Genomic DNA, 60,948 nt, shown 5'->3' with positions numbered 1-60,948 from the left:
TTTGTGTAAAGAACTTCCCTACTTTGGGATAGTCTGCTTGGCATTGTCCTTAGAAGGGCATCTCTGGGGTAGATATTCCAGTGGGACAACTCTATGTTTCACACTCTGACAAGTTCAGGTAGCAAAGATACAGTGGTATGGGTTAAATATTTTGAGATCTATATTTTCTATTAACTCCCTAACTTTCCCAATTGCTTGCTGGTGCCATGTTTACCTCAGACTAGAAATAATTCTAGAAAACAAGGCAGGTTCCATTGGCTAGAGTCAGAACATTGAGGGCCTGAACACCTGCAGGGAAATGAGGAAGTATCTGTGGCAGTTATGGTGTTTTTCCCCTCATCTGAACCTTGGGAATAGGGTTGCCAGATACAGTTGAAATACTTGGATATACTTATTCCAAAACATTAGGTATCATTTATCTGAAATTCAAGTTTAACTGGGCATCCTGTATATGTTTGCTGTGTGTGCTCAGTCACTTCAGTCATATCCAACTCTTTGTTATCCCTTTGGACTGTAGCTCACCAGGCTCCCCTATCCATGGGATTTTACAGACAAAATCACTGAAGTGGGTTGCCATGCCCTCCTCCAAGGGACTTCCCAGCCCAGGGATTGAACCTGCATCTCTTATGTCTCCCGCGTTGGCAGGCAGGTTCTTTACCACTAGTACCACTTGGGAAGTCCGGGCATCCTGTATCTTAATTTGTAAATTTGTAATTCCCAGCCTTACCGGGGAAGAGTTCTCTTTGACCCAAGAAAGGCCATGAAACTCAACTCCCGGGTTTTCAGGAACCTCTTCCCCTATGAATCTTCTCTTCATCCCCATATGTAAGGCCTAGCTGGACCCTACTGATGACCCTCTGCATCAAGCCCTCATGGAGCGGGTGAGGATAATGCAATGTGAAAAATTTACTTGGGGACCAGGAGACTGGGCTCTAGACCGTAGTCTGCCACGTGAACAGTTCTGTGACTTTGTACAGGACAGTTTCCCTCTCTGGACATTTCCCTATTCAGAAATTAAAGTATCAAGGTGGATTTAGCTTCAGAGTGCAATCAGGGCAGGAATACTTGGCATTTACCCACTCTGTACCAAGTTCGGGGTCTCTCTCTTTCTGTGTGTGTGTGTGTGTGTGTGTGTGTGTGTGTGTGCATGTTGAGGGATGGATGAGAGATCCCCAACTGTCCCAGATAACGCAGGACTTAACAAGCCTTGCTTTTCTGGTTTTGTAGTTGGGAAGTGACGCCTGACAGAGACAATGGGAGAATGAAGAGCAGTTAGAGGCTCTGTCCCATTTCTGTCTCAGTTTTCCTCTTTCAGAATGACCCCACTCCCATACCTCCTGGCTAAACAAAAATTCTTTTCTATGTTCTTAAATACAGCAGGCTCACAAGAAATAACAAAGGCACAGTGGCAGACTGTTGAATTGAGATTGTAAAGGTTCAGCCATGGCAGCCTAGTGTTCAAGCTTCCTGGGGATCTGGTCATCCTGTCTGGGAGGCTGCTCCCAACTGCCTTGGTTATTCATTCATTCTGTCTTGTTCTGAAGCATAAGGCAAAGATGAACAGCAGCTCTGTACAGAATCCAAAGGGAAGACAGAGAAACAACTGCAACAAGAGGAGAGAAAAGTGTTTTCCTTCAAGTGCTGCCTTTATTCCTCACTCTTAGGTCACAGACAATCAGAAGGACAGAGAGAGAACTGAGAGGATCCTCACTGGCCGCATGACCTGGGGCAAATTAATCAACCTCTCTGAGCCTTAGTTACCTCATCTTTAAAGTGACTAATAGTGGGTCACACCGCAGAGGGGAGTTGAAGGGCTAAATGAGCTAATGTATGTGCCTGCTGGTGGTGAGTGTGTTGGTTTTGGTCCCGATTCTCGGTGTTAAGATAAAATAGAAGCCCGTACTCTCTGTTTTAACCAAGATGCCATTCCAAGGTAGGATATAACTACTGCTAAATAAGGCAGCCAGTCCATAATTTTTGCAAGAGTGGTTATGGCAACCATACTTTTTAAAGTCACTAAAAGTTGACAAAGGACATGAAATTGTGATTAGGTGACAACAAAAAGTGATGGGATGACATAAATAAACCTACGAAGAAGGAAAAGAAGAAACTCAGAATATGAAATGCAGGTAGGGAAACAAGAACTCAGTCGGGGCAGGATAATTGTGTGTGACCAAGCTGGGGCTGGGAATCTGTCTCTGGTCTGAATAGGACAAAGGACGTGAACATGGAATGGGTATTGTTACATGGTCTGCAGCCCTTCCTATCATGATTGCCTGAGCCACTCTGCTACTTGTTGGGCACACCCTGGAAGAAGAGGAGGGATTATCGCCCACCAGTTGGAACAAAGCGTCCTGGCTTGAGCTTCTTGGTCCTGTGTCCTTCCTCTCCTTTGATTCATCCCACCTGCCTGTGTCTCCACTGGGAGCTCCCTTGGTGGAGACATGCTTTTATTGTCCTCTCTCCATAAATTCCCAGTAACTCCTAGCTTCTGAGAAGTACCAGGTATTCCCTGCCCAGGAGTGGGTCTCACTCGTATCTGAGTAGTTGGAATACTTTTGTGGGAGCCATAACACATTGGCTATTGCCAGGTAGATACCTTGTGAAGGGCTTAAGAGAAACTCCCCTGTCAGGAGGCCAGGAGAGCCCATGTCTGAAACACTCAAGGTTGCAGGAGAAATGAAAGGTCTGACATGAGAAACAAAGGGTCTGCTTGTACTGTTTGCCCACCTCAGGTGCATTTGCTACCCTTCTCTGCCCTACTCTGTGCTCAGAGAGTGACTCTACACATGACAGTTTTTGGGGTCACATGCCAGTTGGATTCTGGTTGGGTTTGACCAATGGAAGGTGCCTGAGACTGGAGAGCGCAGGAGAGAGAGGTCAGGGTATACTACTTCTTGCTCTGAGTGGCTCCATCCCTCCAGGAGCAGCCCCTTCCCAGTGACTCCAGCTCTCACTGAGCTCTTGTGTCATCATTTCCTTCTCTTGCTCTCCAGTCCTAAGGGTGATAAAGCTACCCTCTGCTGCTGGTTTCTGGGAGCCCCATCACCCCTTGTTGATTCCCTTATCTCCACCCACACCTCTGTAAATATTTTCTTTATTAAAGGTTTCTCATTTGAACCAGCTGAGTTGAATTCACTTCCTACTAAGATTCCAACTGGCACATAGAGAAAGACTAAAGACATCTAGGATCTTAATTTGGTTTTCTGGGTATCAGAGGTGCAGGTTAGAGGTGGGGAAGGATGTGTAATAAAGCTGGAAGATATGGGAGAAGGACCCAGGAATCAAGCCCAATAGAAGAGCTGGGTCATATGAAGCTAAATTACAGGTTACTGTTATCGGTCTGTGCTGGTGCTGAAACCTAGGAGGCATTCTCTGGGAAAGGAGAAGGCAGCGGTCTCTCATATTGGGAACAAAGTTGCATCTTCACTCTGGGGAATCCTTCTGCATCCAGCAGAGCTCAGTCCGAATGGAGTGGAAACCAGAGCTGTGCATGAGACCAGATCCAGGCAATAGTCATGATAGAGAGCTAATTCCACCAGAGAAACTGGAGCAGGTAATATGGATAAAGGCAGGAAGGTTTAGGGTTACTCGCATGGTATTAGAGAAGCCTGAGTAGGAATAAGATCAGGGACAGGCAAGAACAGACACAAATCAACTGATGATAAATGCATGATGGCAGAATCACAGCTCATGAGTTATGCAGCTTTGGCTGGCTCTTTAGTGCTTATGGGGAAGGAGAGGATTATTGTGATAAAGATAGGTAAAGATGATTGGGAGATTGGGACTGATGTATACACACTACTATATGTAAAATAGATAACTAATAAAAACCTGCGGTAGAGCACAGTGAACTCTACTCAGTACTCTGTAATGGACAATATGGGAAAAGAATTTTAAATAAAAGAGTGGATATATGTACATGCATAACTGATACACTTTACTGTATACCTGAAAATAACACAACATTGTAAATCGACTATGCTCTAATAAAAATTAAAATAAAAAATGGGTAAAGACTCTTGAAAGCAGAAAAGACAATTGCAGAATGTACCTAGGAAGTAGATTGTCAGTGTGTTACTCACAGAGGAATTCTATTGGTAATATATGATATTCGACTGGATTTGTGTAAAAGTTATCCTTGGACCAGGCTCCCAGCTTCCTAGTCTTGTGTCAGTGGAGTTTCTTTTCAGTCTTTTATGAGATATTCACCTGGCAGTAGCCAGGTCATCACGGCTCCCATCTCCACCTCTGCTATCTTTGTTGCTGGTGACCCAGGAGTGCCTGAACACCACTCTCCCTTCACCCCCTTGGATGTTGCTGCCTCTCTCTTTGCATTAGCACAGGCTGAAGTGGGAGCAGAGCATATTTCCCTGTTCTGTCCCATCCCCTAATCCTTTTCAGCACCTCCACAAAAGGTAGAGGGTAGATAGGAGGTGTAGATTTTCCATAAAGAAGCCAAGTGTTTAAAATCTCAATTTATTTCTCTGTAATTGAGATTAAATTATCTCTTTAGCCTTGATTTCCGCATTTTGGGGGGAAAATGGATTTTGCCAATTCCTATACATACATGCATCTGAAATCTGGGGCTTTAAATTTTATTTGATTGGCCCATTTGTTTATCCCTTCTGTGAATACCTGACTCTTCAGTTTTACCATAACTTTATAATAAATATTGCTGGCTGATGGATTAAGTCCCTTCTTCAAAAATGTGCCTTGAAAAAATACATGCTTTGGTTTGAATTTGGTATAATTCAAAGTTTGTCAAGTTGAATTTGTCAAGCTCACTGTTGATTTTTGTTTCTGCATCTTGTAGTCCACTACCTTTTTGTACTCTCTTATTAGTTTATTAGGTTTTACTAGGTTATTCTGGGTTTTATTTGCAAAGTATATTATCTGCAAATACTCACAATGGTATTCTTCTTTTCTAATCCTTACAATGTTTTTTCTCTTGTCTCATTAGACTGACTTCTAGTAGTTTGAATGGAAGGGATGAAAGCAGACAGTCCTATCTCATTCTTGCTTTAAAAGGGGGCACCAATTTCTTTTTAATGTTCATTGTGGGACTCCCACTCACTCTTTTAGAAATTCTGTTATCTACCTAAGGGGTCTGCCTCACCCAGGATTTGTCCCTCTCCCCTGGTGCTAAGGAACTCCATCCATGAGAATTTCCTGGGGATTCCAGAAGGGCAGTGAAAGGTGGCTGTTGACTTTGCAGTTTCCGCAGCACAGCCCAGGATGAGCTTTTGCTTCCAGAGCTTCTCCCCATCTGCATTTTTTGCAGGCACACCTCTTCATCCTCTACAATTTCCAGTGAGTGTCTGTTGAATCATGTAGAAAGGCATCTCTCTCTCTCTTTACCCCACCTCCGTCTTTCCTTCTCCCTATCCATTCTCCTTCTCTCGTCAAAGACAAACGATATAGTTAAAACCCACAAGGAGGCAGGATAACATTTTTTTTCATGCTCCATAATTTCCAAGACCACCTCTTCTCAGTGAATTAAACTTCACAGTTTTATGTGGATGATCCCTGGCTCCATTTTTTTGGTCTCAATCTGCTGTTTCAGACTGTGTACATGGGTCCACTGAGAGTAAGACATAGCACTACCTCTTAGTAATTGTTCCCTCAGCTCTGCAAAAACCAACTTTGAAAATCACTGAAATGGCCACAAAGAGGCTCAAAGTCTTAGCCAAGGGCTACCCTCCTTTCCACTCTGAGATGGGGACAGAGTGTGGTTTTCTTCTTGTAATGCAATAGAGCAGATAAGGGGTATCTTTCAAGTTCAACTTTTTATTTTTTTTAATGGGGAAAAAAACCTGCTTTCCTAGACATGTGATCTCCAGTAAGTGTGGACTGTTCTTTGGTTAAATGTATGTGTTTTCATTGCAGACGTTTCTTTCCAAGGGCTTTCAATTTGTGGCAGACATGTAGGAAGGAGGGGCTTCAGGGATGCTGCAAGAAGTGGCAATTTGATCAACTCAAACCTTGGGCTCTGATTTTATTCAACTAATACTTCAGGTTATGTCTTGTGACAAACAAAATATGAACTTAAAAGGTTACAGTCAATTCTCTTTATTCACAGTAGTTATGTTCCATAAAGTTACCACAAATGATGAATATTGAACTATTGCTCTAAGGGAATTATAAGGTTAGGTTCCTGCAAGCCTCTGGTCACAATATTTTCGTCAACCAATCAATACACAACCTTGTTTTACATGTGTTTCTGTTCAAAGACATTTTGCTTAAGATATATTGTTGATTCATAAACACTCATGGCGCACAGTACTGCAATTCATGCCTCAACAAAGCTTATCTCATAGATATATTTTCTCTTTCATCTTGTGCTTAGATCACTGAAAGTCCTTCAGCTGTCATTTGGTATCAAACTGATACCAAAAGCATAAGAATGCAAAAACCATGGCACTACATAGAACATGAAAAAGATACTTGTTTACACTATGAGAGCTGAAACAAGGAAGGAGGGTGTCAGTTTCTTTGATCTCTGCTGGGAACGTGAACACTGGGTGACTCACATTTCCCCTGCTCCGCGCATGCCTGTGAATGACCATGAACGTGCCATGAATATTGATTTTGGGGTTACAAATATATTTTAGCATGCAGCAGAATTCACAAATATACTCTGAGAATAATGAGCACTGACTGTACATAGAAAAGTCTTTCCATCTATTTCTTAAAAGTAAGTTTGTTTCTTAAAAACAAACATTGTTTGAACAACTCTTGGATGAAGTTAGGTGCTTTGTGATTCTAATAGCTATTCACAGGGGAGCCTTGACAACAACTCATATTTCAATTTGTCCAATGATCTCATTCCTACCTCAAGGACTTCTAGGCTGGGCGAGGGCAGGGAGGTGTAACCATCTTTAAATGATGGAGTAAAATGGCACTGGGGTTTAAACATGCCTCCACATATCAAATGTGTCTCATAGAACCTGGCAACAGAGAAGGTGGCAATATAGGTGCTTTCTTATTTTCTATCCTCTCCCCTAATTTGATCACCTCTTCTTTTTTCTTTTAAAAGTGATGAGGATAGTTGGTAATGACGAGGGTATGAGTGAACTCTCCAGCTTAGAAATTTCTAAATTTCCAAAGAAGAGTCATCCTGGATTTATTGTATAAGAGCAGATGCTGGGAAGTTCTACAGATGCAAGTCCTTGGCTTCTGACATGTTTTCTGACATTTTTATAGCCTGAAAGTTCTGACAAGTGTGTCCAGTGGGAGGGAATTCAAATAGTTCTGCTTTGACTTCAGTCTCATATAGGCCTTTGATCTCTTTCTGTGGCAAACAGTTCCACCCTGTTGACCTACAAATTAAAGACAGAGATGGAGCCATCACTTGTTGAATAGCTGAGCACATCAGTGCTGTTACTTGGGGTGGAGTTTGCTGTCTGACCGCCTGGGCTCTGCTTAATCCTCCTGCTTTTATTGCCCTCTCTAAACTTGACCACTAGGCTGCGCTGACTGGCAGTATTACTTGTCCCTTTCTGGACCACCTGTTATGTGCCTTCCAAATCAGCCTCAACTTACAGCTGTCCTCAGTAATACACAGGAGAGTAAATACCCAGCTGGAGTCAAGCAATTTGGGGAGTACCAAAGTGCTACTCATTCAACCTTAAAGAGGGTGACAGAGTTGGTAACTGGGTGAATTAGTTTCCTATTATTGCTATAACAAATCGACACAAATATAATAGCTTAAAACAATACAAATTTATTCTCTCATAGTTCTGGAGGTCAGAAGTCCAAAAAGAGTTTGTGAGGCTAAAATCAAGGTGTCAATGGGATGCATTCCTTCTAGAGACTCTAGGGGCGAGTTTCTTTTGTTACCTTTTTCAGCTTTTACAAGATATCTACATTCTTTGGTTTGTGACTCCTTCCTCCATCGTCAAAGCACATTGTTCCAGTCTCTGCTTTTGTTGTTATACCTCCTTTTTTCTGACTTTGTCCTTGTTTTTCTCTTATAAGGATGCTTATGATTACTTTGGGCTTCCCCCAGACAATACAAATGTATCTCCTAGTCTCAAGATGCTTAATTTAATCACACAAAGTTCCTTTCCCCATAAGATTACATATTGACAGGCCTTAGGAATTAGGATGTGGACATATTTAGGGGGTCATTATTGAGCCTACCATATTGGGGAATACAAGATTCAGTCAGAAGTACTTCACTAGATTTGTAAACCCAAAGTTAAGAAATAAGTTCAGTTCAGTTGCTCAGTCGTGTCCAACTCTTTGCAAGCCCATGAACCGCAGCATGCCAGGCCTCCCTGTCCAACACCAACTGCCGGAGCCTACCCAAACTCATGTCCATTGAGTTGGTGCTGTCATCCAACCATCTCATCCTCTGTCATCCCCTTCTTCTCCTGCCCTCAATCTTTCCCAGCATCAGGGTCTTTTCCAATGAGTCAGCTCTTTGCATCAGGTGGCCAAAGTATTAGAGTTTCAGCTTCAACATCAGTCCTTCCAATGAACACTCAGGACTGATCTCCTTTAGGATGGACTGGTTGGATCCCCTTGCAGTCCAAGGGACTCTCAAGAGTCTTCTCCAACACCACAGTTCAAAAGCATCGATTCTTCGGTGCTCAGCTTTCTTCGTAGTCCAACTCTCACATCCATACATAACTACTGGAAAAACCATAGCCTTGACTAGATGGACCTTTGTTGGCAAAGTAATGTCTCTGCTTTTGAATATGCTATCTAGGTTGGTCATAACTTTCCTTCCAAGGAGTGTCTTTTAATTTCATGGCTGCAGTCATCATCTGCAGTGATTTTGGAACCCCCCCCCAAAATAAAGTCTCTCATTGTTTCCACTGTTTCCCCATCTATTTGCCATGAAGGGATGGGACCAGATGCTGTGATCTTAGTTTTCTGAATGTTGAGCTTTAAGCCAACTTTTTCACTCACCTCCTTCACTTTCATCAAGAGGCTCTTTAAATTCTTCTTCGCTTTCTGCCATAAGGGTGCTGTCATCTGCATATCTGAGGTTATTGTTATTTCTCCTGGCAATCTTGATTTCAGCTTGTGCTTCCTCCAGCCCAGCGTTTCTCATGATGTACTCTGCATATAAGTTAAACAAGCAGGGTGACAATATACAGCCTTGACGTACTCCTTTTCCTATTTGGAACCAGTCTGTTGTTCCATGTCCAGTTCTAACTGTTGCTTCCTGACCTGCATATAGGTTTCTCAAGAGGCAGGTCAGGTGGTCTGGTATTCCCATCTCTTTCAGAATTTTCCACAGTTTATTGTGATCCACACAGTCAAAGGCTTTGGCATAGTCAATAAAGCAGAAATAGATGTTTTTCTGGAACTCTCTTGCTTTTTCAATGATCCAGCGGATGTTGGCAATTTGATCTCTGGTTCCTCTGCCTTTTCTAAAAGCAGCTTGAACATCTAGAAGTTCATGGTTCTCGTATTGCTGAAGCCTGGCTTGGAGAATTTTGAGCATTATTTTACTTGAGTGTGAGATGCGTACAACTGTGCAGTAGTTTGAGCGTTCTTTGGAATTGCCTTTATTTGGTTAAGAGATAGTTTAGCTAAAATCTTGCTTGGAGCAAAGGAGTCAGGCTTAGCTGGAGTAATGTGAGAACCAGAAATATCAGCACTGTGTATTTCTATGATGCTATAATAAGAATAACTGTGGAGTAGAACCATGGGGTTATCCCTTCTTTAAATGAAGCTCAGAGATCAGGAAAGTGATGGCCTAATTGTAAAATAAAAATTCTGCAGTGAAAACTGGGTAGCTGTGGGTGGTAATACTTTTCTGAGTCAGCTATGGGCCCCTCAGTTTTCCCTTTCTCTTGATATTCATACAACTCTCTGCAGATGGTAGAGGGTGATGATATGATGAGGTGGCAGAGCAAGAGGAGAACTAATTCCCAGAGTTCACAGCTGTCTCTATATGATACAATAACCATTTGCTGAAATAAAATAAAAATGCAGAACTTCAGGCATACTGTCTGAGTAAGAATGTGAAATGATGCTTGAAGCCTTTTGTGAAAATTTCTGTTAGCTATTGTAGCTCAAACATCGAACATCAATGAGAAGGAATTCATCTAAGTATTTCCTGTCCATGGAATTCAGGGGTCCAAATCTTTAATAATCTTCCTTCTCTAGGTTCAGTCAAGTAATGGCTAAAATCTTTAGATTGACATAGATGTTTAACTAATCAAAATACCAAAGTATTGAAAGTTTAACTGAGATAAAGAAAATTTAGAGCCTTACCTTTGGAAATCCCTAATTATATCACTAGCATTATGGCATGTAATTTCTTCCTTAAAATACAATTTTTTTTTTTTGCCACAGGCTGCAGCATTTGTGGAAGTATTATGAATCACTTATTTCTCTATAAAACTTATATTTGATTTACTTGTGCCGTGGATTGGAATAAGCAAACATATCACTATATTAATTTATCTGAACTTCTATTCTCTGGCTATGAACTATCATTTTCTTAAAGGATCCTTAACTTCTCACCTACTAATATTTTCATTATTTCTTAATTTTTAACATTAGCACCAGGTTCCATCACTGAAAAAGCTGCTGGCTTTTTTCTAGGGGCATACACATTTTTTAGACTAAGATATATAGTCATTCATTATTTCATAAGAGCAACTGGTTATACAATGTTGAATAAATAGCAAGGAAGCTCCACTGAAATGGACTGCCATGTGATTGGCTAGTCACTATTGACTAGTCAGTATTGACTAGTCACAATAGGTCTAGTCACTATTGTCCAAGATTGAAGCTTTCACCTCCAAAATGGCAAATGATTACATCATGAATTTTTTGATTGCTCATGAATTATGTCACAAATATCAAAGCTGCCATTATCAAGGGCTCCCATATTTGATATCAACTATATTTTCCTGCACTGTCAATGTTGAAGTCATACTGCCTTCTCCTTATTTATGTTTTTTTTGGAGGCATATATGTATTTTTAGTCTTTGAAAGAACCAATTTTTGGTTATATTGAATTTCTCTAACAATTTCCTATTTTTTATATCATTGATTTCTGCTTTAACTTTTTAAAAATTTATTTTTTAATTAAAGGATAATTGCTTTACAGAATTTTGTTGTTTTCTGTCAAACCTCAACATGAATCAGACATCAGTTCAGTTCAGTTGCTCAGTCGTGTCCGACTCTTTGCGACCCCATGAATCGCAGCACACCAGGCCTCCCTGTCCATCATCAACTCCCGGAGTCCACCCAGACTCACATCCATTGAGTCAGTGATGCCATCCAACTATCTCATTCCTCTGTCGTCCCCTTCTCCTCCTGCCCCCAATCCCTCCCAGCATCAGAGTCTTTTCCAATGAATCAACTCTTTGCATGAGGGGGCCAAAGTACTGGAGTTTCAGCTTTAGCATCATTCCTTCCAAAGAAATCCCAGGGCTGATCTCCATCAGAATGGACTGGTTGGATCTCCTTGCAGTCCAAGGGACTCTCAAGAGTCTTCTCCAATACCACAGTTCAAAAGCATCAATTCTTCGGCGTTCAGTTTTCTTCACAGTCCAACTCTCACACCCATACATGACCACAGGAAAAACCATAGCCTTGACTAGACGGACATTTGTTGGCAAAGTAATGTCTCTGCTTTTTAATATGCTATCTAGGTTGGTCATAACTTTCCTTCCAAGGAGTTAGCCTCTTTTAATTTCATGGCTGCAGTCACCATCCACAGTGATTTTGGAGCCCAGAAAAATAAAGTCTGACATAGGTATACATATATCCCCTCACTTTTGAACCTCCCCCCCATCTCCCTCCCCATCCCACCCCTCTAGGTTGATACAGAGCCCCTGTTTGAGTTTCCTGAGACATACAGCAAATTCCCATTGGCTATCTATTTTACATATGGTAACATAAGTTTCTATGTTACTCTCTCCATACATCTCACCCTCTCCTCCCCTCTCTCCATGTCCATAAGTTTATTCTCTGTTTGTTTCTCCATGCTACCTGGCAAATAAATTCTTCAGTACTATTTTTCTAGATTCCATATATATGCATTAGTATATGCTATTTATCTTTCTCTGACTTACTTCACTCTGTTTAATAAGGCTCTAGGTTCATCCACCTCATTAGAACTGACTCAAATGCAATCCTTTTTATGGCTGAGTAATATTCCATTGTGTGTATGTACCACAACTTCTTTATCCATTCATCTGTCTATGGACATCTAGGTTGCTTCCATGTTCTAGCTATTGTAAATAGTGCTGCAGTGAACAATGGGATACATCTATCTTTTTCAATTTTGGTTTCCTCAGGGTATGTGCCTAGGAGTGGGATTGCTGGGTTCTATGGTGGTTTTATTCCTAGTTTTTAAATGAATCTCCATACCATCTTCCATAGTGGCTGTACCAATTTACACCCCTGCAAACAGTGCAAGAGCATTCCCTTTTCTCCACACCCTGTCCAGCATTTACTGTTTGTAGACTTTTTGATGATGGCCATTCTAACCAGAGTGAGGTGATATCACATTGTAGTTTTGATTTGCATTTCTCTAATAATGAGCGATGTTGAGCATCTTTTCATGTGTTTGTTAGCCATCTGGATGTCTTCTTTGGAGAAATGTCTGTTTAGCTTTTTTCCCCACTTTTTGATTAGGTTATTTCTTTTTCTGGCATTGAGTTGTATGAGCTTCTTGTATATTTTGGAATTAATTCTTTGTTAGTTGTTTCATTTGCTATTATTTTCTCTCACTCTGAGGGTTGTCTTTTCACCTTGCTTATAGTTTCCTTTGCTGTGCAAAAGCTTTTAAGTTTAATCAGGTCCCACTTGTTCACTTGATTGAAGGCAGAAGGAGAAGGAAGGAGAAAATTGAAGGCAGGAGGAGAAGGGGACGACAGAGGATGAGATGGTTGGATGGCTTCACTGACTCAGTGGACATGAGTTTGGGTAAACTCCGGGAGTTGGTTGGTGATGGACAGGGAGGCCTGGCATGCTGCAGTCCATGGGGTTGCAAAGAGTTGGACATGACTGAGCAACTGAACTGAATTGAACTGACTTGTTTACTTTTGTTTTTATTTCCATTACTCTAGGAGGTAGGTCATAGAGGATCTTGCTTTGATTTATGTCATCGAGTGTTCTGCCTATGTTTTCATCTAAGAGTTTTGTAGTTTCTTGTCTTCCATTTAGGTCTTTAATCCATTTTAATTTGATCTTTGTGTGTGGTTTTAGGAAGTGTTCTAATTTCATTCTTTTACATGTAGCTGTCCAATTTTCCCAGCACCATTTATTGAAGAGGCTGTCTTTGCCCCATTGTATATGTTTGCCTCCTTTGTCAAAAATAAGGTACCCATAGGTGCATGGGTTTATTTCTGGGTTTTCTATCTTGTTCCATTGGTCTATATTTCTGTTTTGGTGCCAGTACTATATTGTCTTGATGACTGTAGCTTTGTTGTATAACCTGAAGTCAGAAAGGTTGATTCCTCCAGCTGCATTCTTTCTCATGACTGCTTTGGTTATTTGGAGTCTTTTGTGTTTCCATATGAATTGTGAGATTTTTTGTTCTAGTTCTGTGAAAAATGCCTTTGGTAATTTGATAGGGATCACATTGAATCTGGAGATTTTGTTTGTAGTGTAGATTTTCACAATATTGATTCTTCCTACCCAGGAACATGGGCTATCTCTCCATTTGTTTATGTTGCTTTTTATTTCTTTCATTAGTGTCTTATAATTTTCTGTGTACAGTTCTTTTGTCTCCCTAGTGAATTTATTCCTAGATATTTTATTCTTTTTGTTGCAATGGTGAATGTGATTGATTGCTTAATTTCTCTTTATCATTTTTCAGTTAGTAAATAGAAATGCAAGTAATTTCTGTGTATTGATTTAGTATCCTGCAACTTTGCTAAATTCACTGATAAACTCTAGTAATTTTCTGATACCATCTTTAGGGTTTTCTATGTACAGTAACATGTCATCTGCAAACAGTGAAAGATTTATGTCTTTTCCGATGTGAATTCCTTTTATTTCTTTTTCTTCTCTGATTGCTGTTGCTAGGACTTCCAAAACTATGTTTAATAATAGTGGTGAAAGTGGACACCCTTGTCTTGTTCCTGATCGTAGGGGGAATGCTTTCAGTTTTCACCATCAAGAATAATGTTTCCTGTAGGCTTATTATATATGGCCTTTACTATGTTGAGCTAGATTCCTTCTATGCCCATTTTTTGAAGAGTTTTAATCATAAAGTGGTGCTGAATTTTGTCAAAAGCTTTTTCTGCGTCTATTGAGATTATTATGTATTTTTTTCTTTCAATTTGTTAATATAGTGTATCACATTGATCGATTTGCATATACTGAAGAATCCTTGCATCCCTGGAATAAACCCTTATTGATCATGGTGTATGAGCTTTTTAATGTGTTGCTGAATTCTATTTGCTAAAATTTTGTTGAGGATTTTTGCATCTATGTTCATCAGTGATATTTGTCTGTAGTTTTCTTTTTTTGTGTTGTCTTTGTCTGGTTTTGGTATCAGGTGATGGTAGTCTCATAGAATGAATTTAGAAGTGTTTTTTGCAGTTTTTTGAAAGAGTTTTAGAAGGATAGGCATTAGCTCTTCTCTAAATGTTTGATAGAATTCTCCTGTGAAGCAGTCTGGCCCTGGGCTTTTGTTTTTTGGGAGATGTTTGATCACAGCTTCAATTTCAGTGCTTGTAATTGGGTTGTTCATAATTTCTATTTCTTCCCGGTTCAGTATTGGAAGATTGACCTTTTCTAAGCATCTGTCCATTTCTTCCAGGTTATCCATTTTATTGCCATATAGTTGTCCCTAATTGTCTCTTATAACCCTTTGCATTTCTGCCTTGTCAGTTGTAACCTCAACTTCTTCATTTCTAATTTTGTTGATTGGATTCTTCTCTCTTTTTTTTCTTGATGAGTTGGGCTAAGGGTTTGTCAATTTTGTTTATCTTCTCAAAGAACCAAATTTTAGTATTTTTAATCTTTACACTTGTTTCTTTAATTTTTTCCCCATTTATTTCTGCCTGAATTTTATGATTTATTTCCCTCTACTAATTTTGGGGTTTCTTTCTTCTCCTTTTTCCAGTTGTTTTAGGTGTAAAGTTAGGTTGTCTATTCGCTGGTTTTCTTGTTTCTTGAGGTAGGATTGTATTGCTATAAACTTCCCCCTTAGAACTGCTTTTGCTGCATCCCATAGGTTTTGAGTTATATTTTCATTGTCACTTGTTTCTAGATATTTTTTGATTTCCCATTTGATTTCTTCAGTAACCTGTTGGTTATTTAGAAACGAATTGTTTAAACTCCATGTGTTTATGTCAAATCTGTTGTTTACAGTTTTTGTTCTTGCAATTGATATCTAGTCTCATTGTGTTCTGGTCTGAGAAAATGCTTGATTTGATTTCAGTTTTCTTAAATTTACTGAAGCTTGATTTGTGACTCAAGATGTGGTCTATCCTGGATAATGTTCCATGTGCACTTGAGAAGTAGGTGTTTTCTTCTGTATTTGGATGGGATGTCATCGAGATATCAATGAGATCCATCTCATCTACTGTATCATTTAAGACTTGTGTTTCCTTATTGATTTTCTGTTTTGATGATCTGTCCATTGGTGCGAGTGGGGTGTTAAAATCTCCTACTATTATTGTGTCACTGTCAATTTCTCCTTTTATGTCTGTTAGTGTTTGTCTTATGTATTACAGTGCTCCTATTTTGGGTGCATAGATATTTACAATTGTTATGTCTGTCTCTTGGATTGGTCTCTTGATCATTAAGTGGTGTCCTTCCTTATCACTTGTAATCCTCTTTACTTTAAGGTCTATTTTGCCTGATATGAGGATTGCTACTCTAGCTTTCTTTTGCTAGACTATATTTGCATGAAATATATTTTTCCATCCTCTCACTTTCAGTCTATATGTGTCTTGAGGTCTGAAGTGGGTTTCTTGTAGACAGCATATATATGGATCTTTTTTTGTATCCATTCAGCCAGTCTGTGTCTTTTGGTTGGAGCATTTAATCTATTTACATTTAAAGTAATAATCAATATATATGTTCCTATTGCCATTTTCTTTATTGTTTGGGGTTTGATTTTATAGATCTTTTTCTTCTCTTATATTTCCTGACTATGCTGCTAAGTCGCTTCAGTCGTGTCTGACTCTGTGCAACCCCATAGACGGCAGCCCATCAGGCTCCACTGTCCCTGGGATTCTCCAGGCAAGAACACTGGAGTGGGTTGCCATTTCCTTCTCCAATGCAGGAAAGTGAAAAGTAAAAGTGAAGTCGCTCAGTCGTGTCCAACTCTTAGCGATCCAATGGACTGCAGCCTACCTGGCTCCTTGGTCCATGGGATTTGCCAGGCAAGAGCACTGGAGTGGGCGGCCATTGCCTTCTCCTTCCTGACTATATAAGGCCCTTTAACATTTGTTGTAAAGCTGGTTTGGTGGTACTGAATTCTCTTAACTTTTGCTTGTCTGAAAAGCTTTTTATTTCTTCATCAATTTTGAATGAGATCCTTTCTGGGTACAGTAATCTTGGTTGTAGACTTTTCCCTTTCAGTACTTTAAATATATTCTGCCATTCCCTTCTGGCCTTCAGAGTTTCTGCTGAAATCGGCTTTTAAACGTATAGGGTTTCTCTTGTATGTTACTTGTTGCTTTTCCCTTGCTGCTTTTAATATTCTTTGTTTGTGTTTAATCTTTGCTAGTTTGATTAGTATGTGTCTTGTCATGTTTCTCCTTCGGTTTACCCTGTATGGAGTTCTTTGCACCTCTTGGACTGATTGACTATTTCCTTTTCCATGTTGGGAAATTTTCAACTATAACCTCTTCAAAAATTTTTTCATACCCTTTTTTTCTCTTCTGCATCTGGGACCCCTATAATTTGAATGTGCATTTGATATTGTCCCAGAGGTCCCTGAGACTATCTTCAGTTCTTTTCAATCTTTTCACTTTATTCTGCACTTCAGAAGTTATTTCCACCATTTTGTCTTCCAGCTCACTGATTCATTCTTCTGCTTCAGATATTCTGTTATTGATTCCTTCTAGAGTATTTTTAATTTCAGTAATTGTGTTGTTTGTCTCTGTATGTTTATTCTTTAATTCTTCTAGATCTTTGTTAACTGATTCTTACATTTTCTCCATTCTGCTTTCCAGGCTTTTGATCATCTTTTCTATCATTATTCTGAATTCTTTTTCAGGTAGTTTGCCCATTTCCTCTTCATTAGTTAGACTTGTGTTTTTCTAGTTTGTTCCTTCATTTGTGCAGTATTTCCCTGCCTTTTCATTATTCTTTTTTAAACTTATTGTGGTTGAGGTCTCCTTTTCTCAGGCTTAAAGGTTGAATTCTTTCTTCCTTTTGACTTCTACCCTCCTAAGATTGGTGCAGTGGTTTCTGTAAACTTTGTATAGGGTGAGATTTGTGCTGAGTTTTTGTTTGTTTGTTTTTTTGTTTTGTTTTGTTTTCTTCTGATGTGCAAGGCTGAGTGAGGTGGTACTCCTGTCTGCTGATGGTATGGTTTGTGTTTTTGTTTTATTTTTTTTGTTTGGATGAGGCATCCTGCACAGGGTGCTACTGCTGATGCTGGGTTTTGTATTCAAGTGATTTCCTTTGTGGGAGTTCTCACTATTTTATGGAGAAGGCAATGGCACCCCACTCCAATACTTTGCCTGGAAAATCCCATGGATGGAGGAGCCTGGTAGGCTGCAGTCCATGGGGTTGTGAAGAGTTGGACACGACTGAGCGACTTGACTTTCACTTTTCACTTTCATGCATTGGAGAAGGAAATGGCAACCCACTCCAGTGTTGTTGCCTGGAGAATCCCAGGGACGGGGGAGCCTGGTGGCTGCCATCTGTGGGGTCGCACAGAGTCGGACACGACTGAAGTGACTTAGCAAGGTTATTTCTCTGGTAGTCTAGAGTCTTGGAGTCAGTGCTCCCACTCCAAAGGCTCAGGGCTTGATCTCTCACCACAACAAAGCACATATATGACAAGTCCACAGCTGACATCACACCCAGTGGTGAACAGTTGGAAGTACTGCCTCTCCTTCAGCAGCAGCCACCGTTTCTCTCCACATATGCCTCCCTCATGATGACTCTGGCCTCCTGAGCTCCACTCCTTTCATCACCATATGTCAAGCATCAGGTGCGAGTCTTTCCTGTCCCTTTTCAGTGCTTACACACTTCTATGCTGGTCCAAGTGAGAATACCATCATATCCTCCTTATTGTTTTGAACCCTATTCCATAAGATTTGGATCTGGATCCTATATAACAACTCCCATTTTTTATCATGTGTTTCCAGTGTGACACCTGCTTTTCCTCTTTTCTCCCCATGCCAGTCCTCAATCTTCTGTTGTTTTTTCATCATTGTTATATGTGCAGTGTTGTCTGACACTACACTTGTATGATGGGGAAAACATAGCTTCTTGACTTTTCTATCATTGGTCAAAGCTTTATAAGTCCCTGTCTTACTGGGAGGTAGAGAACAAACTTAAACTTGGCTATTAATAACATATAGTCTTTTTGACTTAAGTATACTCCATTCAGTTTAAATCACCCACTTTCAGATAAATGAAATGTTTGGGATTTCAGCCCCTTCTTCTTACTCTTTCCCAATATGGTAGAGCTCCCATGAAAGCGTGCTGGGGAAGGGTAGAGGGAACACTCAGAATCACATGCTGTTATGTGCATTCTGGATCCTTGCTGGCTGTGCTGCAGAGTGGGTTGTTGAAAAATAATACATTTCAGCTGGTCTTTTGGAGTCTATAATCCTAGCTATTTGTGCTTGATTGCAAAGGCCCCATGTATAATGGCCTCTTTAACTCAACCCCAGGCTTTTGTTCATCCATCTGTGACCCCCTAAGTGGGGCACATGGTAATTTATGGATCCCTATGCCTTACTGCTTTCTGTGAGGTGTCAAGGTACCAACCACATCAGACTCCTCTATCTTATAGCTTTTTCTTAGTGAGACTGCTGTCTCACTATCTCTGGGCCTTATGCATGACTTCTCTTAGAGGTCTAGGGCCTACCTCAGTGAACATGGGCAAGCATTTCATTGGTGCTTCCCTGCCCCAAGCATTTCTTAGGCTTCCCTATAACTTAGGTGCTTCTATTGCATCTTCACTTCACCACCTAGATTTATATTCTGAAAGAGAAAGCAGGGACAAATGCATCTGTCTTTAATCAGCTTGTTTTCTTCTTTCCCTTCACCATTGGGACTGGAAGGGGTATGCTCTGTTTCCTTCTTTCTGTATGGAAGGGATTTCCCCTACATTAATGCCAATTTTCTTAGAATCATTAATCTTTCTGGTTCAGCCTTAATGGTGGAAGAGCTTCTTCCTTATACTATGGAAGAAATCCTATGATTTGAGCTGGCCAGATTGAATTGGGAGTCCAAGATAGCTAGAGACTCGGGGCCACAGAAGATGAAAATACTCTGGTGAATAAATCCCAAATAGTATATCCATTATATGTGACACAATACTCTGGATTCCTCTAAGAGAAATTCTGTTCCCAGAATTAATCATTCTAAAAATAATAGCTAATATCTATTGACTGCTTATGATGTGCTACAGAAGAGGAAAGATATACCCATCTGAATGCAGAGTTTCAAAGAATAGCAAGGAGAGATAAAAAAGCCTTTCTCAGTGACCAGTGCAAAGAAATAGAGGAAAACAATAGAATGGGAAAGACTAGAGATTGCGTCAAGAAAATTGGAGATACCAAGGGAATATTTCATGCAAAGATGGGCACAATAAAGGACAGAAAAGGTATGGACCTAAAAGAAGCAGAAGATATTAAGAAAAAGTGGCAAGAACACACAGAAGAACTATACAAAAAAGATGTTCATGACCTAGATAACCATGATGGTGTGATCACTCACCTAGAACCAGACATCCTGGAATCCGAAGTCAAGTGGGCTTTAGGAACCATCACGATGAACAAACCTAGTGGAGGTGATGGAATTCCAGTTGAGCTATTTCAAATCCCAAAAGATGATGCTGTGAAAGTGCTGCTCTCAATATGCAAGCAATTTTGGAAAACTCAGCAGTGGCCAAAGGACTGGAAAAGGTCAGTTTTCGTTCCAATCCCAAAGAAAGGCAATGCCAAAGAATTCTCAAACTACCACACAATTGCACTCATCTCACATGCTAGTAAAGTAATGCTGAAAATTCTCCAAGATAGGCATCAACAGTATGCAAACTGACAACTTCCAGATGTTCAAGCTGTATTTAGAAAAGGCAGAGGAACCAGAGATCAAATTGCCAACATCCATTGGATCACAGAAAAAGAAAAAGAGTTCCAGAAAAGCATCTACTTCTGCTTTATTGACTACACCAAAGCCTTTGACTGTGTGGATCACAACAAACTGTGGAAAATTCTTCAAGAGATGGAAATACCTGACCACCTGACCTGCCTCTTGAGAAACCTGTATGCAGGTCAGGAAGCAACAGTTAGAACTGGACATGGAACAACAGACTGGTTCCAAATCGGGAAAGGAGTATGTCAAGGTTTTATATTGTCACCCTGCTTATTTAACTTGTATGGAGAGTACATCATGTGAAAATGTCAGGCTGGATGAAGCATAAGCTGGAATCCAGATTTCCGGGAGAAATATCAATAACCTCAGATATGCAAATGACACCACTCTTATGGCAGAAGCAAAGAGGAACTGATGAAAGTGAAGGAGAAGAATGAAAAAGCTGGCTTAAAGCTCAACATTACAAAAACTAAGATTGTGGCATTTGGTCCCATCACTTCATGGAAAACAGATAGGGAAAGAATGAAAACAGTTGAGAGACTTTATTTTCTTAGGCTCAAAAATCATGCCAGATGGTGACTGCAGCCATGAAATTAAAAGATTCTTGTTCTTTGGAAGAAAAGCTATGACAAACCTAAACAGCGTATTTAAAAGCAGAGACATTACTTTGCCAACAAAGGTCCGTCTAGTCAAGGCTATGGTTTTTCCAGTAGTCATGTATGGATGTGAGAGTTGGACTATAAAGAAAGCTGAGCAGTGAAGAATTGATGCTTTTGAAGTGTGGTGTTGGAGAAGACTCTTGAGAGTCCCTTGGACTGCAAGGAGATCCAACCAGTCAATCCTAAAGGAAATCAGTCCTGAATATTCATTGGAGGGATTGATGCTGAAGCTGAAGCTTCAGTATTTTGGCCACCTGATGCGAAGAACTGACTCATTTGAAAAGACCCTGATGCTGGGAAAGATGGAAGCGAGGAGGAGAGGGGATTGGCAGAAGATGAGATGGTTGGATGGCATCACTGACTCAATGGACATGAGTTTGAGCAAGCTCCAGGATTTGGTGATGGACAGGGAAGCCTGGCATGCTGGAGTCCATGGGTCTCAAAGAGATGGAGACCACTGACTGACTGAACTGAACTGAGGCATTGTTTAAGATACATATTTAATCCACATATAATCTTATGCTGCAAGTACTATGACCATTCCCATTTTACAAGCAAAGGGGTAAGAGGTAAAGTGAAAGTTGTTAAATAAGGATTACTATTTGAATATGATTCTCATTGTGAATCCAAGTCTCTTTCAGTACACCTCTTTTTTCATCCTGCTCTTTATCCTGCTGCCAGTGTTTGTTCTCCCCTAAACATCTATATTCTGTATGTCTGTCAAATCAAACTATTTGTTGTTCCACTTATATTCTATCTCATTTCCCCTCTTTTATGTCTTTGCTCTTTCTATTCTCTTTGTCTAGAATACCCTCTCTCCACCATTCTCCATCTTCCAGAACTCTGCCTAACAACCTCTGTACTCCAAACCTTTTCTGATTCCCATGGTTGGAAGGAATCTGTCTTCTATATCTTCTCCATTTTTGTGCTTACAGTGTCTCTACTTCAACATAGAGTTAATCGTGTATCATTTTGAGAGTCACTCTCAGATTCAGACTTGCACCCACACCTCTGTTCCTCCACAGCAGTCAGCACAGAGACTAAATAAGTGAGTGGGTGGAAGATCTTCTGCACACAGTGAACCAATCCTGCTGCAGAAGTCAGTCAAAGAATTGTATCAGGAACTTGCCTGGATCCAGAGCTGGAAACCTACAAACAGCATCACCTGAGATCCTGGAGACGACCTCTTTCATCTCAGGCTGTGACTCACATGTGGAAATTCAGTACAAGGAATCAACAAAGGACTGGAAGGACCTTGTATCTATATGACCTTCTGTTCCAAAACTGACCTCCTCACTTCTTGGAGACAAACCTCCTGCCTATTTTCCTCTATCTGATGATTATTCTTTTCAAGTTCCAATGAATCTCTCACCTCCCACCAATTTGTTATAGCTGAAGCAAGTGCCAAACACATTTTCCCCCTATGCCTCTTTATCGCTTAGAAAAATTGTCCTGTATTTGGAGCTCTTTGAGCATCTGTAAAAGAGTAATTTGGTCAAGCAACTCCAGGAGGTGATGTGTGGCCTGGTGGGTGTACCTCAGGAGAGAGGCTGACCTGGTGACCAGAAGGCATTTGGTTCCTGGGAGGCATGAAGAATGACCACTGCTCACCACTTGTGTGATGATTACACACTCTGGCCTTGGACTTGCTTTGTCTTCCAATATGAGAAAGCCCTTTTCCCCACCACCTACTCTTCCTGTGGCCAAGGCCTCTTCTCATCATAATCTGCTTTCCCACATGGCTCCAACATCACATCCAAATAGCTCCATGTGCATTCCAGCTAAATGTGCTCAGACATCTCCCAAAGGGGGCACTTCTCCCATTAGGAGAAATGAAAGGCAGCAGCACTAGAGTCGTCCTGGGGTAATTCTGATTTCTCTGGAACCCTGGAGTCTAGATTATGAAGTCTGTTGGATGGGATGCACTCAGCTTGGCAGAGGGAAGGAAGGTATCTTTTGTGCAGTTTAAGATTCTCTCAGGAGGTGAGGAACCAGTTTAAATGGCCCTCTAAACATTCTTAGAGGAAGTCCTGTCCTTTGGATTCAGAAGGGCAGTTACTGGACCAGACTGAGACCTTGGGGCACTATTTTGGCTCCAGCAAGCGTTAGCTGTGCATCCTTAGGCAAATCACTTCCTCATTTGGAATTCATATCTTCTCATCTAAGACACTAGTGAGTTGAATTACATGCCCAAAAAGGCCTTTTCCTGCTATGGCGTCCTGTTGAGGGGTGTGTGTATGTGTATGTGTGTGTGTGTGTGTGTGTTTGTGTGATCTTGAGTTCAATGGAGAGATAATGGTTAGATTGAGGAGATATGATTCAAAGCCGACACTTGCCCCTAGAGATAGAACTCACTTTAAGTTTTATAATCACGTGCCATGTGTAACTTTTTCCTTCATAAGCCTGGAATTGGTTTTTACCCCTGAAAGGCCTGAAGCTATTTTTTAATTTCTTCAATTTTATTTTTATTTATTTATTTTCACAGATTTGGGTAACTTTATTTGCATTTAATAGTGATTTTTAAGCCCTATATCCAATGAAACCATTTTAAAAAGCTTTATGAGGAATGGAAATTTAGATGTCTATTCCACTTTTCTTTAAAAAAAAAGAAGCTTAAATTTCTGAATGAGCAAGATTCACTTTTGCAGGTAGAGGCCCTGCTTCTTCATAATCTTCAGCTTTAGATCTAACAACCACAAGAGAAGAAGCTGGATATCTGTTTAGCTTTTGTTCATTCATAAATTCCAAGTCACCATAGATACTCAGCTTCTCAGAGGGAACATACTGCTCCACAGCTGTAGCAACAGTTGCACAGCAAATCCAGAGCAACACCATCACAGAGAGGACAAGAGTCACGGTTAAAATCCACCCAGAGTTAAGAGACAGGCATCTTAAAAAGCCGTCACTTTCTCTGTCTTCAAGATAGTTTCTATGTGCTTGTGAACTTCTCATTTGCAGATCTGAGGACATTTTGCTTAGTGATGAGTCTTTCAATTTTGTAGACTCCTGCTCCAACTGTGGTGCATACTGGATTTCTGGCTTAGACTGGAATATAACTATTTTTCCATCATCAGCTTGAAGATAAAAAGTCCACAAAGAGGTTATGAAGCTCTGTGCAGAGTCCACCATATCACTCCAGAATGATCTTACCAGAGTTAGAGGGAAGAGTAGATACATTTTTGGCATCAGGGACATGAGTTGTTCTTGTCTCAATTCTGTGTATGGCAGCTGATTCTGGCAACCAAGATGGCAAGCATATTGCTCATCAGATTGGGAATATGCTTCTGTACATGCAGATTCACATTCCAATTTGGTCCGGTTTAAATCAATTCCATCATCCACAAACTGACAAATTGAAAACAGCCTGCAACCTCTCTGACATGGGTACAGCTCCTCTTCCTTGGGGTAGGTGTGCAAGGGATACATCAACTGACAGGCCCGGTGACAAGACCCCGTATCACCCAAGACCGAGTCAAACGCTTCAGCCGAAGCGGTTCCCGAGCCTCCGGCCAGGGCCATGGCCAGCAGCAGTAGCGGCGGGATCCCCAGTTGGGCCCTGAGCCATAGGCTCCCCTTCGGCACCGCCATTTTGTTTGCCTCTAATTTCTTCAATTTTAGAATCAACTTATTATTGATGTTGAATGCTGAAAGAAAAATCTCTAATAGCTTCATCACAAAGCCATCCTTCTTTTATTCTGGCCAAGGAAATGGATCTGTCTTGCCAAACGAGATTAAATGTTCAATAGCTCCCAATATAAAATTATATATAAATATTTATATATCTCAGCAATTTAAAAGTATCTTAAGCTTAGCATTAATTAGTCTCAAGAAGAAAAGGGTAAACACAAGTGCTATTCATTTATTACTTTAACACCAGTTAGATCAATGAACGGTCTCCATGTAAACAGCGTTATTCATTAAACAAACAAGATGATTTTAAAATGAAGGTTTTTTTTTTTTTTAATTTTTAAAGAATGAAATGAAGGAGGAGCGTGAACGTGAATGTGAATGTGAACATGGGGTAGTGGTTCTCTGATTGATTTGCATGCATGAGTACTCTCTTGGACTGACAGCTTGAGAGATGTGACCAAGATGAGAGTGGTTGCTGGTGTGAGCTACTATTGTTCTAAAGGTGCCTTTAAGAACTTCCTTCTCTGTTTCAAGGTTTAATTGTTTAAATGGCTATTACTTCACTGATATCTAAATATACTAACACATAGAAGATTAGCAGGGAAGATCCTTTAATAGTGTGGTTAAGATTCCATATGTTAATTATTTCATCTGATAACAATGTAACATTTTCATTCACTGGAAACTTACAAATCACACAGATATTTACAAAACTTGTTTCCATTAAATTTAAATGAAGAGAGGTTCAGTTGAGTTCAGTTCAGCTGCTCAGTCCTGTCTGACTCCTTGTGGCCCCATGAATTGCAGCACGTCGCACAGAGTCAGACACGACTGAAGCGACTTAGCAGCAGCAGCAGCAGCAGCAGGCCTCCCTGTCCATCACCAACTCCCGGAGAGGTTAGTATAATATAAAAAGGAAAAAGGGGATGAATTCTTTTGACAGATACAATGGTAACAGTCTACTCTTAAAGAATCATCTTATTAGGAGAAGAGTCAGGATAGGAGTAATAAATAAAAATGAAGTTATTACATTTGTGAAAATGCAGATAACCCCAAATATTTACTTGCTTGTCTTTAGAATAAATCATATAGTTTTTGAAAATCAGAATTTATAAACAGTTTGGCTAGCCTAATGTTCAAGTGAGTTTACATTTTCTGAGGGTACAATAATTGGGCTGAAAGTGAGTCTGCTGGGTGGTGACATGGGAAAATGTTGGTTGAAACACCACTGTTGGATAAAACACCAGTGATTAATTAAACACACATAAGCAACTAAATAACACTTTAACTACATACAGAAAAGTGGGAATTGTCCAAATGTGAGTCATTTGAGTCAATCCCAAATCAGTTCCCATTTGTATAGTCTCTGCTTCAAAATGAATCCAGAAGAAATGAGGACAAATATACACAATTACCACAGATATGTGATAATACAAACAGAATTAGGCAACTCTGGGGTATGTTGTTTGGCAACGTGCAGGGAAGATTGTCAAAATACTTCTATGATCACAGGGATACTGAAAGTCAGGGGAGGGGGGTTACCGAGATTCTGAGGTCGAATCTTCCTGATTATGACCCAGGACAAGGATTTTTTTTTTCTCCTAATGTAGAGTTCAGATATCTGCAAAGAGTTCAGGGCTCGTTGGTTCATAGAATAAGGATGAAAAAGTGGGAGTGTTTCTCCATAATAAGCCACAGTGGATGGGGTCCAAACAAATTGCTCAGTGTCACTTATCCATTCTCGTCACTTGTATAGCTGAAAATCACTTTCATAAACTATGACCTCAGTGGTCTCTCCCAACAGTCCTATAAGGTAGTCCTGTTTTATTGGACAAAACTGAGATGCAGAGAGAATAAACATCTAGGTCACATGATTTAGAACTTGAACCCAGGTCTTTGAATTCCAAGTAGAGCTCATCTTTGAAAAAGAGGATGTGTTCTAGAAAAATGGTCCAGGCCTTAGCAAAATGGCCACACAGATTACGTTCATTGCCAGTGGCAAACTCCACTCCTTTCTCCTTGATACTGGAGTTTCTGACATCATTTACTTTAAGGTGTCAGGAACTGGATGTGTTCCTCATTTCAGGATTGCCTGTCTTCACCCAAAAGAATGATGAGCTTTCAAGGATCAGAGGAAAAGAGATTTTTTTGGTTCTTTTCTTTGAAATGACACCATTATAGATAACTAATGACCTGATTATGAGAAAAATTCTTTTCTGGCAACCAGAATCCAAGAGAATGTTCTAATAAAATCATAAGATCTGAGTGGAAAAGCTCATTGTGATGGCGTGAACTGTCTCCCCATGAGGCTGTAAACCCCACACTGTAACTCATGGGGTTACACTGTAACTCATGCTTTTATCTCCATTATTCTATATTCTGTTGGCTTTTGACTTTCCTGCACTGACTGGATACACAATGAGGTAAGATGAAGTATGAATCTAGAAGACCAACAGTGGCCTCTGTCTGACACCTAAATATCTGGATCTAACTCGATGACTCCAATGACTCCTGCCAATTCATTTTGCTATTTAAATATTTTTACACACAGTAGGTAATCAGTAAATGTCAGCTCCTGTTGCTCTTTAATCTCGCTGGTGGTGGTGTGCACAGTACGTTGAGCACGTATCAGTAAATGTTAGCTGCTGTGGTTTGTGTCAAGTCACACTGCATTTTATGACTGCAGAAGCATCCAGCTCCTTGACAGCAGCGAAGTGTGAAAACTGTTGCCCTTTCCCCATGCAGCCTGTGAACTTGGTTATTGATAAACTGTGTGCCAAGTACTGGCTTTTGGGTTTTCCATTGTGAAGTACCAGTGGGTCACTTCAGCCTGATACAATCCACCTCCTCCGTGGCTGGCAGGCGGCTGGTTTTGAGGTCGAGGTCAGCACTGGACTTACTCCCATGGTGGGAGGGCCGCCAGTGGAGCAGCAGCATCTTCTTGAAGTACTTCATGGTGCTGTTCTTCACTGTCACGAAGCACACGGTGTTGATCATGCTGTTGCTCATGGCGATGCACTCCACAACATAAAAGGCTGTGAGGTAATGTTTTTCCTTCACGAACACAGTGGGGAAGAAGTCGCGCACGATTGTGAAGCCATAGAAGGGCGCCCAGCACAGAACATAGGCCGTGAGGATACACATGAGTACCAGTACCGTCTTCCGGCGGCAGCGCAGCCTCTTCCGGATTTGCTCAGTCTGGAAACCCGGGACCGCTTTGAACCAGAGCTCTCGGGAGATCCTGGCATAGCACAGGGTCATGGTGAACACGGGGCCCAGGAACTCGATGCCAAAGACAAAGAGGAAGTAGGATTTATAGTAGAGCTGCTGGTCCACTGGCCAGACCTGGCCGCAGAAGATCTTTTTCTGGTTTTTGACAATGAAGAGGACGGTTTCCTTTGTGAAGTAGGCTGATGGGATGGAGATGAGAATGGATACCATCCAGACCAGAGCGATCAGGAAGGAGGCTGTTTGATAATTCATTCGTGGTTTCAAGGGGTGAACGATAGCGAGATATCTGGTGGGGGAGGGAAGCATCAGTAGCAATGATGTATGCGGATATATACTTGTAATCATTATTAGTTTTTAACTAACCCAAACACCCACAGTAGCAGACAAAATGGCACAATGACTCTCCACGTACCTATTTTCCAGCGTCAACATGCTTCATTTGATTTTAGCAACATCATTTGGCATTTGGAGGAGAAGAGAGGTTTAGTGGGAACAGCACAGGATTTGGGTCAAACAGATAGAATAAATCCTGGCTTTTTACCTGATTGGCTTTGGGAGTCTAGAGTGAATCAGTCTCTCTGAGATTCCTTTCCTTCCTTTCCTCAAATGCAACATCGGATAAAATGACACCTACCTTGCAGGGCTTCTGTGAATATTAAATGTTACAATGTTTGTGAAATGCTTGGCGTGTACTAGATATTCAATAAATACATGAGGTCTATCATGATTATAAATCCTATTGATACCATCTGACTTTCAAGCTTGCCATTCTGTCTAAGAATATAATTCTTTCAAAACTCTTCAATTCACAGATCTCCGGGTGTAGAGGCAAAAGAAGGTCTGTGGACTAGGACTTTCTCTCTGCTACCCTCAGGTGTCATTCTGCATTACAGAGCTGGAGGGTAGGGGTGGTTTAGGGTGGAATCTGAGCAATCTAGTGAGATGTAAATGACTTGCCCAAGCTCACTTGGTACAGGGAATGGAATGTGGGCTCCGGATACAAACCTTTTACACCCACCTCCATGGGCTGTCTCAAGCTCAGATGAGAAGGTAAGTAAAGTTGCCCTGATACCATCAAGCAGCATATAGCATAAAGCTTTTATCCTCTTTCTAATCAGCAACACTGCCTGGGAAAAAAGTTGGAGCCCTTAGTGGGAAATGAGCTCATTTGTGTAGGTTGAACACTTCCTTTCTAGAGAAACCTAATAATATCTACTTAGGTAATTTAGTCCCCTGGGCTCATTCTTGTGCATTTTATGGGTCAAGAGGAAGAGGCGGTGGAGGAAGGTGGAGGAAGAAAGAGGCATGAGGGGTTGGGAAGAAGCAGTTTGGTCTGGAGATGAACATATACCTCATACCTGGAGCTTGAGTCAGGTTATGACCAATAGCAGGAAGACACCCATGGGTTTCTATCTAGCCTTCCCTGGTGGCTCAGATGGTAAAGCGTCTGCCTACAATGCGGGAGACCTGGGTTCGATCCCTGCATAGGGAAGAGCCTCTGGAGAAGGAAATGGCAACTTACTCCAGTATTCTTGCCTGGAAAATCCCATGCATGGAGGAGCGTGGTAGGCTACAGTCCATGGGTCGCAGAGAGTCAGACACGACTGAGCAACTTCACTTTGACTTTCACTTTACACTTTTTGGTAACTAGACCCTTTGGTCACCTATCCAAGTTTCTGACTTGACCAAGAAGGCCTTCTGGAGTGCTATTTCTGTCTGTCCCTGGCAATAATCTGTCTTGGGGTTCTTTTATCTGCTTTTGCCTTCCCCTTGCCCACTGGCAGCTCTGACCCATAGACTTCAATTAGAAGATCTCATGGCAGCCTTGTTCACCCCAGGTTGCAGCTTTCTGAAGACCTGAGATAAAACTGGATCTCATCCCATCCACTGGGTGCACCCTAGCTATATAAATTAATGAGCAGTGCTTGCTAGAGTTCTTTACCCATCCATGGGTCCAAGTTTTTCCAAGTTAACCTGCACGAATTGCCTGGATAACACAAGGCTCACAGGGCTGGAGATCGGGACAAGAGGGTTAGCTCATTCTTCACTGGGGCAGGGACATCTCACAATCATTGTCTCTCTGTGATGCTGAGTGTATCAGTTTCCTGTTGCTGCTATAACAAATTACTACAAATTCAGTGGCTTAAACAAATTATTATCATAGTTTTGAAGTCTGAAGTCTGACATGTATCTTACTGGGCTAACATCAAGGTGTCGGTAGGCCTGTGTTCCTTTCTGGAGGCTTTTAGGGAAAAATCTCATTTGTTTTTCCTTTAGGGCTGCCTGCATTACTTGGCTTATGGCCCCCTTATATGTTCAAAGCCATCAATGATCAGTCAAGCCCTTCCTGCAATACATCACCCTGACACTGACTTTTCTGCCTCCCTCTTGCACATTTAAGGACTGATGTGATTACACTGAGCCCACCCAGATAATTCAGTATAATGTCCTTATATTATGACCAGCTAATTAACAGCCTTAATTCCTCTTAGGCATAACATGTTCTGGGGATTAAGATGTGGATATCTTGGGGGTCATTATTCTGCCTCCCATAGTGAGTCCAAAGTCCTTACATAATGCAGAACTAGTTCAGGACTTAATAACTCTCTCAGTCTGATTCCAGCATGAAAAGTATCTCAGTAACCAATGCTAAAGAGAATTTCTACAGCCCTGCTTACTCTGCTGTCAACTCTTAAATTCTAATTCCTTTTCACTCAGTAACTTCTTCCTTATCCTATAGGATGCTCCAAAATTCAGAGCTTTATTTTATGATTTATTGTCATCAAATAAATCATAAAGAACACTGCCTGGATTTTCAGAAGCCCTGGATTTTAGCTCTGTACCTAAATCCTCAGATAAATCACTTATGCCCCTGGGACTTAGTTTCTTCATCTGTGAAAGGGAGATAAAAATAACTTTACAGACAACCTTTTTGAAAGGTTCCATTTGAGAAGGTAAATGTACATAAAGCATGCTGGAAGCTATAATACTTTGTTTAAACTCATCTTTTCCTATGACTCTTTCATTGGCAAGAGGGACATCTGTAAATTCTTTGTTGCCATCTATCTGCCTGTTTCTTGAGGTCAACACTCTCCTTCTGGGGTCTCTGTGACTTCAAATAGCATCTCTTTTAGGCCCTCTGCACATGAACATTGCTCTTCTCCTGCTGCCGGTGTCAGGGTTTGTTCTGAGTATGATGTAGTCCCCATGCCTACAGATACAAGCCAATTATTTAATATTAATGTCATCTCAACAAAAGTAAGAGTTTTGCCATCATCTATCCTTCTTATCACTTTGCCTTATTTTTCAATTGGTTTGAAACTGAGTAAGAAAGAGGGGTGCTATTTATTAGAGTCATGAATTTTAAAAGCTCCATATGTGCTTTGATATCTACAAAAAGTTTAGCTGTGAGTTCCTCTGTTTTCACCAGATGTATCCCTCCTCCTGGTGGGAAAGGCTCCTGTCCTGCTAGTTTCCCTATCAGAAAACTGCACCCCCAGAATAACTGCACCCCCAACCCACAACTAGTGGGTTTCACTTCCCTGCCAGTTGGCAAAATCATTCAAACAAGCCAATCACATCCTCCCATGGGAGCTAAGGTCACCTCAGTCTCTTGCCACTGTAAAGCCTGCTGTCCACAGCCCCTGCTGGTTCATTCTATTCCTGAGTGCAACTCCCACATGGCACACATGGCCCTGCCTGGTGTGCAATGTTCTCCTCGCTTGGGCTGGGAGTATACGAGACCAACCAACTGCTGTCAGCCTCACTGTTCTAGCTTCAAGTGTTGTGTGCTCAGTCATCTACTACTATTGAAGCTATAGAGTCCTGCCTTGATCAACGGCGTATAGAAGGTGGTCAGAATAGCACACTCAAATTACTGCAACTGCCTCATGAAGTGTTCCCAGACTGCATCACCAACATAATCATCGTGTCTTCCTCTGAGTTACTCTTATCAATAGATTATTCTAGCTTTTGTGTGGAAGTAAAGCTCCCAGAGGTCAAAGACTGTGTCTTCTACTACTTTATGTTTCCACACACATAGGCTGGGCATACAGTAGGATTTAGCAACCTGTGGATCTACCAGTTTGAAGCACATGCAGTTGATATCCCCTTATATCCCTTTGCTTTTATCACTTCAGTGGATACCTGTCCACTCCCACCAGCTAACACCTGCATTTCTTTGTCAGAAGGTCTTCTCTGGCTTCCAGGGTACTCTTGGTAACCTGCACAGAACTTCCAGAGGCCCTCACAAATGACTTATGAGATTTGGTATATAAATAGCTGAGCTCCCTCACCCACCTCCCACTCCTGGGAGAACTCTGAGGTGTGATCCACACCAGGTCCAAGAGTTCTGTGGCAAGAATAAAAATCAGTTTCCCACAGTGGAAATCTGTTCAGTGACACAGCCTTTATTGACTGCCTTCCCTTGCTGCACTTCCCATCTCCCTGAAGGTGCTTCCTGGGTGCTACCTGCACATGAATCCTTGTCTCAGGGTCTATTTTGGGAGTAAACCAAACTAAGGCACAGGTTTGAGGCTCTTTGCTAAGCACAAAGGAAACATAAAGATAGAAGATGTGGTTATTGTGCTTAAAATACAGTGTCCTTTGGAAAAGACTATCTGTGTCCCCATACATGAGACTGAAAGACAGATTGGCATCAGACTACAAAGACTACGAGGTGCCAGACTCAGGATTTGGCATGTGTTCTACAGGCATTGAAACTTTTGGAGGTTTTGTAAGGAATGAAATATATTAGAAAGTCTCTTCAATGGTGATATTCTGATGCTTATTATGGATGAGTATGGATTTCAGGGGGCAGTCAGGATCTCCTATAGGGGGTGAAGAGACAAGTTAGAGGAGCATAGTGATGGTCCAGCCATGACTTGCCAAGAGATGAGGCTGGAGGGACTATTGCCAGGACCCGGTGTAGGGCTGCATCTGGCAAAGGGGGTGTGTGGGTGGGGGGAGAACAGGGAGAAAAGCAAAGGATGAGGAAGTATTACCTGCTTGTGTGACTGGGACATGGTGGAACTGCTGACAGAGCTGGAAGCTGACTGAGGCAGAGCTAGTTTGGGGTGGAAAAGGAACCACTCCTGTATTGTAACAGGATGTTTACTTCCTGAGAATCGCCAATATTAAAAAAAAAAAGAAAGAAAAGCCCCACAACTACATTATAAAGACAAAGATTTCAGTGGAACAAAGGGGATGAGGACAGTGGTAACTCTCACTTGAGTAGACAACAGAGTCACTCAGGGAACTGGGTAAAATGCAGATGCTTAGGCTCTAGCCAGGGGATTCCCATTCAGTAGGACCCCAAGAATCTGACTTATTGTATCAAACATATTTCCCCTGGGGTATTTTGTGTAGTTGGTTGATAGGTAAGTTTCATAAACACTGGGTTCAGGGCTTGAGAGCCTCACAGTTGTGATAACAAAGTTGTTTTTTTCCTACAGGAATTAAGTTATAAAAAGGAAGATGCCTCTTTTATCTGCATGTGTATTATATTATCATAAATGAAAAATCAATGGGTTGATTAAAAAGGACAATGGACCTAAATAGCACTGAGAACTGGGAAAAACAAGTTGAAAGGTGATAAAAAGGAAAAAGATGATTAAAAATACATCAAAATGAGTTTCAGCATAACTCACAATGATGAACCAAGAAGATGTGACACAAATTGGCTTCTTAAAAAGAGCCACTGGTGGTTCAATGTTGGCCTACTACTGTTTACATAAATAAAAGATGTGTCAAATTTGTCTGAAGCTGTAATTAGAGATTTACAACAGATCAAGGACTTCTAGAACATATCATGCAAATATATGCAAATAAGCAGAGGGATGTATGCAAAAAAGAAAGGCAAGAATGTCCTTCTCTCTTTTTTACAAGCAAACCATGCAATAATCTCATTGTAAAATCAGCTTTGCATCAAAGTCACCAGAAACCAGAGTACATATTGTATTATTCCATTTTTGTGAAGTTAAAAAACAGGTAAAATGAAACTATGATACTAGAAATCAGATTGATGGTTGCCTGGGGTGGGAGGATTGACTGGTAAGGGGCACAAGGAAGCTTTCTAGGGGATGAAAATGTTCTATATCTTGATTTGGGTTGTGGTTACAAGAAAAACTTTGCACATGCTGCCTTGACTGGAAGCTGCCTTGTCTATAATGTAGCTAAGTAGTAACTTGCTTAAACCTGCTGCTTTTGCTTGTGTGTTGGAGAGGCTCATGGTTATACCTGTATCTGAAGCAGATGTGGTATATGGCGGCATGGCCAAGAGCTAGGGGTTTAGGAGACTCACTCTTGCCTACATTTGGAAGAATATGAACCACAACTGAAGAAACCAACCCTCCTTTTGCCTCCATAGATGGGCAAACATTTGAATCTGGAGTAAGGCCAGCTGTTAGAGCTGAAGCGAGGAAAGAGGAGACCTGGGCCACCTCCATCATGTTTCCCGTGCCTGACATCCTCACCTGTCAATAGCAATGGCCAGCAGGGCATTGGTGGAGACGTAGAGTGAGACGGTACGCAGGTAGTTGATACAGGCACAGAGCACATGGCCATGCTCCCAGGAGAGCTGATGCACCACATAGTAGTCCATCTCAAAGGGGCAGCAGATGATGGCTACCAGGAAGTCGGAGATGGCCAGGTTAGCAATGAGCAGGTTGGTGAGGTTGCGCAGCTTTTTATAGCGGGTGAGGGCAGTGATAAAGACAAAGTTGCCAATACCACAAGTCAGCATGATACCCACAAGTGCCACCCCGATAACAATCTTGGCTGCAAAGAAGGTCTGAGTCTTGGTCATATCCTCATCCTCATCCAGAGGGAGGTCATAATCACCATAACTGAAGTTGAAGGGGAGGGGGGAGGCATGTTCTTGGGGTATACTGAAGTTGGCTGGAAAACTAGCATTTCCATTCTGGGCTGCCATGGTGAAGCTTTCCAGTGAGCGGTGTGTGGGAGATTCCAGGGTCTGCAGACTCTGAGCTAGGGTCCAGACCTTCTGCTCTCATGAGGTCAGAGATCCTAGCACCCTGCCCACATCCTTGGGGAGTCAACAGGCCATCCTCGATCCTGGAAGGAGACACAGCCAGTTGATAAGATACAGGTGAACACCTAATAGCATCTTCTCAGAGTCCCCCCAGGTGTAGGCAAACCAGATCCAGTGTCTACCCTCAGGCAGAACTGCCCATGGTACAGTGGGGAGGACACAAGATATCTGGAAATTGGGAAACCCCCTACTGACTGGCTGTCAGGAGGTATTTGGGCATGGGTTGGTTTGGACTCCCCAGAGACACCCAAGAAGAATGTATATCTTTGCTCTTTGCCCAGGGGCCAAGACCAGTTTGACTGCCCAGTCACCCTCCCCTGCCCCCCAGGAAGCCCCAAGGGGGGTCTTCCAGAAGTTTTCCCCAGCTGCTCAGGCAGCTGACTCAGGACTCTATGGGAATCACAATTTTGTGCCAGCTGTGGTCAGGGACAATGAAGCCAGAAGATGTGGATACAGTAGGGTCTTTTCTCCAAAGCAGGGACTGCTTCCTCTCTGGGCCAGTTCACAGACTTGAAAATCACGTTTCACATGAACAGACTGAGTCATCTTGGGCCAGTGATTTATGCTCTCTGAATTCCAGTTTTCCTATAAACCAAAATCCTGATGCCTAGCCCAGGGCCTGGCACAGAGGAGGGGCTGTTGAAGGAATGAATGAAGATCCCAACCAAGATTCTGCAGGTGGAGAAGCCTGTGGGTGGGAGGGAATTCTCCTGCTGCTTCCTGAGGCCATTTTAGAAAAAACTCCTGTCTGCTTCTCTTTCCTGCCTCCACTCTTTTGATCTGCCCCCTCACCAGGCCCCCTGTTCCCCTTCCAGCCTTGACTGGGAGGCACCACATCTCCCTAACGAGTCTGTGTCCTCTGAAAGTGGTGGCCGCTCCAAGATATTGCTTAACTGAAAACAGCAGCCCAAGGGGGTGGGGAGGTGGGGGTGGGGGGAGTGTCAGTGAGGATCCAGGAGGGCCTGAGGGCTGACGTATCCCTTATGGCTTAAGTTCTCTACATTCTTGGGGCCTCCAGATGCCCATGGGGGAGGAAATGAAGTCTCTGAAGTACTGAGCCCTCAGAAGATAGGGTACCGTTGGGTTCGAGGTGTCCGAGGCACTGGGAAAAGAATCCAGACCCAGCACCCGCGGAATACCACCCCTCACCTACCCCGCCCTCCCCGCGCTCATCTACCTTCCCCCACCTCCTAGCACACTGGGAAGGACTCCCAAGAGTGGGAGCCACGGGATACTGGAAGGAAGAAGCGGAACAAACTGGACAGTAGGTTTGGTTTGGTCCAACCGTGTGAGAAGACGGGGATAAAGGGCAGAAACTGCTCCCCCCAACCCCACCCCCCACCCCCAGCACGGACAGCAGTCGCAGGATGGCCAGTACACTCCAACCTGCGGCGCGGCAGCCTGCTGTGTACCCGGGGAGGTTCAAGACCGCAGCTAGAGATAACTTCGTTTTGGATCGCCTCTGTCTCACCCAGCCCCCGACAGACATTACTAAGCCGGAGATCGAGAAGCTGGAGTCGCGCTCTCTCGGATTCTACTTTCGGCTGCTCTTTGGTTCTGGTCCCGGGACCCGCGAGGAGACGAAGGGCTCCCAGGGTGGAGCTGGTCCACTCCCCATTACCTCGGGATGCTCTCCCTGCCCTTGACCAACCCGCTCCGGGAGCCTGGTCCTTCCTCTCCCTTACTAACCACTGGCACGGCCGCGCAGTCGCCGGAGGCGCTACCCTAGCAGGGGCGGGAATCAAGTCAGAAATTCAGGCTCGAGAAGCAATGCATGTGAGGCCTCCAGGCGGGAAGAAAACTGGGAGTGGAGAGAGAAGCTGCAGAGCGGGGATTTTCCCAGAGACACTTCCCCTTTCCTGCTCACCTTCCCGAAGGGGCTCCCCTGCCCACGCCTTCCTCGAGTTTGGTGCTTGCCCCTCGGCCCAGCTACTCAGTGGCTCCCTCCGTCCGTGGCCGCACTGCCTAGTCCCAGCCTACGGGCCCCTGCCTGGTCATCTCCCGGCACCCACTCCTCTACTGCGAGCCAGCCAGGGCGCATTCGGAAGGCGGCAGCAGGCAAAGCGGCCCGAAACTCCCTAAGGAAGAAGCGGGCGTCTGAGCCCTCAGCCCGAGCGACGCCCCCCACCCCGCCACCGGAGCCCGGGACTGCGCCAAGCTCTGCACTTACCGGCTTCCGCGCTCTCCCCACCAGCGGTCTCGGGAACCCGGACTTGCGCTTCGAAGGAGGTGTCCCTATTCCTTCTCACCCAGCGCCCTTCCCAGGCGCGTCGTGGTCCCCGGGTTCCAGCTAGAGTTCGCGTTCCGCCCTCTCAGCTCTTCCCGGCTTCTGCGGCCAGGCTGGGTGCGCCAGCTCCGCTCTGGGCTCCGCCCCAGGGTCCCCGCCTGTCTCAGCGCGAAGGCGGAGGGTGGCCTCTCGCCTTGCGCACCTGGTGCTCCCAGGATTCGGGACGCACGAAGTTCTACACGCCTTGGCGGGGCTGGTCCCTCTAGAGGGTTTCTGAGCCCTCGTACCCCAGTGTGAATGGGACCTCAGTAGCCGTTTAGATATGATGCAATTCTGAGGAACCCGCGAGGCCTTCTGTACCCCTGCGTGGCGCCCCACAGGGATCCTGTCTTCCTGGAGCCCAGTGACAGCATTCGCTCCTGCTGCATACACTTTGATTACTTCTGGAGGAGCCTAGGGTGCATTCTATCGTTCGTTCAGGAAACTGTGTGCTGGGGACACTCTGTCGAGTGCAGAATGGGGCTTTAGGGTTGTGGGGGAGGCGGTTCCTCTGGAGGAAGCTGGAGACTCTGGGAGTCTTGCCCTGCTCAAAGCACCGACCTGAAGAACTCACTAAAAACTGCGATACCCACAACTGCCAGAGACCTTGGTCATTCAAAACCATCCCAGTTGGGGTCCTCCTGTCTTTAAGGAGTCTCTTGAGTTCCTCACTTTGTTTACAACAGGTTCTGATTTTAGGCAACTCCTATGGTTTCTCTGGTCTTTGGTTTCCTTACACATTGAACGAGGGGATTAAACTCTGAGGATCTGCAACTGATGGCTGGTAGCTGCAAAGCAGAGGTAAGCTCTGGCTTTACAGAATAGGAACTGGAAGCTGTGGCAGGAGACTGAAGGACTGAAGGTATTGCCTGTTGTTAAATCCTAGCCAATGATTATCGACAGTTTGGAATATGGACAGGTCAGGTCTTCCCATCTTTTCACGGAGTCTGGGATTTCAGAACTTTATAAATAGTCTCTTGGGTTAGTTAAAACAAAACAAAAGCCCTGTGTTGTCCAAAGAGAACATATTTCATAATGGATATAGTCCAATGGGATGCCAGTTACAAATTCCTGAATGGATGATTAAGAAAACTTTTGGGTTGTGACATTATGTGATTCTGCCTCTCACCTTATGTAGAACTAACCACACCCTCCTTCTTTTCTTTAATATTTTTTACTTTATTTTTTCAGATTTATTAGATAGAGTTGATATATAACAATGTGTAAGTTTAAGGTATACAATGTGATGGTTTGATACATGTATATGTTGTGAAATGATTACCAAAATAATGTTAATTAACACATCCATCACCTCACATTTCTTTTTTTTTTTTTTTTGGTGGTGAGACAGTTTAAAGTGGTCAACTTTCAACTCATCACCTTTCGAGTATATAATGCAGTACTGTTAACTATAATCACCATGCTGTAATTAGATATTCAGAACTTATATTGATATTATAACTGCAAGTTTGTACCCTTCAACCAACATCTCCCCATTTCCTCTCCAGCCCCTGGCAACCACCATTCTACAGTATTCCATCATATGTATATCTCATTTGTTCATACATTCATGGACACTTAGGTGGAGAAGACAATGGCACCCCACTCCAGTACTCTTGCCTGGAAAATCCCATGGATGGAGGAGCCTGGTAGGCTGCAGTCCATGGGGTCGCTAAGAGTCGGACACGACTGAGCGACTTCCCTTTCACTTTTCACTTTCATGCATTGGAGGAGGAAATGGCAACCCACTCCAGTGTTCTTGCCTGGAGAATCCCAGGGACGGCGGGGCCTGGTGGGCTGCCGTCTATGGGGTCACACAGAGTTGGACACGACTGAAGCGACTTAGCAGCAGCAGCAGCAGGACACTTAGGTTGTTTCCATGTCTAGGCTATTGTGAATAACACTGCAAAGAACATGGGGGTGCAGATATCTCTTTATGGTAGTGGTTTTATATTCTTTTGATATATACCCAAAAGGGGGATTGCTGGATCATATGGTAGTTCTATTTTTAATTTTTTGAGCAACTTTCACAACTTTTTTCATAGTGGCTGCACCAATTTACATTCCAACCAACACTGCACAGGGTTCTCTTTTCTCTATAACCTTGCCAAAACTTGCTATCTTTTGTCTTTTTGATAATAGCCATTCTAACAGGGATGAGGTAATATCTTACTGTGGTTTTGATTTTCATTTCCCTGATGATTAGTGATATTGAAGCATCTTTTCATGTACTTGTTGTCCATTTGTATGTCTTTGAAAAAAAAGCCTAATCAGCCCTCTGACCATTTAAAAATCAGATTATTATTATTGCTATTGAGTTGTATGAATTCCTTATACATTTTGGATATTAACACCTTATTTGTTTTTTTAATTTATTTATTTTAATTAGAGACTAATTACTTTACAATATTGTATTGGTTTTGCCATACATCAACATGAATCCGCCACGGGTGTACACGTGTTCCCAATCCTGAACCCCTCTCCTACCTCCCTCCCCATACCATCCCTCTGGGTTATCCCAGTGCTGGAAGATGGTTTGCAAATATTTTCTCCTATCCCATTAGGATGCCTCTTCATCTGTTGATTGTTTCTGTTGATGTGCAGAAGCTTTTTAGTTTGATATAATCCCACTTGTTTATTTTTGTTTTTCTTGAGCATGCTTTTAGGGTTATAGTTAAAAAATGGTCACCAAGACCAATGTCATGGAACATTTTCCCTGTTTTCCTCTAGGAGTTTGACAAATTCAGGCCTTACATTCAAGTGTTTAATATATTTCAAGTTAATTTTTGTGAGTGATGTATCTAGGGATCCAATTTCATCCTTTTGTTTGTGCACATCCAATTTTCCCAACAACATTTATTGAAATGACTATCTTTTCCCCAGTGAGTATTATTGGCTACCTTGTCAAATATGAGTTAAGTGTATGTACATGGGTTTAATTATGGGCTCTGCATTCTGTTCCATTAGACTGTGTGTCTGCTTTTATGCTGCTGCTGCTGCTGCTGAGTTGATTCAGTCGGGTCCAACTCTGTGCGACCCCATAGACAGCAGCCTACCAGGCTCCCCCGTCCCTGGGATTCTCCAGGCAAGAACACTGGAGTGGGTTGCCATTTCCTTCTCCAATGCATGAAAGTGAAAAGTCAAAGTGAAGTTGCTCAGTCGTGTCCGACTCCTAGCGATCTCATGGACTGCAGCCTACCAGGCTCCTCTGTCCATGGGATTCTCCAGGCAAGAGTACTGGAGTGGCGTGCCATTGCCTTCTCCAGCTTTTATGCTAGTACTATACTATTTGTTTATTATGCTATGCTAAATCACTTCATTGTGTCTGACTCTTTGCGACCCCTTGGACTGCAGCCCACCAGGCTCCTCTGTCCATGGGATTCTCCAGACAAGAATACTGGCATGGGTTGCCATTTCCTTCTGCATGTTTATTATAGCTTTGCAGTATAGTTCAAAACCAAGAAGTATCATGCCTCCAGCTTTTTACTTCTTTTTTCAGGATTTATTTGGCTATTCCAGGTCTTTTGTGATTCCATATGAATTTGAGGATTTAAAAAAAATTCTTCTTTAAATTTGTAGTAGAATTCACCAGCGAAAGCATCCTGTCCTGAGCTTTTCTTTGGTGGAAGGCTTTTGATTATGATTTCAATCTCCTTAATCACTATTGATCTGCTCAGTTTGTCTATTTCTTTATGATTCAATCTTGGTAGATTGTATATATGTTTCTAGAAATTTATCAGTTCCTTTTATTAATGGGTTATCCAGTTCATTGTTATAGTAACCTTAGGGTTCTTTGTATTTTCATAGTACCAGTTGTAATGTCTCTTCTGTCATTTACACTTTTATGAGTCCTTTCTTTTTTTCCTTGCTTAGACTAGCTAAAGTTTTCTCAGTTTTTTTATCTTTTCAAAAAGCCAACTCTTAGTTTTATTGATTTTATTTGTCTTTCTAGTCTTTATTAATTCCTTGAGGTATAAATTCAAGTTGCTTATCTGAAATCTTTCTTTTTCTTAATGTTTCTTAATTATTGTTATAATTATTGTTTCTTAATGTTTCTTAATTATTGTTATAATCTTCCATCTTAAGACTGCTTTTGATACATCCCATAAGTTTTGATAGTTGTGACTTCATTTTTGCTTGTCTCAAAGAATTTTATGATTTTTCCTTTGATTTCTTCTTCAACTCGTTGGTTATTTAGGAGTGTGTTGTTTAATTTCCACATAATTGTAAATTTTGCAGTTTTTTCCTGTTGCTGATTTCTGGTTTCATACCATTGAAGTTGGAATAGACACTAAATGTGATTTCAATCTCCTTAAATCATTGAAGCTTTCTTTGTGACCCAATGTACAATGTCCTGGAGAATATTTTGTGTGTGCTTGAGAAAAATGTGTATTTTTTTGCTGCTGTATGGAATGTTCTGTATGTATCTGTTAGGTCCATTTGATCTATAGTGTTATTCAGGTATGCTTCTTATTAATTTTCTGTCTGGATGATGTGTTCAATGTTAAATGTCGGGTATTGATGTCTCCTACTACTATTGTATTGCTGTCTCTCTCTCTCTTCAGTTCTATTAATATTTGCTTGAAATACTTAGGTGCTCCCGTGTTGGGTGCATATGTATTTACAATTGTTGTATACTCTTGATGAACTGACCCCTTTACCACTATATAGTATCTTTTTCTCTGGTGACCAATTTTGACTGAAAGTTCATTTTATCTGATACTCCATTTCTATCACTCATTTTCAAGCTATGTGTATTTTTAAAGCTAAAGTGAGGGTCTTATAGGTAGCATACTGTTGGATCTTATCTTTTTTAACCCATTCAACCACTTTGTGCCTTTTGATTAGAGAATTTAGTCCATTTACATTTAAGCAAGAAAGTGTGTTAGTCACTCAGTCGTGTCCGACCCTTTGTGACCCCATGGACTGTAATCTGCCAGGCTCCAAGTAATTATTAATGGGTAATAATAGTAAGGACTAGTAAGCAATGTATGTTACTATATAATAGTAAGGACTATTACTAGTTAACAGTAAGTAATAGTAAGTAAGTAATGTATGTTACTATATAATAGTAAGGACTATTACTAGTTAACAGTAAGTAATAGTAAGTAAGTAATGTATGTTACTATATAATAGTAAGGACTATTACTAGTTAACAGTAAGTAATAGTAAGTAAGTAATGTATGTTACTATATAATAGTAAGGACTATTACTAGTAGTAAGGACATACTATTGCCATTTTGTTCATTGTTTTTTAGTTTTTTTAGTTCCTTAGTTGCTTTTTCCCTGCCTTTCTTGTCTTTATTTATGATTTTTATTTATTTTTTGGTAGTAATATGCTTTAATTTCTTTCCCTTTGACTTTTGGATAACTATGATAGGTTTTTTTCTTTATGGCTACTGTGAGTTTTACATAAAGCCTCATGGAGTCTCACATAAAGTTTTCTAGATATAACATTTTTTAAAAAGCTGATAATAGCTTACCATAAACTGCATATAAAAATGCTATACTTTTACTTCTCCCCACATATTTTATGCTACTGATGTCATACTTCATACATTTTTATATTGCACATTCACTAACATGCTATTGTAGCTATGGTTACTTTTAATATTATTTACAATTTTTCTACTTGAGATAAAAGTGATCTATACACCACCATTACAGTATTGACTCCCCTGGTGGCTCAGACAGTAAAGAATCTGCCTGTAGTGCAGGAGAAGTGGGTTAAATCCCTGGGTCAGGAAGATCCCCTGGAATAGGAAATGGCAACTCACTCCAGTATTCTTGCCTGGAGAATCCCATGGACAGAGGAGCCTGGCAGGCTACAATCCATGGGGTCTCAAAGAGTCAGACAGGACTGAGTAACTAACACTTTTGCTTTCACTTTCATTACAGTATTAGAGTATTCTGAACTTGAGTATATTTACTGTTCAGTTCAGTTGCTCAGTCATGTCCGAGTTTTATATGTTTATATGTTTTCATGTCATTAGCATCCTTTTGTTTCAATTTGAAGAAATTTCTTTAGTATTTCTTGTAAGGCAGGTCTAGTGATGATGAGCTTGTATACATTAAGCAATTAAAAAAAAAGAGAAATCATGTAATGTCTACTCTCAGATCACAATGATATTAAACTAGAAATCAATATCAGAAAGATAGTTGGAAAATCTCAAAATATTTGGAAATAAAACAGCACACTTCTAAATAATACATGAGTCAAAGGAAAAATCTCGAGAAAATTTAAAATATTTCAACTAAATGAAAATGCAACTCATAAAAATTTGTAGGATACAATAAAAACAGAGGTTTGAAGAAAATTGAGTAACATAGAATGTATACATTAGAAAAGAGGAAAGATCTAAAATAAATCATTTAACCTCTACTTTAGGAAACTAGAATAAGAACAAATTAATCCAAAGTAAGCAGAAGAAAATAAATAAGAGAAATTAGAACAGAAATGAAAGAAATTAAAAACAGAAAATTAATAGAGAAAAATCAATGAGACCAAAAACTGGTTTTTTGAAAAGATTAATAAAATTGATGGGCTTTTAGTCAGGCTAAGAAAAAAAAAAAGAGAGGACACAAATTGCTAACAGCAAAAATGAAAGTGGGGATGTTACTGCCAATATATTAAAAGAATAATTAAGGAATACTTTGAACAACTCTATGCCCAAAATTAGATAACCTAGATTAAAAATGATTTTTTTAAAGACACAATCTGCCAAAGCTCACATAAGAAGAAATAATCTAAATAGGTATCCCTATATTAAAGAAATTGAATCAATAATTAATAACCTTCCAAAACAGAAAACACGCTCAGATGAGTTCACTGGTGAATTCTAACAGACATTTAAGGAAAAAGTTACACCAGTTCCCTGCAATTTCTTTCAGAAGATAAAAGCAGAAGCAGTAACTCCTCACTCATTCTATGAGGCCAGTATTATCCTAATCCCCAAATCAGACGATGACATTATAAGGGAATTACAGACCAATATCTCTCATAAACATAGATGTGAAAATATTCACCAAAATATTATCAAGATGAATCCAACAAAATAGAAAAAAGAATTATATACTGCAACAATGTGGGATTTATCCCAGGTATAAAAGGCTGGTCCAACATTTGAATATCAATTAATGTTACATCAATAGGCTAAAGAAACATGATCATATTAATAGATACAGAAAAAGCATTTAACAAAATTCAACACTTATTCAGGCGGAAAAAAAAAAAAACCTCAGTAAACTAAGAAGAGTTGAACTTCCTCAGCCTGATAAAGAATATCTACAGAAGACCTAACCGAAAGCTTTCCCACTAAGACCAAGAACAAGGCAAGGATGTCCTCTTTCATCACTGCTTTCAATATCATACTGAAAGTCCTAACTAATGCAATAATAAAGGAAAGGAAATAAAAGGAATACAGATTAGAAACAGAGAAATAAAACAATCTGAGTTGCAGATGGCATGATTGAATCAATAAAAAACTTTCTCCAACTAAAGGTTGCAAGATACAAGGTTAATATATAAAAGTCAAATGCTTTCCTACATGCTAACAAGGAACAAGTGGAATTTGAAATAAAAAAATGCAATATCATTTACATTAGCTTCCCCACAAAACAGAATACTAACAAAATAGGACAAGATTTATATGAGAAAAACTACAAAACTCTAGTGATAGAAATCAAAACATAACTAAATAAATGAGCTATCCTATATTCACAGATAGGAAGATTTAATATTGTCAAGATGTCAGTTTTTCCCAACTTGACCTGTAGATTTAACACAATCCCTGTCAAAATACAGCAAGGTACTTTGTGTCTATCGATAAACGGATTTTAAAGTTTGTATGGGGAGGCAAAAGACTCAGAATAGCCAACATGATACTGAAGGAGAAAAACAAATTGGAGCGCTGACACGACCAATTTCAAGCTTTAGTATAAAGCTATAGCAATCAATACAGTGTCGTATTGGTGAGAGAACAGACAAATAGATCAATGGAATGGAATAGAGAGCCCAGAAATAGATCCACATAAATATAGCCAGTTGATATTTGACAAAGGAGAAAAAGCAGAACTATGGAGAAAAATTCCAACAGATGGTGATGAAGCAACTGGGCATCCACATTAAAAAAAAAAAGAATCTAAATAAGGCTTTACAGCTTCACAAAAATTAACTCAAAATGGATCACAGATCAGATCAGATTAGATCAGTCCCTCAGTCGTGTCCAACTCTCTGCGACCCCATTAATCGCAGCACGCCAGGCCTCCCTGTCCATCACCAACTCCTGGAGTTCACTCAGACTCACGTCCTTCGACTCAGTGATGCCATCCAGCCATCTCATCCTCTGTCGTCCCCTTCTCCTCTTGCCCCCAATCCCTCCCAGCATCAGAGTCTTTTCCAATGAGTCAACTCTTCGCATGAGGTGGCCAAAGAATTGGAGTTTCAGCTTTAGCATCATTCCTTCCAAAGAAATCCCAGGGCTGATCTCCTTCAGAATGGACTGGTTGGATCTCCTTGCAGTCCAGGGGACTCTCAAGAGTCTTCTCCAATACCACAGTTCAACAGCATCAATTCTTCGGCGCTCAGCCTTCTTCACAGTCCAACTCTCACATCCATACATGACCACAGGAAAAACCATAGCCTTGACTAGATGGACCTTTGTTGGCAAAGTAATGTCTCTGCTTTTGAATATGCTGTCTAGGTTGGTCATAACTTTCCTTCCAAGGAGTAAGCGTCTTAATTTCATGGCTGCAGTCACCATCTGCAGTGATTTTGGAGCCCAGAAAAATAAAGTCTGACACTGTTTCCCCATCTATTTCCCATGAAGTGGTGGGACTGGATGCCATGATCTTTGTTTTCTGAATGTTGAGCTTTAAGCCAACTTCTTCACTCTCCTCTTTCACTTTCATCAAGAGGCTTTTTAGTTCCTCTTCACTTTCTGCCATAAGGGTGGTGTCATCTGCATATCTGAGGTTATTGTTATTTCTCCTGGCAATCTTGATTCCAGCTTGTGTTTCTTCCAGTCCAGCGTTTCTCATGATGTACTCTGCATATAAGTTAAATAAACAGGGTGACAATATACAGCCTTGACGAACTCCTTTTCCTATTTGGAACCAGTCTGTTGTTCCATGTCCAGTTCTAACTGTTGCTTCCTGATCTTCATACAAATTTCTCAAGAGGCAGATCAGGTGGTCTGGTATTCCCATCTCTTTCAGAATTTTCCACAGTTTATTGTGATCCACATAGTCAAAGGCTTTGGCATAGTCAATAAAGCAGAAATAGATGTTTTTCTGGAATTCTCTTGCTTTTTCCATGATCCAGTGGATGTTGGCAATTTGATCTCTGGTTCCTCTGCCTTTTCTAAAACCAGCTTGAACATCAGGAAGTTCACGGTTCATATATTGCTGAAGCCTGGCTTGGAGAATTTTGAGCATTACTTTACTAGTGTGTGAGATGAGTGCAATTGTGCAGTAGTTTGAGCATTCTTTGGCATTGCCTTTCTTTGGGATTGGAATGAAAACTGACCTTTTCCAGTCCTGTGGCCACTGCTGAGTTTTCCAAATTGTAAGGGGAGGCCTTACAAATAGCTGTGAAAAGAAGAGAAGCTAAAAGCAAAGGAGAAAAGGAAAGATATAAACATCTGAATGCAGAGTTCCAAAGAATAGCAAGAAGAGATAAGAAAGCCTTCTTCAGCGATCAATGCAAAGAAATAGAGGAAAACAACAGAATGGGAAAGACAAGAGATCTCTTCAAGAAAATCAGAGATACCAAAGGAACATTTCATGCAAAGATGGGCTCGATAAAGGACAGAAATGGTATGGACCTAACAGAAGCAGAAGATATTAAGAAGAGATGGCAAGAATACACAGAAGAACTGTACAAAAAAGATCTTCACGACCCAGATAATCATGATGGTGTGATCACTGACCTAGAGCCAGACATCCTGGAATGTGAAGTCAAGTGTGCCTTAGAAAGCATCACTACGAACAAAGCTAGTGGAGGTGATGGAATTCCAGTTGAGCTATTCCAAATCCTGAAATGGATCACATACCCTCCTTATAGAGAACAAACTAGTGGTTACCAGTAATGGAGAGAGGGAAGAAGGGAGGGGAAGTAAAAAGGTAGAGGATTAAGAGGTTCAAACTATGACATATAAAATAAGCAGCAAGGATATATTGTACAACATGGGGAGTATAGCCAATATTTTATAATAACTACAAATGAAGTATAACATTTAAAATTGTGAATCACTATATTTTACATCTGTAACTTATATAATATTGTATATCAACTATACTTCAATAAAAATAAAGAAAAATTAAAAACCCAAACCCCGAGAAAAATGGATCACAAACCCAAATGTAAAGTACAAACTTGTAAAATTCCTAGAAGACAGCATAAGAGAAAATTTAGATAACCTTGAGTTTGGTGATGACTTTTCAGATACAATACCAAAGGCATGATCTTTGAAAGAAAGAATTAATAAGCCAAATTTCATTAAAATTAAAAACTTCTCTGCAAAAGATACTGTCAATAGAATGAAAAGATAAACTACTAGCTTGGGGAGAAAATATTTGCAAAAGATATATCTGAATATTTCCTAAAATATGCAAAGAACTCTTAAAACTCTTAAATATAAAAACAAATAGTTCAATTAAAAAGTAGACCAAAGACCTTAACAGATACCTCACTGAAGAAGGGGCTTCCCTGGTGGCTCAGATGGTAAAGAATCTGCCTGCAATGCAGGAGACCTGGGTTCAGTCCCTGGGTTGGGAAGATCCCCTGGAGAAGGGAATGGCAATCCACCCCAGTACCCCGGCTGGGGAACTCCATGGACAGAAGAGCCTGGGGACTACAGTCCATGGGGTCACAAAGAGTCGAACAAGACTGAGAGACTAACACTTTCACTTTCACCAAAAAAGATTATACAGATGGCAAATAGCAAATGAAAAGATGCTCCACATCAGATGTCATCAGGGAAATGCAAATTAAAACAACTATGAGATACCATTAGTAAGAATGGCCAAGACCCAGAACGCTGACAACACCAAATGTTGGTGAGGGTGTAGAGCAATAGGAACTCTCATCCATTTCTAGTGGGAATGCAAGATGGTATAGCCACTTTGGAAGCCACTTAGTGGTTGCTTCGAAAGTAAACATATACTTACCTTAAGATCCAGCAATCATGCTTCTTGGTATCTACTCAAAGGGGTTGAAAACTTATGTCCGCAGAAGAACCTTCACATGGATATTTACAGCAGTTTTATTCATAACTACCCAAATTTGGAAGGAACAAAGATGTGCTTCAGTAGGTAAATGGATAATAAACAAGTACATCCAGACAGTGGAATATTATTCAGTGCTAAAAAGAAACGAGCTGTCTAATCAAGCTATGAAAAGACCTAGAAGAATCCTAAATGCTTATTATTGAGTAAAAGAGACCAATCCAAAAAGTCTACATAAGTATATCTCCAACTATATGACATTCTGGAAAAGGCAAAACTATGGAGTCAGTAAAAAGATCAGTGCTTGCCAGAGGTTAGCAAGGAGATGGGGATGAAAAAGTGGAACACAGAGAATTTTTAGGGCAGTGAAACTACTCTGTGTGTGTGTGTGTGTGTGTGTGCTCAGTCATGTTCAAATCCTTGTGATCCCTGTGGACTCAGCCCAACAGGCTCCTTGGTCCATGGAATTTTCCAGGCAAGAATATTGGAACGGATTGGCATTTCCTACACCAGGGGATCTTCCTGATTCAGGGATCTAACCTGAGTCTCCTGCATCTCCTGCACTGGCAGGTGGATTCTTTATCATTGAGCCACCTGAGATACAGGTTTTTATACATTTGTCCAAACCCATAGAATGTTCAATATCATGAATGGACACTAATGTAAACTATGAGCTTTGGGTGATAATGATGTGTCAATGTAGGTTTACCAGTTGCAACAAATGTATCACTCTGGTGAGAGATGTTGATAATAGGAGAGGGTTTTTCCAGTAGTCATGTATGGATGTGAGAGTTGGACTATAAAGAAAGCTGAGCGCCAAAGTATTGATGCTTCTGAACTGTGGTGTTGGAGAAGACTCTTGAGAGTCCCTTGGACTGCAAGGAGATCCAACCAGTCCATTCTAAAGGAGATCAGTCCTGAATGTTCACTGGAAGGACTGATGCTGAAGCTGAAACTCCAATACTTTGGCCACCTGACGAGAAGAACTTCAGTTGCTCAGTCGTGTCCAACTCTTTGCAACCCCATGAACCGCAGCACGCCACCAGGCCTCCCTGTCCATCACCAACTCCCGGAGTCTACCCAAACCCACGTCCACTGAATCCATGATGCCATCTAACCATCTCACCCTCTGTCGTCCCCTTCTCCTCCCGCCCTCAATCTTTCCCAGCATCAGGGTCTTTTCAAGTGAGTCAACTCTTCACATCAGGTGGCCAAAGTACTGGAGTTTCAGCTTCAACATCAGTCCTTCCAATGAACACCCAAGGCCGATCTCCTTTAGAATGGACTGGTTGGATCTCCTTGCAGTCCAAAGGACTCTCAAGAGTCTTCTCCAACACTACAGTTCAGAGGCATCAATTCTTTGGAGCTCAGCTTTCTTTATAGTCCAACTCCCACATCCGTATATGACCAACGGAAAAACCATAGCCTTCACTAGACAGACCTTTGTTGACAAAGTAATGTCTCTGCTTTTTAATATGCTGTCTAGGTTGGTCATAACTTTCCTTCCAAGGAGTAAGCATCTTTTAATTTCATGGCTGTAATCACCATCTGCAGTGATTTTGGAGTCCCCCAAAATAAAGTCTGTTATTTATTAGTCTGTTGTTTCTGTTATTTGGAAACAAAGCAACTGTTTCCACTGTTTCCCTTTGTATTTGCCATGAAGTGATGGGACCAGATACCATGATCTTAGCTTTCTGAATGTTGAGCTTTAAGCCAACTTTTTCACTCTCCTCTTTCACTTTCATCAAGAGGCTCTTTAGTTCTTCTTCACTTTCTGCCATAAGGATGGTGTCATCTGCATATCTGAGGTTATTGATATTTCTCCCTGCAATCTTGAAACATTAGGGAAAGTTATACTGACTGGGCACAGGAATCAGATGATTTATCTCAAAGGCACTTGGGGAGCAGTTTTTCACAAGGTCTTTGCCTCAACCAAGCAACACTAGTTGCAACTACCAGAAGTGCACCTGAACCAGCCCATGTCTAGGAGTGAAATCTAGGTGAGAGAGCCGGGCATATCTCATGGAACCCAAGTTAGAACTCTTGGGTCCAGAAACCCAGCTGGAGATCATTATGAAGCTTGTATCTCCACATTCTGTGAGGTCTCTGCCTGGTTTTCCATACCTTCTCCTCTCTGTGTGTTTGCTCTCTCTCCATGTTTTCAGACCCAGTTTCATCTACGTCTGCATTTATAGTTTTAAAGCCCAGGAATCCTATTTGCCTGGGAGAAAAAGAATTTAATTCACCTAGCTTGGATAACGGAGAAGGCGATGGCACCCCACTCTAGCACTCTTGCATGGAAAATCCAATGGACGGGGGAGCCTGGTAGGCTGCAGTCCATGGGTTGCTAGGAGTCAGACACGACTGAGCGACTTCACTTTCACTTTTCACTTTCATGCATTGGAGAAGGAAATGGCAACCCACTTCAGTATTCTTGCCTGGAGAATCCCAGAGACGGGGGAGCCTGGTGGGCTGCCGTCCATGGGCTCGCACAGAGTCAGACACGACTGAAGCGACTTAGCAGCAGCAGCAGCTTGGATGAGTCATCTGGGGTGCATTAGTGTTACTTGGAAAATGCATCCTTCCTTCAGGCAGGCAGATACAACCCTGAGCCAGGGCTTCACTTGAGCCCAGCCACTCCCTTTCTTTGTGCAGGGTACAACACAGACAACTGCATGGAAGCCCTTATCCACCTCTGGTCCAGTCATTTATGGCTGGGGAGGGGCAAGCAGAATTGTATGGATACCCCCAAGCAGGTGAGGGGGGAGATAGCACTCCTCCCCTCTACCCTCCACTTCCATAACAAAAACAGCTCTAGAATTTTCTACTCAACCTCTTTCAGGCATATCATGTTACAGTGGGGCTGAAGGTACTTTGTGCTGGCATATTCCACAAAGGAACTATAAACCTTTGTTTATATGTATAAAGAATTTGATTAAATCCAAGTTGATATATGCGTCGCTATGTATAACTAAAGAAAAGAAAAAAAATTACCTGGGCTCACTCTCTACCATCAAATAACTGAGTAAAATACACGATAGCTTCTGAGCCTCACCACCAAGAAACAAATAATTTACTAAAGAAAGTAACAGTTCTCCTTTAGGAGGCTTTCATTCTAGAGACTGAAAGCATCTGGGATAGTAAGGAAGTGGTGAGGCAGAGTCTAGAGTGCTTCTCCTGGCCCTGCTGAATGGACCAAGATACCAGGCTCAGAGAAAGCAATCAGTTCTTTCCTTTTAAAACTCTGTTTGAACCCACTCCTATAAACAAACTCAGTTTCATGAAATCTGTTTGTAATTGTCAACCTTTTTCCCATACTCGACATAAAAACCCATCTGTATTTCAGGAAAGCCGCTGACTTTCTGCATCTGTTTTCCCTTCCCATTCTCCACCCTCTCCCATGTTTGACAAGACTCAGGCTATGTTAGGAGTCCCTTCTTCCCTTTTCTCCCTGTAGAGCCCGCTCTCCTGATCAGTCACTCAGGCTTCATTTCTAGGCTTTTCTGATGACATGGAATTTCCCAGTTTCCTTTGAATGCAACAGCCCCTGATCCTTGCTCATCATACTTTTAGACCCATACATCTTGGCACGTATTTCAAAATGTCATTCTCTTGTGAAATGACAAGTCATCAACCACATTTTGTAGTTGGAGGTCAGTATATTTATAGTTGACCTTAGAATATTCTTTGAGACTTTGGGACTGTTTGTAGTTTCTCTGTTTCAGATTTTATTGTCTATTTCTGCCACACAGTAACCCTAACTTGATTCAAGGTGTTCAATACCAACTCTGAGTTGAGTGGGGAAGTCATGACAGGAGATACTGATGATTGTATTTACAACTTAATTGGTTGAATTGGCTATGTCTGGGAAAGGGAGTTTGTGTAATCTCTGAATCTCTCCTAGCCCATCATCTGGTGTGTTATCTTTTTGTTCAGAGAATATTGTTATACAACATGTCTTATGTTGTAGGTGTGATGAAATTTAGACAACTAACTGTTCAGTGAGGTCTTGGAGGATTAAAAAAATCTAGGAAGAAAATCAGTTTGGCTCATTATAGAGATCTGTGGCTAAACAAGCTGCAGAGGATTTATAGGAGCCAGGTTGTAAAATGTAGACAAAATCCCTGAGCAGCAAAAGACTCTTATGGAAAGTTCACAATGTAGATGCAATGACTTACCATGCACACAGTTTAGGAGTCCTGGGGTTGAGTCATAAAGCAGTTAGGATATAATGGCTAAGGAACTCAGAATAGCAAGCCAAGAATAGTTTTCAAAAGAAATTTAAAAGTATTTTCTGCCAGGCAAGTAGTTAGAGAATAGGGAATCCTCAGAGGGCAGAGGTCTATTGAGACAATTGTTACATTATTTAATTCTAAAATTAAGCAGTTGAATTATTTTGGTAAGTTTCCAGGGATCAGGATACACTCTGGAAGAGAAAAAAAAGAAAGTATTATTGGATAATTGTGAAGTTTTGTTATCAGATCTTTTTACATTACCTAAAATATGAAATTGTTATGGGTATAGATTAGAGATGAACACATCTTTTGATGCTTTTGTGAAGGGTTACTGTAACATGTATATTAGTGAGTAGATCACATGCTGTATTTTTGCTTCTCAATTACTCAAACGCAGAATGAATGACTTACATCTGTTGATACATTTATATACAGGCACATTTGGTGGGTCTGGTTCTCAGGCTTAGCTCTGCATTAGAATGGCCCAAGGAGCTATCAAAAAGTACTGATACCTGGGGACTACTCCCAGGGATTCTGACATAACTGGTTTGGAGTGTGGCCTGGGTATTGGGATTTTTAAAAGCTTCTCCAGATGATTCTAATGCACAGGAAAGTTTGAGCATTCCTCTTTGGGATTTTCATACTACTTTAAACTCTTTGCAACAAAGTTATGATTTGAGGTCAAATTGATTTGCCTTCATTGAGGCTTGGTGTTTCTATTGAACAGTGTGTTTATGTTAATAACCCAACTAAAGAACATTGGAATGTTTCAATATATTCTGTACATAGCTATCTTGTACTAAAATAAGCATATATGTAGAAAGTCATAAGACATTGGTTTTGAGTTCAGTTGAATTTAGAATTTGCTGAAACCATGTTAAGTTTTTTTGAAAACCCTCATAAAGTTTCAGTATAAGTCTTATTTTGAAAAAGAACATGTGTACACCTGTGGCGGATTCATGTTGATGTATGGCAAAACCAGTACAATATTGTAAAGTAATTAACCTCCAATTAAAATAAATTTATATTTAAAAAAAAGAAGAAAAAGATTATAACCTATGAAGAGAGATATTGTTTTTTAAAAACCAGGTTACAGTTTATATCTTGAATTGAAGTTTGTGAATGAGAGTAGTTCCTAAGTGTATCAGTTTGTTTTTGCTGCATAATATTAATTAGATCTTTCCCAAACTTAGTAACTTAAGAATTATTCATCATTTCTCATGAGTTTATGGGTCAGCTGGGCTGTTCTGCCAATTGGGCCAGGCTTGGCTGATTTCAGTGGTGTTTGCTCAAGTGTCTGAGGTCAGCTTGTAAGGTGTATGTGGACTAGTTGGTCTTAGATGGCTTCACTCATTTGTCTACTGGCTTTTTGTCATAGACTGTGGTGAGAGGAATGCCGAGGCCCTGTGGTCTCCCACTGCCCAGCAGGCTAGCTGGGTCACTCAAATGGTAGCCTCAAGGTCCAAGAGCAGAAAGAGAGCAAATCCTAATGTGCACTTTTTTTGATCTCTGCTGCTGCTGCTGCTAAGTCGCTTCAGTCGTGTCCGACTCTCTGCAAACTCATAGACGGCAGCCCACCAGGCTCCCCCGTCCCTGGGATTCTCCAGGCAAGAACACTGGAGTGGGTTGCCATTTCCTTCTCCAATGCATAAAAGTGAAAAGTGAAAGTGAAGTCACTCAGCCATGTCCAACACTTAGTGACCCCATGGACTGCAGACCACCAGGCTCCTCCGTCCATGGGATTTTCCAGGCAAAAATACTGGAGTGGGCTGCCATTGCCTTTTCCGTTTTGATCTCTGCTTGTGTCATTTGCTACTGTCCCATTGACAAAAGCAAGTCATATGACCAGGTTCAGAGGTCATGTGAGAAGGTACTATCAAAGAACATGAATAGAGGGGCATGGACAAATTGGGTTCATTACTGCAAACAATCTACAAGAGTGCCTGCCACCTCACTGGCTACCAATTCTTCCAACAGCCCGGGTTACTTTTCCTTTAGTTTGAAATGGAACAGCTCAAACTCTCATCCCGTACATGTTGGGTTTACCATTATCTTCCTCCCAGCATCTCCAGGGTTCCTTAGACTGTGTCAGTGTGTGTGCATGAAAGGAAAGTGGTGTGGGCGGGAGCACTTACTTTCCTTTCTAATATTCTTGCATTTTCTTCTTTCACAGAATTATTGATGGATCATGGTTTTTACTCCACTTCCAGTAATTGATCTTTCAGACCTCAGCCTTGAAGCATTAGCCCTGAGATTACCTGTTAATTATAAAAGAGGAAGAGTAGTTTTACAAGGGAATTATCTAGAGGCTTTCACTTTAGGGAAGGGGTCAAACTTAACATTCCAAGTCATGGGACAAAATGATATCATGTGACCTCTGATGTGATGTTGCACTGAGAAGGGCACAACCTCACATTTGCAGTGTTCCTAATAAAAATACACAAGCCATATCTTTTTATAAGGCAAATAGCCTCACAAATACAGTTGAAGTACATTGTACAAAATAACTGGTTTGGACACTTCAGAAAGCCAATATTATATGCAAAAATTAGCAGAATAGCTATTCTAGATGAAAAAAGATTAAAGAGCCATGAAAATCAAATGTAGTAAGTGGTCCTAGAGTGGATCTTCAATTGAAAGAGAAACTATTAATATAAGGATATTATTGGAATGATCTGGAAAAATTTGAGTATGAACTGTATGTTTGATATTATTTCATTGATATTAACCTTCTAAGGTGTACTAATAATATTGTCGCTGTGTAGGAGAATACTCTTAGAAGACACATACTTAAATATTTCAACGTTAACTGTCATGATGTGCGAAACTTTCTTTTTTTAATTGTATTTTTAAATTGAAGTGTAGTTGATTTACAATGTGCCAATCTCTGCTGTATGGCAAAGTGACTCAGTTATACACATATAGACATTCTTTAAAAAAAAAACAAAACTTTTATTTTGTATTGAGGTATAGCTGATTAACAATGTTGTGATGGTTTCAGGTGAATGGTGAAGGAAGTCAGCCATACATATTCATGTATCCATTCTCCCAAACTCCCCTCCCATCGAGGCTGCCACATAATACTGAGCAGAGTTCCATCTGCTATATACCATACAATAGGTCCGTATTGGTTATCCATTTTAAGTATAGCAGTGTATACGTGTCCATCCCAAACTCCCCAACTATCCCTTCCCTCCATCCTTCCCCGCCGGCAACCGTAAGTTCATTCTCTAAGTCTGTGAATCTCTTTATGTTTTGTAAGTTCATTTGTCTCCCATTCCCTTACTTTCAGTTTGTAAGTGTCTGTAGGTCTGATGTGGGTCTCTTGTCTTGTTTTTGTATCCACCCAGTCAGTCTATGTCTTTTGGTTGATGCATTCAATCTATTTACATTTAAGGTAATTAGTGATATGTACGGAGAAGGCAATGGACCCCACTCCAGTACTCTTGCCTGGAAAATGCCATGGATGGAGGAGCCTGGTGGGCTGCCGTCTATGGTGTCGCACAGAGTCGGACACGACTGAAGCGACTTAGCAGCAGCAGCAGCAGATCTCTTATAAGGAGCATACTGTAGTCTCTTGTTTTTCTGGCTAGTCTGCCACTCTATGCCTTTTGACTGGAGCATTCAGTCCATTGACATTTGAGGTAATTATTGATACATATGTATTTATTGCCATTTCAAACCTTGTTTTCTGGTTTATTTTTTGCTTTTTCCTTGTTATGCTTGTGTTCTCTTCTTTTTGGTTTTGGGAATCTATTTAATGGTTTTTATTTCTGGTTGCCTTGTTATTCAAGTATGTTAAATGGCACCCCACTCCAGTACTTTTGCCTAGAAAATCCCATGGAGGGAGGAGCCTGGTAGGCTGCAGTCCATGGGGTCACTAAATGTTGGACATGGCTGAGTGACTTCACTTTCACTTTTCACTTTCATGCATTGGAGAAGGAAATGGCAACCCACTCCAGTGTTCTTGCCTGGAGAATCCCAGGGACGGGGGAGCCTGGTGGGCTGCCGTCTATGGGATCACACAGAGTTGGACACGACTGAAGCGACGCAGCAGCTGCAGCAACAGCAACCTCTTTCTTTATCTGCTTGCTTTAGATTGATAGTCATGTAGGCTCAAATGCATTCTAAAAGAAAGAAAAGGAAAGAATCTGCATTTTCTTAGTCTCCTTCCCCACATTTTATGATTTTGATGTCCCCTTTTAACATCATGTTTATCCTTTTTCTGTTCCTTGTGTTTATCATTGCTTTCACAAATAGATTTCTTTTTTTGGATCCAATCTCCCTTTCTCTTTCTTTTCCTTCTGGAATCCCTATTATGAATAGATTGGCCTACTTTATTTTGTCCCATATGTCTTTTAGTAATATATTGCCTCCGTTTTTAAAATTTAGATTTCTTTCTAATGTTTTGACTGAGTAATTTCCGTTTTCCTATCTTTCAGTCACTTATTCTTTCTTTTGCACTATTCATTCTGCTATTCATTGCTTTGAGCTCAGCTTTTATCTTGGAAAATAAATTTTTTAAGTTTTCCTGGCTCATTCTTATAGTTTCTAGTTAAGTAATCTGCAATTCTGTTGATAGCCTTTCTTAACTCCTTCAATATTTTTATTATTTTCTTTTTGAACTTGGTGTCTGTTAGATGAAGAGATCTGCTTCATTGTTTGCTCCTTCAGGGAAATCCTCTTGGTCTTTTAACTGAGAGTGATCCCTCTACTTTTTCATTTTGCTTATATTTCTCTTGCTCTGTGAGTTTAGGAGAAACAAGTATCTACCGTAGTGTTGGAGGGCTATTTGTATGCTGGAGTGTCCAAGCATAGCTTCTGCGGGTTTGATGTTTTTTAATGTGAGGGTTGTTTTTGGTTCAGATGCTTGCTGTTTCTTTCCTCAGTGTGTGCCGGCTGTTTTCCCTTTGGTAGTGGGTATGCAGGTGCATGGCCCGTGTGCACGCTTCCAGGAGGATGGGGGCAGAAGTTGGATCCCAGTTGTGGGTCTCTTGGCAGGGGTGGCTGGCTGCATGTACTCCCAGGGTGGGGGGTAGTGTGCAACTTACTTTCAATTAGTTTTAGTAAAGAAAATGGTGCGCAAATGTGAGTAAATGATTACAAATGGTGATTCTGGGCAAGTGGTATAAGGATGTTCTTTGTCTATCAAATTCTAAGTTTGAACTTTTGAGATAAAAAGCTGGAGAAAATGCTCTGAATATTTGTACTAAAACTGAAATGATAAATTTTCATTCTCTATCATGGTATGAATTTTCTGAGTTTGATTTTAGGCAAAAATCAAGAACAAGAGCAAACCCCTCAGTTTCTGAGCTTTTCTCATACTACATGCCAGGGAGTCTTTGGACACAAGTCCCCCAGGAGCAAGAGTCCCAGGACGCCATCTTTCTGCTTAAAATCTTGACTTCTCTGCCAAGTGTGGACCACCAGTTCTAAGAGCTCACTTTGGCTTTTGAAATTGATTGGTACAGAAAGTGTCCTGCTCTATCTTCTACTGCCCTTTCTGGGAAAAATCCTAGCATCATGATGCTTTGGTGCTTTGTGCCTTCCTCCAAAAAAGTCACAGGGAACATGGGGACTGTCATTATCACTCATCAATCCCTCCACTTCTCAAATCACTCATCCTAGTTTCATCTGGAAAACAGACACTAGTCCATGAAACTGCAGTCAGTTCCATATCAGATTGACTCTAGGCTCATGAATCCCATGTTGGCCAGGCATGCATTGCTTTTAAAAATTATTCCTAAAAAGACCTGACATTTAGAGTTAAAATTTTTTTTCTCTCCTATGGTTTCTTCCAATGGCAGACCCAGCTAAGCTTCTGAGTCCCAGATGGTGAATTATTTCTCTCCCTATAAAGTCTCTTGGTAGTTTTCCAAAACTGAGCAGCCACTGCACATTGGTGTCCACTGCACAACACAGCAGCTGCTGGTCTGAGCCCCAGTGGCCCTGAGCTGAGAGAGCCCAGTTTTGAATTCGGTTTCAGACTATTCATATTCTAGTGTAACATTTGGATGTAGTTTTAAAATATGAATAATACTATGCTATTGATTTCTTCTGTGACAAGAAAAGAAAATCAGTAGGTTTTGCATGTTAGCAAAACTAGGTAGGGGAGCTGACTCTGAAGTGGTTTTGGATGGGAATTTGGCAGCTTAAGAGAGGGAAAGAAATGGGAATGAGAGGGAAAGATGTTTCAGGCTGGTGACCATTGGTATGGAGATGTGAGGTAGCATGGCACACTCTGGAAACCATAAGCCATTTGGTGAGGCTGGAGAGTAGAGTTAGAGATGGATAGATGAAAAGGTGGCTGAGGGAATGACCACAGGCAGGCTTACTTCCTGGGGTTTAGACTTTGTTTTTAGGTGAGTAGCTTTCCATTTTTGTCATTTATGAATCATTTACTGGATGTCAAAAAGAGATTAATGATTATAGGTAAACTAGGAAGAAAGAATTCAACACAATCTTGTAACACAATAAGTGTATGCTTTTTCAAAGAAAAGAAAATAATTATTTCATATCAATGAGATGGTATTTTCTGTGTCTTTGTCAAAGCTCAAGGAGAGAAAAGTTGTGCCATCATATTCCATCAATTTCCTCTCTTAGTCCTTCTAAAATTAGAAATTCCTAATTCACAATATATACTGAGCATGGCAGCAAACATTCGATTGCTCACTTAGATGGTTCTGCATATTTAGATTGAATAGAGTAAAAAAATTATGGAGGATTCTCCTGGAAGACCACATTTTTCACTCTCTCAGATGCAGTCAACAGGACACTGCACTCAAAAGCTGGGGAGTCAAGTGTTTCAACCTGGAAGAGAACCATGAATGAATTCATATACACTCTTTGCTTAAATTCAGTTCCAGAGTATTCTTCATATTCTATTGTAGCATTTGAATATGTTTCTAAAATACAAATTAAGGTATGCTATTGATTTGTTTCTCTGACAAGAAAAGAAAATCATCAAGAATTTGCAAAGAAGCAAATGCTCAAGAACTGAGCCATTTGTAATATTGTATACTAAGCTGAAACTCCAATACTTTGGCCACCTGATGCGAAGAGCTGACTCATTTGAAAAGACCCTGATGCTGGGAAAGATTGAGGGCAGGAGGAGAAGGGGACCACAGAGGATGACAGTTGGATGGCATCACCGACTCGATGGACATGGGTTTGGGTAGACTCCGGGAGTTGGTGATGGACAGGGAGGCCTGGCGTGCTGCAGTTCATGGGGTTGCAAAGAGTCGGATACGGATGAGAAACTGAACTGAAATGAACTGAACACATGTATGTGAAATTGGAAAAATGGTAGATAAACTTATTTGCAAAGCAGAAACAGAGACACAGACTAGAGAACAAATGTATGGATACCAAGAGAGGAGGAGGGGTGGGTTGGACTGGGAGATTGAGGTTGACATATATACACTACTATGTATAATACAGACAACTAATGAGAACCTACAGTACAGTACAGGGAACTGTACTCGATTCTCTGTGGTGACCTAAATAGGAAGGAAATCCAAAAATGAGGGGAGATATATACGTACGGGTGATTCACTTTGTTGTACAGCAGAAAGTAACATACACATTGTAAAGTAACTACACTCCCATAAAAAAGTAACTAATCCATTTGTAGAACATCTCAGCTTGCTTTTTCAGCATTCAAGATACTCATTACTCATGTGCATTACTTTGCAGCAAAGTTGCTAAAGACAAAGCTGAATCAATCTGATTCTTGGTCCTTTGTAGCTGATCTGCTTTCCACTCTGATTGCTTTTGGGTTTTATCTTTTATTTTTTTCTTTTTATGTTTCATAAGTCCTGAGAGGAGCCTGGGGCTTCAGATGCCTTCGAAGTGTCCATGATAAACTACTGCTGCTGCTACTGCTGCTAAGTCGCTTCAGTCGTGTCCGACTCTGTGCGACCCCATAGATGGCAGCCCACTAGGCTCCTCTGTCCCTGGGATTCTCCAGGCAAGAACACTGGAGTGGGTTGCCATTTCCTTCTCCAATGCATGAAAGTGAAAAGTGAAAGTGAAGTCACTCAGTCGTGTCCGACTCTTAATGACCCCATGGACTGCAGCCTACCAGGCTCCTCTGTCCATGGGATTTTCCAGGCAAGAGTACTGGAGTGGGGTGCCATTGCCTTCTCTGTGATAAACTACAGTGCATGTTAATTTCATAGCTGCTTCATGCTCCATCCTTTACTGACAGACAAGCCAAGTGACCGATCACTAACATATCATTTTAAGTTTCACCATGAGATGTGAATGTAAAGTTTAAAAAATCCCTCCCTGCCTCCAGAAAGCTAGACTTATTTTAATGAGTTCTTGTTAGAATATTTTAATCTGTGAATCCCAGTCTTTATTCAATGCCAAAAATGGTATTCTCTCTTCAGTAACACTTTTGCACTATTTTGTCTATTTTTTACT

General features: G+C 41.1%; 1 protein-coding gene and 1 pseudogene across 2 annotated transcripts; both read right to left on the bottom strand.

The window, feature by feature from the left end:
- Nucleotides 1-23,374: 23,374 nt before the first annotated feature.
- Nucleotides 23,375-24,502, bottom strand: LOC147360732 (transmembrane protein 59 pseudogene; annotated as a pseudogene). The gene has a single exon (XR_015139391.1). The product of XR_015139391.1 is annotated as a transmembrane protein 59 pseudogene (transcript).
- A 1,277-nt stretch (nucleotides 24,503-25,779) lies between these two features.
- Nucleotides 25,780-37,154, bottom strand: PROKR2 (prokineticin receptor 2). Its single transcript, XM_086333481.1, has 3 exons — nucleotides 36,965-37,154; nucleotides 34,217-34,817; nucleotides 25,780-28,029 (listed from the first exon to the last, which is right to left on the bottom strand). Exons 2-3 carry the CDS (start codon nucleotides 34,672-34,674, stop codon nucleotides 27,333-27,335), a joined length of 1,155 nt encoding a protein of 384 aa, XP_086189607.1. The 5' UTR covers nucleotides 34,675-34,817; nucleotides 36,965-37,154; the 3' UTR covers nucleotides 25,780-27,332.
- Nucleotides 37,155-60,948: the final 23,794 nt, after the last annotated feature.

Source organism: Bos grunniens, chromosome 13, assembly GCF_055505025.1.
Source record: "Bos grunniens cultivar Pamir isolate PY7600 chromosome 13, Bosgru_T2T1.0, whole genome shotgun sequence".
NCBI lineage: Eukaryota > Metazoa > Chordata > Mammalia > Artiodactyla > Bovidae > Bos > Bos grunniens.
The sequence above is the reverse complement of the archived record's forward strand: the minus strand, read 5'-3'. Positions and strand labels throughout refer to the sequence as shown.

What these genes read in the sequence shown, in the direction of transcription:
- PROKR2 (XM_086333481.1), bottom strand. Translation starts at nt 34,674, where the DNA reads ATGGCAGCCCAGAATGGAAATGCTAGTTTTCCAGCCAACTTCAGTATA. An exon ending in CTGGCCATTGCTATTGACAG is followed by an intron (nt 28,030 to 34,216) that starts GTGAGGATGTCA and finishes CTCCCCCACCAG; the next exon opens with ATATCTCGCTATCGTTCACC.